General features: G+C 39.6%; 1 protein-coding gene across 1 annotated transcript; it reads left to right on the top strand.

Moving 5' to 3' along the window:
• The first annotated feature begins 30,599 nt into the window (after nucleotides 1–30,599).
• Nucleotides 30,600–56,264, top strand: LOC121858329 (mucin-5AC-like). The gene is made up of 5 exons (XM_042354694.1): nucleotides 30,600–33,244; nucleotides 41,853–42,060; nucleotides 45,966–46,147; nucleotides 51,794–51,937; nucleotides 55,270–56,264. The coding sequence occupies exons 1-5, from the start codon at nucleotides 30,986–30,988 to the stop codon at nucleotides 55,378–55,380; spliced, it is 2,904 nt and encodes a 967-aa protein (XP_042210628.1). The 5' UTR covers nucleotides 30,600–30,985; the 3' UTR covers nucleotides 55,381–56,264.
• Nucleotides 56,265–72,089: the final 15,825 nt, after the last annotated feature.

Here is a 72,089-nt window from a genome sequence, read left to right on the forward strand (position 1 = left end):
TTCCCCTCGATACCATGAGCCTTAATTTTTCTCAGAAGCCTCTGATGCGGTACTCTGTCAAATGCTTTGCTAAAGTCTAAGTAAATAACATCGTAATTTTCGTCATTATCTACTACCTTGTTTTTTTGATGTTACGATCTCTCAGTAGCCTCAGCCAGGGATTTCGAATCATTATGTATATATATATATATATATATATATATATATATATATATATATATATATATATATATATATATATATATATATATATATATATATATATATATATATATAATTATGACTTCATTTGGTATCGTTTAATTCTCCTTTACTCCAAATGATTGGCATCTGTGGCCTCGGATGCTGATAACTCCCACCTTTGTCTCTAGAGGTATAGTGTCTGGACAGATCCGCTCGAGTGTGGCGTCATTGAGGTTGTCGTAAACACTGTTGCATTAAAGAATATTTAGATAATAATGTTGCACCATTTAACGATGCCAGTATGAACTGCCGGCAGCACCTGGCATTCTATTTCACCAGGAAGTTCTTGCTCAGACTGAAGTGGCCAAGAATTGGTCATTGGTTGTGTGAAATGGTACATGGTAATATATTGCCCCTGTGCAAAAAATAGGCTATCCATGAATCAGGTCATGGCAGCAGAACATTTTGCTGACTAAATGCATCCCAAACAATGGGAAGTGTAATCAAGAGTGTTGGAACAGGGGTTGTGAGTTATTAATGGGGAAGGGGGGCACAAATTGTATAAGTATGTATGTGAATAACAAAAATACACAGGGCAAACAGATGGGGTTTACAGACATTTGGTTATTACCTATTACTCCATGCATGATGTGTTGTTATATTTCCCCTAATATTATATAAAGTTGCTGTTCTCTATATCTGCATATTTTATATGTATTTGTTGGGCTCAGAAAGCGAAAGGCAACCACAACGTGGTGTGGCTATTTTAAAAATAACCAGAAAGCGAAATTTGCGTCTTGGATTTTTCCCTAACCCAATCCAAACTAACCTAACCTAACCCAATCCAAACTAACCTAACCTGACCCAATCCAAACTAACCTAACCTATAGCAAAATCTCGCTTCTGGTTATTTTCCTCACAACTACAACGCGTTGTGGTCGCCTTTCGATTTCTGAGCCCAACGTATACACAACAGTACTGTATACTATAACTTTACACAGAATAGTCATGTTTTTTTTTAGTAACTCGAATTAGTTTTCATGATATTTAATCACCCATCATTTGTATTTAGGATTCATTATAGTTGCCAAGTTTGGCTTATTAAAGCAAGGAAGTGATCTTGGATTCTTCGGTCAGCCATAAAAGGCGAAGTTTGGTTCCTGAGTGGTCAGTCATCCCGCGTACGCACAGTACCTGAAGGGCCCATTGTTCTCAGGTTACATTTTACGGTTCTTTCTCCATTAAAAGCATGAAGAACTTCACTGAGGTGTGTCCTTTTATCTGGTTTACCGGGATGAACTAATTTATTTAGGACCTTTCATAGTTTTATACTTCATCAGTAGGAAGAGTAGAAGTTGTAGACAGTGCCGGAATTAGACCTGTGGAGGCCCATGGGCAACCTCTTTGTGGAGGCCCCCCTCATTATACTGTAACTACCCAAGAGGGTGGGGTGGCGAGTGAAGCGAGCCTAAACATCTGGGAGTTCCGGGAGGCGCTGTAAGCCCCCCGGGAAGAACAAATACTGCCAATGTATACAGCCTTAACAACATCAACCTAGAGAAGTCGAATTGTGAAAGAGACCTAGGGGTACTTGGAAGCCCGGACCTACGGCCTAGAAAACAGTGTGTTAATGTTCGAAATAAGGCAAACAGAGTATTGGGTTTTATATCTAGAAGTGTAAGTAATAAGAGTGCAGAGGTCTTATTGCAACTATATCTTGCGCAAGTCAGGCCGCACCTCGATTATGCGGTTCAGTTCTGGTGCCCTTATTATAGAATGGATATCAATTCACTGGAGTCGGTGCAGCGAAGAATGACGAAAATGATTCCGGGACTTAGAAACCTTCCATATCAGGATAGGTTAAAGAAACTAAACTTGCATTCCCTAGAAAGACGAAGAGTGCAGGGAGATATGATAGAAGTATTGAAGTGGGTGAAAAGAATCAATAAAAGGGATATAGATAAAGTTCTTATTATATCCGAGCAGGATAGGACTCGGAGCAATGGATTTAAGTTGGATAAGTTTAGGTTTAGGGAGGAGATAGGAAGGAACTGGCTCACAAATAGGGTGGTGGACGAGTGGAACAAGCTTAGCAACTTTGTAGTAAGTGCTGGAACGCTGGAAAGTTCAAAAGGAGGCTGGATAGATTCAATGATGATAGAGAGTGGTAGTAACTCGACAGGAGCTGCCATGCACTGGCCAACCGGCCTATTGCAGACTCCTAATTTTCTTATGTTCTTCTTATGTTCATTGGTGTTATATTGTCTGAGCAACTTGCCCAGTTTGTATTTTATTGATGACAAGACACTGTACAGTACACACATTAAAGAAATAATCGTCAATTTAGCTTTGAAAAGCGACCGACCTTCGTAAGATGGCCGAATTATACTTAAAGTTGGTCTGATTAGGTTACGAGTGGAACAAGCTTAGCAACTTTGTAGTAAGTGCTGGAACGCTGGAAAGTTTTAAAAGGAGGCTAGATAGATTCATGGATGATAGAGAGTGGTAATAACTCTCGACAGGAGCTGCCATGCACAGGCCTACCGGCCTACTGCAGACTCCTTATGTTCTTATGTGGAGACCCCCAGATTGTGGAGGCACCTGGGCAGCTGCCCACTTTGCCCACTCCTGAATCCGGCCCTGGTTGCAGGGGTTGTTGTAAATTGTCGTTCAATATCGACATTGGTAACACTGATATTAAAGCGCCGTTACAAGTAAGATGTTTAATGAGAGTAGCTTTGCCTCTCATAGAGACTTAAGTTTTTTGTTGAACTGGGTGTTAACAGTGTTGAGAGGATTATTTATGAGCTTAGAAAATGTTGCAGCATCACATCAAAGGTTGGGTCATCTTACCCTCTGACCTGATTATACCGACTGCTGCTGTGCTTTTTGAAGATTAGTAGGGTCACTACCTAATAACCTGACTATTGTGGACTAGATCTCACCTTCCTCTACTGTATATACATTTTCCTTGTTATGTATTTCTCCTTAGTCTGTACTCACCCCTGAAGATGTGAATTACACGAAAGCGCTTGGGAACATCGTGATATTAGGGCCTTGGTATGTACCGAAAAAATCGATATAATAGCATTCACTGAAACATGGATCAACCTAGACTCACGTGAGTTGCCGGTCGAATATCAAATTGCGGGTTACAAATTGTTCCATACCGATAGGCAGACCAGGAAAGGTGGCGGGGTAGCAATCTATGTTAGGGATAATAAAAACTGAGCGGAATACAGAAACAATTTGGATAGAATTAATCGACGGTAGGGAAAAATTAATCACAGGAGTAAAATATAGACCTCCCAATCTTGATAGAGTCAAAGAGCGATTTATCTGGGATGAAATGCGCAGGGCTTCCATACACAACAAAGTCTGTATAGTAGGCGACTTTAACCTTGGCCAAATAGATTGGACTGACCTTACGGGTAACTCAGAATCAGAGGATTTTCTTGAGACGATCCAGGACTGTTTCCTAAGTCAACATATAATCGAACCCACCCGGGGTAATAATATACTCGATTTAGTTCTGTCGAACAGAGAAAACCTCATTAGCAATGTCGAGGTAGGGAACGAACTTACAAACAGCGATCACAAAGAAATTTGATTCCAGTTAGATTTTCAGGGCAGACGTAAGGAAAATTCTACTAAAGTACCAGATTTCAGAAGGGCAAACTTTGACAGTTTAAAGAGGCAGCTGAGAGAGGGGGTGTCGCACTTGGCCGTGAACCTGACAAATGACTCCGACCTGATAACGAGATCTGAGATTGCTGAGTTCCACGACAATTTAAATAATGAGTTACTTAATGTACAAAGGCAGAACATACCATACAAAAAACTCAGATCAGACAACAATGACCCTAAATGGATAAATAATTATTTAAAGAACATCATTGGCCAAAGGAAGGCTATAGGTAGAAGGATAAAGCGTGGCGAAATTTACCCCCAGGATTATTATTAGATATTGGCGAGTAGGGTTAAAACCGAGATAAGGAAAGCCAAGAGGAATAATGAGGTAAGGATAGCAAGGGAGGCGAAGACAAACCCCAAAGGATTCTACCAAATGTATCAAACTAAAACGCGAGAAAAGATTGGACCAATACGGTCAGATACCGGCGAGCTCACTAATAACGACGGAGAAATGAGCAATAATTTTAATAAATATTTTTCAACAGTTTTCACCACCGAAAATTTAAACATGATACCCGAGGCACCGACTCTATTCAGAGATAGTGAAGAAAACAAATTAAGCGAGATAGTAGTGACTAGTAACGATGTTAGTAAGCAAATAGACAAACTAAAGCCTAATAAGTCACCTGGTCCCGATGAGATATTTGCCAGAGTATTAAAGGAATGTAAGGAAGAGCTTAGTATGCCCTTAGCAAAGTTGTTTAACATGTCCTTAAAAACAGGTGTAGTACCAGAATCTTGGAGGATAGCGAATGTAATACCGATTTTCAAGAAGGGGGGATAGATCACTATCCTCTAACTACCGCCCAATCCGTCTAACATCAATAGTAGGCAAATTACTGGAAGCAGTCATTTCAAACTCTATTCGAAATCACCTGGAGAAGCACCGATTGATCAATGATTCCCAGCATGGCTTCACAAGCGGACATTCTTGTCTAACTAATCTATTAACATTCTTTTCATCAGTTTTCGAATCGGTGGACGAGGGACACAATTATGATGTGGTATATCTCGACTTTAGCAAAGCCTTCGACAGAGTCCCCCACGAAAGACTAATTAGAAAGGTAGAAGCACATGGCATCAAAGGTAACATCCTTAAATGGATTAGGGCGTGGTTACAGGACAGGAAACAGCGAGTGAGCATTAACGGCACTAAGTCCCATTGGAGCAACGTCACAAGTGGAGTTCCCCAAGGCTCAGTACTTGGACCATTATTATTTATTATATACATAAACGACATAGATATCGGCATAGACAGCAACATAAGTAAATTTGCTGATGACACTAAAATAGGACTTGTTATTAAATCTTACGAGGACTCCGCAAAACTACAGGAAGATCTAAACAAATTTTTCGAATGGTCTGAAAAATGGCAGATGAAATTCAACGTGGACAAATGTAAAGTGCTCAGTATAGGAGATGTAAACAGGGAAACCAGATACCAGATGAACAACGATGCCATAGAGAAATCCGACTGCGAGAGAGATTTAGGAGTAATGATAAGTAGGAACCTTAAGCCAAGTATACAATGTGTTTTTGCTCGTAACAAGGCTAATAAAGTACTTGGGTTCATACAAAGGAGTGTTAGTTACAAGACTAGCGAGATCATCCTAAAACTGTATCTTGCGTTTGTGAGACCACACCTGGATTACGCAGTTCAGTTCTGGTCACCGTGTTACAGAATGGATATAGAATCAATGGAAAGAATTCAGAGGAGAATGACAAGACTAATCCCGGGCATTAGGAACCTTGAGTATAGAGACAGGTTGAAGCACCTTAATTTGCACTCCCTCGAGAGACGTAGAGCGAGGGGCGACCTGATAAGAGGTGTATAAGTGGAAGTCGGGGCTAAACAAAGGGGACATTACAAAGGTACTCAAACTATCCAACCAGGAGCAAACTCGTAACAATGGTTTTAAATTAGACAAATTTAGATTTATTCGTGAAATAGGTAAACACTGGTTTGGAAACAGAGTAGTGGATGAATGGAACAAGTTACCAAATATCATCATTAACTCGAATATGCTGAATAGCTTCAAACATAGGTTGGATGCTTATATGAGCAATAGGGGTTGGGTGTAAACGGGACTGCCCAGTATGGGCCAATAGGCCCACTGCAGTTTCCTCCATTCTTATGTTCTTATGTTGTGGTTATCAGCATATACCTGGATCACGCGCACCTACAGTGATTTACTTGCATATATATATATATATATATATATATATATATATATATATATATATATATATATATATATTATGTGGGTTTATTAGTTATATATTTATAGGATGGATCCATGGGGGTATACAAACAGACGTTCTCAAATCTGGCATTAAACCACCAATATGATATTTGATGAATCGAAGTAAGCACTGCTAGTCGTGTCTTCCATACGCCATTGAATACTGATGGATCGTTATATATGTGATGAATAGAGAGATGTTTATCGGGAACCATGTGAAAGGATATGGTTGGAGGGAGGCAGGACTGGCTCACTGTGGAGTGTGGACACCAGCTTCGAGGGCCTACACACCACCACCACTATATCCTAATTTCGTGACCCGACCACCATCTCCCTCTCACTGCCGTAGGTGATGCCGGCTAAGGACAGAAGCAGACTGGCCAGAGATACTGTAGAACTGTGGTTCTTAACCTTTTTAGGGTCGCGCCCCCATAGCAGTTGGTCCTAATCTCCTTCCTTCATATAAAATTCTAAATCTAAAAAAATAAAACAATTAAATAGGATTATTGAGAAACTAGTTTTTTATTCGTTACTTTAATAACTTTAATTATTCAAGAGTTTGTATAAGCAACCGTCGCAGTCAGTGTTGACAAATTTTCAAATGTGAATTATCGTACTGGAGCCTCAAAATTATCGTTTCTTCATTAAATTATCGTACACTTCCCGACATTATTACAACCTTAATTCAGTCACTTTTAGTGGAATTTTACATTTTGATTGACGTAGTTACCATTTACGACATTTTGACTATCTGTGGGGAGCGAGGACCCCCCCCCCCCACACGAAAATCCAAATAAGGACATAAAGGTACACACACCTGTTAAGGCCATTCCTTATTTTTGCTCTAGGTTCACGCCCCCCTTGGAAATTACTCGTGCCCCCCGGTTAAGAACCGCTGCTGTAGAATGTACAGTAGATGGTGCAGACTAAGTGAATGAGGGATAGACGGTTTAAGCTTGTTGATGCCGGTCGGGGATAGATAGTGAAGGACAACGGAAGCAGACAGGCGGGAGACATAATATGCAGGTATTGGCGCCACACTGCCGCTGAACCACCCCCTCCCCCTCCCACTTTACCCCAGTTCACTCCCATCACACCACACCACCCCCCTCAGGCTCTCTTAAAAACTGCTACCACCTTTGTTATTAGGGTTTATTTCTCCCTTTTCCTTCACTATGTGCCTTCCAGATTCACACCCCATATATAGTTAACAATCAACGTTGCAGTCATTGACAGGGATCGCTGTGCTCGTGTTCAGACGTGATGGCTTCATGTTTGAACACGAGGACAGAAATCAAAGCCATTGGTTGTTTTATTTTATTGTATTGTATTTTATTTTATTTATTTTTGGTAGTGTCACAGGGGTATTGTAGGTGGTGCTTACCCTGGCTTATCTGATTATCTGGGGGCGACCATAGCTATAAACACGATTGTCTTGTGTTTAATATCTTTGAAGTTTTAAAGCGATGGCGTTTGTTTTTGTCGAATATTAAAATGGAACGTTCATATACGACCTAAAAGGCTGACGTGACCTGTTTTTGTCCTCCGTAAAGGAATGAATATCACGTCTAAACTATATTACCCAATTTCCCCCTTGACGTCGCTCCTCTCTTCATCTTCCTGTTATGTACTTTATCGTCTTTATGTTTGCTGGAAATTAAAAATAATAAACAAGTATGACAGACTTAGTGATCAACTATGTTAACTCTCCTTAGAAAAAAAAAAAACTTCACTCACAAAAAGCATCCATCACTCAAGTCAGAAAAAAAAGAAGTCACGTTGGGCTGATAAAACCAAGTCTATGATGCACTTTCTCTGTGGTCTGATTAGTATATCGAGATATGCATTTTAGAATCACGTGAATATATTAGCCCTAAGTTCATTTTATCTGATGATTTAACACCCTAACGCTCTCTGGAGGGGGATAGCCTGGATAAGTTATGTTGGCTTTGGGATGGCTAGTTTTAAGGTGAAATAAGAAAGGGGGCTTATCTCCAGGTGATCCGTATTTTAAGAATTATTTATTTTCCCACATTTCTTCTGTTTTCGTATCTTTCTGTAAAATAAGTACTTGGTGTCCACAAATGTCCTGTTACCCCTATGTTTATACAGAATGTCCGGAATATCTTGTTAGGTGTAGCAGGACATTGTGGGCACCTTGTTTGATGGAATAAAAATGACCTGTAATCTGCTCATTAATATCATGTAATTTCTTTTTTATCATATTTAAAAGCTTTTATCAATTTATTCATTGCAGCCTCATTAAATAATATATCAAACTTATTCCTAATTCCCTAATGCATATTTTTATCTTTGTGATATTATAGTATATCTATTGTATCTCCCAACTCTTGTTTTAATGCATTTTTGCTTTAACGACCTTAGTCTTTTAAAACCAACAAAACCAGTATATCTTAATTTTAAACTCTTTCCGGCTTCCAGTAGCAGGTTGCACAGTCATGTACCGCCAGCCTGGCAACTTGACAGGAAGGCAGGGTTATGCAGTTCAGGACTTAGCATTTGGTTGGTTGGTCAGCTACGTATATTGTATCAATTATTGGTTATGCTTGTCATGTCGCTTGCTTCTTGTTGCGTTGATGCTGCTTTTAATTTGGCCGAGATAGTTATTGTTGATGTGTTTCATTGGTGTTTGTTATCTCTCTCTCTCTCTCTCTCTCTCTCTCTCTCTCTGTTCAGGCAGCCACTCATCGCCTCCTTTTGTTACTTGTTAACGTACTGTACATAAACTGCAGCACGAGCCTGGCTTGCCCCGCTATTCAAGAATGTCCTCAAAAGACCATTTTATGTTTTAACGCTTGCGCGAACGATATAAGAAGAGCCACTTATCTCTCGTAAGGTTTAAGTTTTCTCTCTTAAATTCCCATTTCCAGCATGGGGTGGAATCCATTCACATTCATTATGAAGGTTAGGCTATCCACATTTATTTGATAGGTCATATTACTTAAGACATGAAAGCTGATGAGCCGTTTAATGCTTGCACATTACCTCTAAATTCACAGAATATCACTCCCCCTCCATCTAATGCAGTTATTAAAAATATACACGTGAAAATCGTGACCTCTGACCAATAGAAACCGAGTAACGCAGAACTCGCCTATAGGAACTGAGTAACTCACAGAACTCTCGCCAGAGGAACTGCGTAGCGCACAGACCTGACAATATTAGAGCATTAGCAAGTATGACAAATTTTGTGACAAGAAAGACAGGTGCGGTCAACACACACACACACACACAATCGGGTGCCTTTGAAGATATTCTGAAAAGGTATTTAGAATCCGCTTCTTCACACTTACCATTCGAGTTTGTAATACGGCATTAATGAGTATGCCCAGAGGTCAGTCATTACTTGTTTGTCGTCATTGATATGCCCATCTTATGCCATGCAAAAGGCATAATGCCTCCTTTTATGTAATCCTCTTCCCTTCGTTGCAGTAAACTGACAGCATCACCATTGCAAACCCCTGATAACTGCTCACATTGAGCAAAATTTGTACACCAGCTGTTAAAGTTGTTAAACCAACTAGTCCCCCCCCCTCTCCCACTCAACACCTAATGATACCTTTCCTTCCGAGTCTTGGAGGAAACTCGTCGACCTTGTGGGTGGGGTGAGCAGTTGTTGACGTCGGGTGGGCCACGTGTACTGAAGCACGTCTGTGAACCGGCTTTAAGCCTCCAAAACTGTGAGTGTGAGAGAGAGGGTCTTAAATCCCCTTACCTGTACGAGAAATTTAGATTTTTTTTTTGTCACATTTGCCTCACGCAGCGCAGGGAAAGCGGGAGGGAGAAAGGAATTAAAACCCTTTTCACGTGAGAGGTGAGATTCAGATTCAGACTTGCCTACACAGCCAGGGGACTAATTTATTGGGCACGGGAGGGAGGGATAGAGAGAGAGAGAGATCATATAAAAGGGCATATGGTAGGAGCCTTGGTGTCCACGTTTTTAACTCATAATGAAGGGACGGGTTTCTTGGCCTTCCCCACATGTCTCCTAGATGAAGACTACTCACACCGGTTGGGGCAGTGTCATCCATGTACTCACCATTACCAACATGACACTAAACTCCCACGTTGGGCCATAACTAACGTCGTGGTCCCTTCCTGTCCCTAAGATACCTGAGGGAGAAGATTAAACACATGCAGTATTGTCCGCTAATGCCCAGAGTTCACATGACGCTAAAGGGACGTTTGATATAGATTAATTATGAATGTAACACGCAGGAGAAGCAATGACCAGTTTTCCAGACACGAAAGAAATTAAAGAAAGCAGATTAGTCAGTTAGCCTCCCGAGAATGTGTGCGAGCTTACAGATTCTCCATTCTTCTTGATGTTTACGTAAAGGTTGTATCCCGTTTTTTTCCATGTGGTAGAATACTACTCTCGTTCACCTAAAGTAACGGGGTAGTTGGGATGATGTACGGTCGAGGGATGTTACAAAACAGTTATTAAGGCCCATAATCTGCGTGTGGGGCTTGAAGTCCACCTCAATGTTTATCCTTCTTATGTCTCTGATGCCTGCCCGTGAGGCTGATGGACAGGTGCAGTGGTAGTTTCGTAGTCATATAGCCGCTGGTGATTTGAGTTGGTCATTGTTTGCGACAAGCCTTACCTAAAGAAAGAAAAACTCATGCAAGAAACATTCATCAGTCAGGCAAGTAATGGCTGTCATTAAACCGTTTCTTTCGTTAGCCTGACCCAGAATTCATTCTCATGAGTCGGTAAGGAAATTTTCAATGGGAAAGAATTTTTGGTTGAATATCGTATACTTGTATTGTCGCCAAATGATCAATGAAATTCTGCATTTTTTTTTTATTATTATTTAAATAAATTTACCCTGAAGGAAACCTCAAACATTTATTCAGCCAAAGCGTGACGTCACAGGTAAGCACAACTGCCAACCTTTAATTCTCTAAAAATAATTCATATTTTATTACTTCTAATTCCAGTCATTAAGCATTATTGTAATGTAATTGCCTAATTAAGAACACTGGTAATAATTTAAGACGTTAGCGCACTAAAACCGCTTACTTCTGAACAAATATTTTATCGAACATAACTTATATTATTATTGACTTGGCAACTCAACTACAACCATGAACATTTAGAAACTTCTCATGATCTAAAATAACGATGAATAGTTTATTATTATAAAAATGCTTCCTTTGATGTGTTTAATAGTTATCCTGACAGTGATACAGCCGAAAATAGATCCACCAATCACAATCACCTTTACATACAGCCTTCCTTTACCAAGTATTGCCAGGTAAAATTGCGAGCACGAGACCCAGGGTGAGGTCAGTGCATCTTTTGTTGACTGTACATACTATGAAGCTGAGCAATATACAGTAGACTGTTGTATAGGAACTCTATATACAGAAAAAAAGATTGACTAAAAGTTATTCAATGGCTTGATTTAGCTGCACCTCAAAGGACATGTCTGGAGCTTAAACTGGTCCACCTTTAGCTTAGGAATACTGTGTATCCTAAACGCAGCTAATATTTTTTCGTGGTTTGTGTTTACATTAATGTTGTTGATATAAGTTTGGAATTAGGCAGGAAGGGTTTGGCTCAGGGTACCTAAACATCGCTATGTAAATAAATGAAAACCAAATTTCCATTAACGCTATATGATTGTTATTGTAATATGCGCCTCTTATGTAGCGTCCTATCCCTTCTTGTTAATATTGATGTTGTCATTTATTGGTAACTAAGACTTAAGGGGTGCATCGGTCAAGTGGATGTAGCCCTCGCCTCCTGTTTTGTGGCTTGTTGGTTCTCGCCCGAGGCACTCCTAGTCCACCCAGCTGTGAATGGCCACCTAACTTTAATAGTTAAAGGATTGGATTTGGTCAAGTACTATCAGTACCAGCAACACTACCTCCTTTGGCACTGAAAGCTTAGCACTCATTGTAGTCTTCAATCTCACTTTCTAAGAGACTGTTGAGCATTGAATTGAAACTAAGAAATGAGTAGCTGGAATTGTGGTCGTCTCCAACTTCACGCAAATTCACCCAAACTGTCATACCTTCCACTTGTTCTTGTCTTGTTCACTCTTGATTGTGGTACTGGGCACGTGTCTGAGTGAAGCGTTTTCACTTGCTGTTCTGTCCCCGGCCGGTCTGGCAATATCTGCCATTTTTCATCCGTTTCAGTAATTTATATTTTTTTCTTTCTTTTTACGGGCATTCGCCCACCCGGGCACAGGTCACTGACCCACATCGCGGCCTGGGGGACGAAAATATAATAATAATAATAATAATATAGAACCATAAATCAATACAAAAATGAAAAAAAAAATTAAAGATCAAGAGTGAGAAACGACATGTACTGTATGTTGTGTCGTCAAACTAAGAGAAACAATCGAGACCCTGCAATTGTGTGTAAATGAGGCAGACAGTCAGATCAGCAACCTGGGACTTGGTCACAATTTTCGTGATGCCATATGGCAGCAGGGTCTACCATTAGACAATAGTCCTACATTATGCTTCCAATATCTTTTCAGGCGGTATGGTACATAAGCACAGCTTAACCACATTGAAGCTCTTGTGGATGTATTTTTCAGATAAGTTGTGAACACTGTAAATATTCTACATCTGATTGAAAAGTAAGGATATGGTAACAGGAAGTGAGCCACATAATATAGTGCACAAAGTAGACACGAGACTGATATATGTTATTTGAGGAACAGTAAAAACACGATCGACTCGACCGCTAGAGGGTGGCTTTCTTTTTTAGTTCTGTCATTCTTTTATTGAGAAATTTAACTGAATTGGGTATTATTATGAGTTGTAAATAAAAATGTGAAAATTAGCACTGGTCTTTATAGACACATCGTTAAAGAGATTCCGTAGTGGTAAAGTTAGAATGTCAGGTCCAATGAGGCCTCATTATGTGATCGCATTATATAATGTTTTAACGCACTCTTAACTCTCTGCTCCCCAAGAGATGTGAAATACCAACGGTTGGCTCTGGGTTGTTCATAAAAAGTTGACAAGGTAGAGTTTAAGTAATGGCCTAGTTGACGTGTACACTATCTATAGACCGGTTTGATCAGTGTAGCAGTGGTTGTACTTGTTTTTACTCAGCGCTCCTTTTGGCCCTGGTGGTAGGGCAGTGTCTGACGTCACGTGCGTGTATCGACATGACCCTTTAGGCCTTTACGCCCTTCATGCATGAGTCATAAAGGCAAGCATGAACTCCGCATGCTTCCCAGTTGGGCACTGTAAACGCTTCTGCGCTTCACCTTGCACAGGATGTAAGGGTGTGCCCAATAAACTAGCCCCCTCGGTGGCAATCTGTAAAAAAATCTGATGTGTTCTTTCAACTACGTCGGGGTGTCAGTCAGTCGGTCAGCTGTAGCGAGTTTGCTTTTCGCCACTGAATCCTGGGTTAACAGTGGAACCCTGCCCAACATCACAGGTATTCCCGTATACTTTGGTTTTCCTCCGTACAAAAATTAGTGCTGAACTTTTTGAATAATAAGCTGATGATGAACAGAGGGGGGGAGGGGGGGTACATAAACCATTACTCTCCTGGAAAATAAATCATTAACAGTTTTATGAAGTTCGTGAAATATATATTAAGCTTAAATTTAGTTATAGAAAAAAGAAGCAGACGAATGTGGCCGACTTGCCTTATTGAGATACTGTGTACGGGAGTTTGCCATTACATTACTGCCAGAAGCTGTCACCTCGGGCGTCTTTCCTCACTTATTCCACTAATATACTGCAGATGTGCATGCCGGGGAGCAGGGCCACCAATCACCATTGGTATTTCCTTCAACTTTGTCTACCTGTTTTCTAAAGAGACACGTACACACACACAGGGCGGAAAACGTTGACAGAATTTGTTTTCGTTTAGGTGTTTACCGTGTATATATTTCCCACTGTTCTGGGGAATTTGACCGTTACGCTACGCCAAGGTAAATTATTGGGGACGAAATGAACAAAAACGTGTTTGCCAGATTCTTGGAATTGGATAACCTTCAACTAGTACTGGATTGTGCACATCTGTTCACAGTGTATACGGTAGTCCCGGTAAAACTCGTTTAGAGAACACACAGTTTTATGAATATAAGATAAAACATACAGCTGAAGAAAGACATAATAAAAATGCCAGTAAGTGAAACCAAAAAACAGGGTAACAAAGTAATGCTGACTATTTCGTATGTATACATTGTGTCATGCGTGATTATATTGGCACATGAACGAATCTTACATTCAAAAGGCAGCGTGGCGGCAGAGTCCACCATTTGTAGCATGAAAAATATCTTAGAGAATCTGGGCCTCGTCTATATATTACCGTTACAGTGACCAGGAATTTGAAGTGAATAAAAAAGATCACAGTATCGTCCAACCTAACCAAAGTTTGATAATGTAGGTGAGGGTATTGAACAAACTTTTTTATCCCCGAAGAAGATATGCGGTAGTAATCAGTATTATATACAGTATGTTTATGTCTATATCTAATCAAAAGCGTGTATATTCATCTAGTCAGTTCACTAGTTTTCAACGGATTTTCACAAAGTTACATGTTGGGAGGGTGAAAGTGTGAAGGTGGTTTCGTTCATGCTAGTTTGTCCCACCTGTGAGGGCCCTGGGGAAGGGGGGGTGTATATGAGGAGAGGGTTCTCCACATTAATTCTTTCTGGTTGTGATAGAAATCGTTCCCCTAACCTTCACGTGTTGGTATGATTCTTGAACTTAGTGGCGGTGTATTGTTACTGAAAAAGAAATGTACTGTCGTTAGTTTTGTGGATAATAATAGTATTGCTCGTGTTTCAGTGAGGAGCTGCGGTTGATGGCGGTCACTGGTAAAGACGAGTGTTGAGGAGGTGCCGAGAGAGAGAGAGAGAGAGAGAGAGAGAGAGCGAGCGCGGAGATGCCACAAACTATCACTGTATCACTAGTACAGTATATTCGGTGTATATGGTGGTCAAGTCAGCAAGTGTCAGTTAGGAGGGGAATGTGGGAGGGAGGGCAGGTAACCAGCTGTGGCGGTGGGCAGATCCAGTTAACGAATCTCTTCTTGGTGTAAGGCTTAAAATATCCCTGTGGAATCCGAGGCGATGCTATCCGCCGGGAGGTGACCGACTATAGTGAATTGTACCCTCTGTGTGTTGTGACGGGCTACATCTGGTTTTAGAAAGTGGATTCTTGCTTATTAATACCCACCAGTTTCTGTATTCATTCCATGCATAATTTGTTGGTTCTTCAAATATGTGACCGTTTCAGAGATAGTGGAATAATAGACATACAGTACATATAATAATATATATATATACATATATATATATATATATATATATATATATATATATATATATATATAATATATATATATATATATATATATATATATATATATATATATATATATATATATATATATATATATATATATATATATATATATATATATATATATATATATATATATATATATATATATATATATATATATATATATATATATATATATATATATATACAGATTATATTTTTTTCTCTTAAACAACAATTTCTACACATCTATACTGTAATCGATATTAAACCTTTTTCCTCGAACAGCTGTTGCTCGTTAAAGCAATTAAGGAGTAAAATTGATGTTTATTCTTTCTTAAATCTTAACTCGAAACTGTATTTAAAATATCTATCAGCTGTATATCTAACTCTGACCGGAGAAGATAAATATGAGTAGTTCAGAATTGGTCTACAGGACTCACCATCTACTTCACTTTGCTTCATTTATAAGATTAGCTTGTCAGTGAAATTGTTTCTATTTATTTACTTTCGTGCAATTTCGATGTACCGGATGTGAGATAAACATAGTACCCCGTGTGTTTATGCTTGTTAGTTTTTAATTTGTTTACCCTAGATAGGTAATGTGGGGTCCAAAAATCCCCACGCCGAACTTTTATGAACATACCTGTAAGTGTAAAAGGGTCAAACAAATAAATCAATCTATATTCTCATATACTCAGCTATTTTTTTTCAGTCAGAAGCCTGGCTTAAACCTTTAAATGTCTGTATATGCCTTTAAACTTCATTAAATGTAACTTACTGATTATTGGCGATTTTTTCCTCTAGTGTCTGTGTATACACATTTATACCTTTACCTATCTCTGAAATCAACAACATATATGTCTGGAAATTACTGATGTGAGTGTAAAATAAGTGCATTGGTGAATTTAGAGAAAATGTAACTGAATATTTTTATTTATTTTTTACTTATAACCAACTAAGTCGCACAGTCGGGTTTTCAATTGGCCGGTGTACAGTAGGATCCCTCCATTGCTCTTGATAATTTTGTCTAGGGCTATTCTGAAGCTTGGGCTGATAGACCGTTTTCTAGGTCTACTACCCACAATGTAAAAAGGTAATTCCTTAAGTTCGTTTTGCATGAATTCTTGGCGAACTTAAAGTTATGTCTCCTTGTTGGTGATGGGAGACATACACACACAAAAAAGGCCCAGGTTCACGTTTTCAATTCCATTTTAGATTTTGATTGTTTATAAGAGATCTGCCCCATTGTGTCTTGTCCGAAAAGCTTATATAATATTTAATGTGTGTGTTGTCTGTTTTACATTTCGTCATAATGCACCTACGGCCATTTTTATGGCCAATATATATTTTTGAACAAGAGCTTAGAGTGACTTAGAGTTACCACCACCAGCAGGAGACAGGTGAATCAGAGGTGATCCCACCACCAACACCATCAGGAGATAGGTGACTTAGAGTTTCCACAAACAGCAGCGGGAGACAGGTGACTCATAGGTGCCACCACCACCAGCAGTAGGAGACAGGTGACTCAGAGGTGCCACCAACAACCAGCAGTAGACAGGTGACTCATAGGTGCCACCACCACCACCAGCAGTAGGAGACAGGTGACTCATAGGTGCCACCACCACCAGCAGTAGGAGACAGGTGACTCAGAGGTGCCACCACGAATAAGAGACAGGTGACTCGTGCCACCAACAAGAGACAGGTTGACTCAGGTGCTACCACCAACAAGAAACAGGTGACTCAGAGGTGTCATCATCACCACCAACAGGAGACAGGCACCTCGAGATTTCAACACCAACAGCAGGTGACAGGTGCCTTTGGTGTGGCACTAGTATTGAGGAGAAGGTCATGTGATCCAGCTGTGATGTTTCATGACCTGCCGGGTTTAATGTCCACGTGTGGGAGATGAGTCGACAGCCTTACAAAAGACAGCGCACCTCACGCGTGACCCCGTTGTTAGTCATCGCACGTCTCACTCCTTGGGATATGTCAGGTTAACATATTTTATCCTGTTGGATGAGTTTAAACTTTCAGCTACTAGTGAACTATCTTAGACAAGGGTTTCTGTTGCTGTCATTTCCCGATGTTAATTTAGATGTTGAGTTTTCGTTGCCCTGCAAATACAATGCGAAAGGCGTTTAAAAATATATATATGTATATTAAGTATTTTATTTAAAAAAATTATAGATGGTGTCTTGGCCACGCATCTTTGAAGAGAGTATTTAATTTTTTTTTTTATTATAACTTTCTCCCCCCTCCTCTCAAAAAAAAATTGCAATACAATAGGCAACAGAGATAGTGGTTTATAATGTAGCAGTTTCTCCGCCTAGCACTACAGGTCCCTCCATGGCTCACTGATGTCTTACTTTAATTATATATTGTTGGGAACAAACACACGTAATATAAGCTAGATTGTGTTTGCTTAATAAGCCTGTAGTATAAAACAGCGCCTACACGAGCATTCAACGGCTCTTGTCTTTGCCCTCCTACACTATCGATTCGTTTATGAAAGTTATCGTACACGAGAACATCCAACCGCATTTTGCTTACCTCTTGACAGTCTTTTGTGGTATGAACGTGTGTATGTGTTGAGAGAAGTGAGTAGGTGGAAGGTGGTAGAAAGAGAGACAAGATGAAGAGCACCAGTGTACTAAGGCTTCCCCACCTAAGGAAGCAAGAGCTGGTTAGATAACCAGCTCTCCCCTCATAAGTTCTAGATCTAATTTTAGACGGGGTTCTCGTTCCCCGTAAAAAGAAGTTGCTCGACTGGTAATAATACGATTATTATCAAAATCTCGCTTGTAGGTTTTAAAGAATAGCCGCAAGCAATCCCTTCGTTAGAACGATATAACTACAGACCGACAGTACTGTTCTGTCGGCATCAAGCGCTACCAGCTCTAACCTTCCTCTTCCAGACGTCTCACCTAGACCAAGTATGTTAACGGAGACACAGATTAATATCATTTAGGACAGCGTTACTAGATTTGAATCTTTGGGAGCTACAAATCTCCAGTGCATGTCTTTTTTTTTTTTTTTTTTTTTACGGGGATTAGCCCACCCGGGCACAGGTCACTGACCCACATCGGGGCCTGGGGGGCAAAAATGTAATAATAATAATAATAATTATAGTAAATAAAATTTATACTAAAAAATTAAAAATCTTAAATAAAATAATTATAATAATAATACTAATAGTAATAATAATAAAGAACCATGAAGAAATACAATTATGAAAAAAAAAGATCAAGAATGAGAAACAATATACTGTATGTATGTTGTGTTGTCAATGGTAAGAGAAACAATTGAGACCCTGCAGTTGTGTGTAAATGAGGCAGGAAGTCAGATCAGCAACCTGGGACTTAGTCATAATTTGTGTGATGCCATATGGCAGCAGGGTGTACTATTAGACAACATATTAGGCTTCCAATATCTTCCCAGGCGGTAGTACCTCCCCGTTTGGTAGCTACCTACTACACTTTGAGGATGAGAATGATAATTTAGGGTAAGTCGACTTGCTTTCTGGGTATCCATTGCAACAACAAAAATGTCTGCACCTTTACGGTGTTATGCAATATGATACACCGGACCAGGAATTCTGAACAACACTTATTTACCAAGGTGATTCGTGTTAATTTTTCTTTATTAACTATACATGATATACAGAATACGGCCGTCAGACCCAGTAGTGCAGATTTTTTTTTCTACTGTACGTAGACATTGCCCAGTTTATCAGTGCGACCAGTCAAACATATTTCTATGATGTGTTTATTGTGTCAGGGGCTCACAGGCTCGCAGATGACTGAGATAGATAAATGTCATAATTCGATTTTGGCTTTGAGAAAACCCACAGTAGACCTCGCTACTTGCCATGACGAGCCAGTCTTGCGTAACTAAACAGTAGAAATGCTGTGTTCTTGTCGGAAACTTTTGAGTGTGACGCTCACACATTTATTAATTCTCACACTGTTAACTGATATATATCTGTATACAGTAATACTCTTTGGCGTACATTTAGGTAAAACTTATATGCCTTAAGCATCCTGTCATGTTTCACCAAACTACAATATATGTTGTAGAAAACCTGTAAAATGTGTATACTTGCTTGGAGTAGTTCTTATTTTATTATTATTATTATTATTATTATTATTATTATTATTATTATTATTATTACAGCCATAAATATCCGTATTTTGACCAATTTGGGAGTCAGTGGCGAGTTACTAGTTTTCATTTCAGATTTTCACGTCTCGCCCATCAAATAATGAACGGGAGGAGTGTGTGGACAGTGTAGGCCTATCATGTGTTTATTTCATTTGGGTGGTGTTACTAACTGTTAATTCCTGATTAGTGAAACGTGACCACTGATGTGAAATCAGCGGTGGGTATATCGTGGGTTCCCAGCCTGGGGTAAAATACCCCAATTTGGACTTTTCCTTAGGGGTAATGGATGGCAGACAAAAAAAAACGAATATTTTCTTAAAAATATTATAATTTATATAATAAGGATTACAATAATAATTGAAATGCATTACAAATGTCATATAAGCATGAGTTGGCATCGGTTGATTTTGGTGGTCGGGCAATAATGTAAGAAAAGCCAGCCTGGCCAGCGGGGGGAGTACGTGCTCCGTCATATTCAGTGAATTGATACAACAGGGTAGGTGTAATAGTTAGCATCAAGTTATAGGAGGGGATCAGGATAGATTAGCAAGACTATCAAATAAATTACCCAAATCTTGGCAACCGAAGATGGCGTTTTTTAATTTTTTTACTTGAATAGATATACATGCCGCTGGGTTCTGTCAAAATCAGAACAATATTTCTTTATTTTCAAGAATAAATTACCGAAATCTTATCAAAAGTTCATTTGTTTTATAACCCAAACATCTTAACTATAACCCCTTTGACTAACGCCAGACGATTTTATTCAGCTCAGAGGGGAACTTGTGCACAAGAGGTTAATAGAATATCACCCGAATGGCGTTTTCCAGTTGATGGTGACGTACGAAGGGCAATAAATGACATTTTCCAATCTAAATTGACATTTGTAAAACATGAACTGACAAATATAGTAACAATTAGCGTTGGAGAAACATACTTCCAGTTCGACCATTCGCTGGGACACAACACAGTGAATGCTCGAATTCAAAATATATATGTGTACACAGCGAACCTAGATTAAAGGTCGTAGGGGACGATTCCGTTATAGTCCACTTTGATAAAATGCAAATATAATCGCCAAACGTTATACATTTTCGTTAATCCGTGTGTGCAGTCCTGATGTGAATGAAAAAAAAAATCCTGTATGTACAGTCAGCCAAAGATGTACCGACCCCACCCTGGGTCTCTTGCTCGAAATTTTACCTGGCAATACTTGGTAAAGGAAGGCTGTTTGTAAAGGTGATTGTGATTGGTGGATCTGTTTTCGGCTGTATCACTGTCAGGATAATTATTAAATAAACTAAAGGTATAATTTTTTTAATAATAACTATTGTTATTTAAGGTCATGAGAAGTTTCCAAATTTTCGTATATTTGCTTAAATAATGAAGAAAATTATATTAATGAATTGGCAACTCAACTACAATCACAGCTGCCACAAGATTCTCACATAAAATTTTCATTATTTAAGCAAATATACGAACATTTGGAAACTTCTCTTGTTCTAAAATAATGATGAATAGTTTATTATTATAAAAATGCTTCCTTTGATGTGTTAAATAGTTATCCTGACAGTGATACAGCCGAAAACAGATCCACCAATCACAATCACCTTTGCATACAGCCTTCCTTTACCAAGTATTGCCAGGTAAAATTGCGAGCACGAGACCAAAGGGTGGGGTCGGTGCATCTTTGGCTGACTGTACAAGGCGACGTTGCATAAGTTTTGTTAAGTAATAGAAATCGATGTACGATAATTTTTATTTCTGAAATAATAGTGAAATTATATAATATCAGCAAGGGAGGCATTGTAGTGGTGGTGAAAGGAAGGGGGTCGGTGGAAAGAGAATAACCCCAAGGTGTGGTAACGAAGGGGGAGGGGTGGTATCAGATTACCCCTTACCAATATCAGATAAAGGGGGAGGGGCGAGTACCAGATGATCCAAGAGCAACATCCGATATTTCAAGGGGAGGAGGGGGATATGTTGAGGTGACCGAGGTAAGCCCAAGCCAGGGTCTGCTGCAGTGTGTGGAACACGTGGAGGAGCTACCTCTGCCCGCCACCCGCCGGATTAACTTCCTTCACATGACGAAACCTGAACCCTTGTTTCAGTGTGTGTGGGGCTTCTGTGGTGCACACGCCTACTACGCACATACTCACGCTCACAAACACATTCATCGTGTTGAGTAGATTATTTTACATTGCAAGGAAAGCATACCATGCTGCTAAAGTAACAACAGTGAGATACCTCCTTAGACATCATAGATTAATTAAAAAAAAAGAAAAAAAACTTGTTACATTACCTACGCTGTTTTATGTGCGTAGTTATGCGTCATGTGGGAACTCAAAGCTCATAAGGTTACACTAATATGATTAGTATTCTCAAGAGTAGAGGCCGAGTCACGTCCCCCTTCAACGGAGATGCGCTGGCACCAGCTTGCTGCCTACCAAGTTGTGGGCCTCTCCAGCACGCACGATAGCGTCCAGGGCCTCTTCTTCCCTATGAAAGTTTCGCAACATTTTTTTTTATATATACGAGAAATAACAGTTCCCTTAAGGTTATTGTATGAGATACAAGGGGTTGTCGTTTAATGTAATTCCACAGTATCGTAACTGTATACCTCCTCCCCCATTCCATCTCAAGATGCTTCGTGAAGCTCGTGCAAAAGCGGGTACTTACTGCTTTAACATTTATTTTCTTTCTTGGTCTCTTGTTCGGTAGATTTCTGAGGCACGTATTGAGCTGGGAAGTTGACATTTAGAAGCAAGAGCGATCGCATTCTTTGGCCTTTTTTTTAACTCATTTTGTTCATGACGGGTAATTATTGACGACTGACCTGCCACTGATTTTTCATGAAAACGAATTTAAAAACGCTGATATATATATATATATATATATATATATATATATATATATATATATATATATATATATATATATATATATATATATATATATATATATATATATATGCTGATAACCATAAGGAAAGAAGAAAACACGAAGTTCCCAAGCGCTTTCGTGTACTGTAATTTACATCTTCACATCTCATACTGTACAGAATGTATATATTAGCTGGGGTACCCGGAGTTGCCCTGGTTTGTTTTTGAAAGGCAGCTATCGTCTTCGCTACATCGAATACACTGTCTACACTTCAACTGAATTATCATCTATACAACATTAACTACATTATCATTTACATTACATCAACCACACCAACTTTTAGATGGGAGTAGGCCCCACTACACTATCAGCTACATTAACAGTTTTTGGTGGGGGTTGAGGTCCCCTCCCCGCCACTGCACTTTTTTTTTCTTTTTTTTTTGAGGGAATTCCTCGTTTATGGGTGGGGGTCGACCCCAAAATCCCACCTTTGGTACAATTCTTGGGTGCATGCACATACCCAAGCCCGATTTCAGCTCTATTTTCAGAACTGCAGCCGGAGTTCGCGGATAGACAAATAAACAAAGAAACAGTCACTGTACCTGTACTGATATCACACCACTTCCACTATTTTATCTTTCGCAGGAAGACGGCAATAATTATCATGAATTATTAAAAATGACAAATAGCAGATTTATGAATAATCGATCGCTTTTTTTTCATGACTTAATGATGGGCTGAAAGATTTTATTTTTTTTTTCCGTTCGCTTTGGGATGACCTTTATATTCTGTTAATGTTAGGGATGTTAGTGGGAGTCACCTGTTATCTGCTGGGTGGCCTAATTCTCATCCGACGAGATAACGACAGGCACCCCCCCACCTTTACCCCTATACCCCTATACCCTTAAGTGCACAGCCACCTGATATACCAATGCATCTAATTTTCTCCTTTCCGAACTTTGCCTTCAGGAACTTCGCATAAGTGAGATCATTAAAGTTCTTAACGGCAGAGACCCTGAATTGTGTTTATAAAATTTTTAGATAAATTATATATTTATAATTATGAAACTATTTTGTGTATGAGTAATTCTGTCTGTTTAATTTCCCAAATTAATTGGCGCACATTTATATATACAGGGAGTATATATACACTAGCTCTAGCTGAGGTACTGGACTCTTCGCCCGGGTTATAGTAAAACAAAATCCCGAACATATTAATATTAAAAGACAAATTTCATAAATTTCATCTGTAATATTCATATCTGTTTAAATCTATTGTAATGTATAAGGTATATTCAAGCAGTCACTTTAAGTTCCTGTACTGGCAGTTATCAAATAAAAATTATTGATAACTGAGGGTTCAGTGAAATTCATTGATCCGAATTGATCGTTCAGGAGATTGATAATTTCAGGTATGCTAAAAGCAGATATAACTTACAATATTGTATAAAACTCTCCACTCAATATTGCGTTGCTGGCATAAGATATTAACGTTGGTAAGAGTTGTTAGGCATCAGTGCATTGTGTAACGGTCGCCTGGGCTGTAACCAGTGACGACTGTCATCGCAAATGTTGTATATAATTATTTATATCGTACATTTTTTAATACGTTTCCTGTGTCTCCCTCTAAGTGACATTCTTAATCTATTTTAGCTTGTTATTTCCTGTTATTTCCTTGCAACCCACACCGCAAGTGCTTGAGGTATTGATACAAGGTTTCCATTAACAAGATACAGGTAGTTGGAATAATAGTTGTCACCGCTTTTGTCCACCCACCAGGGCATCCATTTAATGATTATATTATAATAGGGTGTTTGCAATGCCCCTTGGTGCACACTTGATTAAAAAAATTATCTCGGGAGGGTCCGATGAATTTCGAACTGAACAATCCACGTGCAGGGCTACCAATGCGAAGTATATGCCTCATGGGCCTTTATATAAAAAAAATTCATTCGTGGTGTATTTTGTTTCGTACAAGAATTGTAAAGATAGTGTTGGTTTTTTTTTTACCGAGTGTACATTTACAGTCACTTGGTGTTTGTGTTTACACAATCCCTTGAAGGAGTTACACATCCAAAACATCGGGATGTATTCCATCCAATACCCTTAACGATATTCTTCACTACGTCCATGCACTGAGACATCTGTTGACTTATTGGCAAAATTATAAGGTACTTTTGTATCAATCAGGAAAGCGTGCATCGGGCTGTATTAACACTGCCGATGATGTAGCAGCTTTTTTATTATTATTTATCAAATATGTGAAGTGAAACAATGACTGGTTATTTGGTGGGCCTGAAGATACTGGTTATTTGGTGGGCCTGAAGATACTGGTTATTTGGGGGGCCTGGAGATACTGGTTATTTGGGGGGCCTGGAGATACTGGTTATTTGGGGGCCTGAAGATACTGGTTATTTGGGGCCTGAAGATACTGGTTGTTGGGGGCCTGGAGATACTGGTTATTTGGGGGGCCTGAAGATACTGGTTATTTGGGGGCCTGAAGACTGGTTATTTGGGGGCCTGGAGATACTGGTTATTTGGTGGGCCTGAAGATACTTTATTTGGGGGCCTGGAGATACTGGTTATTTGGGGGCCTGAAGATACTGGTTATTTGGTGGGCCTGAAGATACTGGTTATTTGGGGGGCCTGGAGATACTGGTTATTTGGGGGCCTGAAGATACTGGTTATTTGGGGGCCTGAAGATACTGGTTATTTGGGGCCTGGAGATACTGGTTACTGGTTATTTGGTGGGCCTGAAGATACTGGTTATTTGGGAGGCCTGGAGATACTGGTTATTTGGGGGGCCTGGAGATACTGGTGAGTGGATTCTATTAGTTTACATAGAGTGAGCTGTATTAAAATACTTTTTATTAAATGTGTCTGACGGAAACATTTGCATTAATGTATAAAAGCATAATTAGATAACCGAATGTTAGTGTGTTTGCATTGCCCTTTGTTATACAAAACTTCTGCGATAGGGTTGTAATTTAAGGATTTGGCAAAAATTATACAAACAATAAGTTTTATAAATAAATGCGGAAAAGAATAAGACTATTTTCATCATCTCCAGGGCGACTGTGTATATAGGTTCAGGCAGGGTTCCACCCTACGCTATTCAGTGTTTTGTAAACATCTTACCAAAGGTTCATTTACTCTCCTTGCAACACGCAGTATAACCTTGACTGTAAAGCACCAAGCCCAGAAAGTGCCAGATGAAGGTGAGAGAGAGTGCGTCTACTTTACTCCTTCCTACCTCTTGGATGCAGAAAATAAGGAAAATGTTAACAGAAAAAAATATGATCATGAACTTGGCCTTGCAGGAATCTATTAGGCGCTCATTATTGGTTGTTTGTCTTGTAAATTACACGCACACCATCGGATATATATATATATATATATATATATATATATATATATATATATATATATATTGGGCTCAGAAAACGAAACGCGACCACAACGCGTTGTGATTGTTTGGAAAATAATCAGAAGCGTGATTTTGCTGTAGGTTAGTTTAGTTTAATTTGGATTGGGTTAGGTTAGGGTAAAATCCAAGACGCAAAATTTCGTTTTATGGCCGTTTTGAAAACAACCACAATGCGTTGTGGTCGTTTTTCGTTTTCTGAGCCCAACATATATGTTACGTTTTTTTATGCGGAATAAGTTATTTTGCAAAATAACTTACAAAGTTAAAAAAAAAAAAGGACAGGACCACTTCACTGTGTAATAAGATACATGAACCATCCTAGCCTAACCTTATTCAACCATAAGTTTAGGTTGTCTGTTTGTAAGTTATTTTGCAAAATTACCAATATGCTTGCCGGTCATTTTGCAAAATAAACGATTCCGCCAAAAAATCGTAATATATATATATATATATATATATATATATATATATATATATATATATATATATATATATATATATATATATATATATATATATATATATATATATATATATATATATATATATATATATATTTCATGTAAATCCACAATGAAAACGTGGATAAGATAAATCTTGGATAAAATCACACGTTGTTTCCATTTTCCCGTGTGATTTTATCAAGATATATATATATATATATATATATATATATATATATATATATATATATATATAATAACACCTCAACCACAGGATCTGAACTTTTGACACGGTGCACCGTGGGTTGATCGAAGTTTGTGATTATATGTAGAAGTCGTCTTTATTGGGCTAATGAAATATATATATATATATATATATATATATATATATATATATATATATATATATATATATACACAATCAACACCTCAACTCCCCAGGATTCGAACCTGACGGCACACGGCTTGTGTGCCGGGTTCGAATTGATTAATGTAGAAGTCCGCGTGCTTTTATTGGGCTAATGAAATATATATATATATATATATATATATATATATATATATATATATATATATATATATATATATATATATATCGGTATATATATATCGGTATCTAGAAATTTTCGTCCAGGGGTGCAGGTGGGGATATGCAGAACTGACCAAGGGTGTATTGAAAATGTGTATCACCTGTTGGAAGGAAAACAGGAGGGTCTATGCTCATTTATGTATTATAGATATATATTTACAAGATCAAAATATAATAGAATTGAAAAAAAATTCAAGTGTGCAATTGAATTGTTATCTCTATCAAGCTCGACAGGGCGCTGATATTGAAATAGGCTTCTTGTTACAGTGGACAATACATGATAACGATAATTCCGGTAACCCTTTGGTAGAGTAGTATGGGTTGAGTTGGTTCTACTAAATTATTTGTATTATTCTCACCTTCCTCAAATGCAAAGTGAGGCGTCGCAGGGCGAGTGGGTGTTGGAAGTAGGCGCTCTGGGCGTCAGCTGTAGATCCACCAGCAGATACGAACACTAGTTCTGTACACAAGACTAGTGATTCCTATATTTACGTTTAGTGTGGCGGGTTTTCCTTATTATCATTGTCCCCTCATTGATGTTCCCCCTTGCTAGGCTGTGTGGGATAAATAACGAATGTAGTGTAAAATGAACTTGTAATTTTGATATCATTAAAACAGTTACCGTTGTTTGTATATATGTTGGTCTCAGAAACCGAAAAGCGACCACAGCGCGTTGTGGTTGTCTTAAAAATAACCAGAAAGCGAAACTTTGCGTTTGGATTTTACCCTAACCCAATCCAAACTAACCTAACCTATAGCAAAATCTCGCTTCTAGTTATTCTCCAAACAACCACAACGCGTTGTGGTCGCTTTTCGTTTCTGAGCCCAACATACAATTACGAGCAGGAGTAAACTTTGGAATAGTTATGAATCCAGATCGTGGCGCTGCTCTCCCCTGCTCCAGCCAATGATTCTTTGCTTCGTAATATCCGTCCATATAATTTCCTTTGGTGTAATTGCTATTCATATTTTTATTTGTATTCTTGTTTTTCTTGTGCCAGTAATGGACAAACAATGCATACACCCTCTGCCTGTCAGTCCGTGTGTGTGTGTGAGAGAGTGAAAAATTTGGTTTCCGGTAGATTTTACCGTATACAGGTGGTCTGACGTGTATTTTGAGTGGTTCTTTCTCGGGATGGTTAGGTGTAATGTTAGCCTAAGTGAGTTTTAAAGTTTTTGCCTTAAACAGTTGTAATTAACAGTGGCTCACATTTCAAGTGTTAATGCATGTAATTCAGCCATATTTTGCATTGTCTCAGGAACTTTCAACTATTTACTAGTCTCAAAATACCTTGTAACTGCTTTCTGCGGTTAGAAAAACTCTTCGAAATAGAGAGTAATTTAAAGCAGGCATAGGCAAGATGATTTTTACCGGAACAAACTATGGATTACCTGAAAATAAGGCACCCTAGCTTATTTCACCTGATGTTAAACTACGGAACGCTTCCCCAGGCAGCATTGGTGTGTTTAATCATCTGGTTAATTAAGCTGGGATGCCTAATCTTCAGATGATTTTCAAACTACATACGGCTCTGTAAACTGAGTAAATTGGTCCTCAAAAGAAACTCTCTTGATTATCCCGGTGCATGCCCAGTACTTGCCAACAGTGCGTAACAGGGACGTGACCGATCGCCCAAGCGGTTAACGAGCCGATCAGTGGTGAAGAGGATAAAAGTAAATTAAAGCGTCATATACGACGCTGTTGGAGGTTGAGGTCATTGTTGAAAAAGACTGCTTAACCACAGGGCGGAAAACGAGTAAAAATAATTCATCCTAAATCTCCCACCAATTACATTTCAGGACGCTATCATCCTCCCAAATTCTGAAATAAATATGTTAGGCCTCACCATTTCCTCCAATATGTCCTGGAAATCACACATCCTTAGTATAACTAAAGCTGCCTCCCGAAAGTTGGGAATGCTGTACAGATGCCGCAGCTACTTCACTCCTGAGCAGTTGCTCCAAGTATATAAGGGATTCATTCGTCCTAACTTGGAGTACTGCTCTCATATCTGGGGTGGCTCTTCTTCTGTCCAACTATTAGATAGGGTGGAATCAAAGGCATTTCGTCTTATTAACTCTCCTCCTTTAGTCGACAATCTCTCTCCCCTTTCTCTTCGCCGCAATGTTGCTTCACTCTCTCTCTTTTACAGGTACTTTAACGGGCAATGTTCAGTGGATTTGGCATCCTGTGTACCGCCGGCAAGGCCGTGGGTTCGTAACACACGTCTTGCCCGCGGTGCCCACCATTTCTCTGTGGATGTCGGTCACACGAGAATAACCCGTTATAGTACCTCCTTCTTTCCTCACACAGCCAAACTGTGGAATGCTCTGCCTTCTTCTGTGTTTCCATGCTCTTACAATCTGTCTCACTTTAAAAAGCTGGTTTTCCGGCATCTTCGTGGTGTAGATTAATACAGTATAACCTTTTTTCTATATTTTCAATTTCTTTCCGTTCTTTTTTTTCCCCCCAGGCTCCGTTGTGGGTCGTTTGACCTGTGCCCGGGTGGGCTAATTCCCGTAAAAAATAAAAAAAAGTGTAATTAATAACGCTTACTCTAACTCAGCTCAACCTTGATTGGCTTGTTTGAAAAGGATTATATATCAGCTAAAATTTTCATGTATTTTAGAAATAAATAAGTAAAAAAAAGTCTGGTAGAATGCTAACCTTCACCCTTTCAACAACTATAACCGAGTTTTAACATATATTTGTCCTTTTCGATAATTCCTGCCCTTGGTAAAGGCGCATTCACGGACATGTTACTTTGCAAGATTCTTTTAAATGGCTGCACACATGTTGCTCACTAGATGATTTACAATTTGTGCGAGGTGTTGATAGTTACATTACTTTATATCCATTGCAATTATATTATTAAGAAAAAACACCATTAAAAAAAGTATTTATGCGCTTCAACAATGGTAAGCGTCAATATATATATATATATATATATATATATATATATATATATATATATATATATATATATATATATATATATATATATATATATATATATACAATCAACACCTCAACCCGCCAGGATTCGAACCCATGGCCCACGAGCCCATGACTGCGACCGGGGAACCTACCTCTGGACCACCAGTCATGGGCTCGTGGTCCGTGGGTTCGAATCCTGGCGGGTTGAGGTGTTGATTGTATGTAGAAGTCCGCGTGCTTTATTGGGCTAATGAAATATATATTTCATGTAGATCCACAATGAAAACGTGGATAAGATATATATATATATATATATATATATATATATATATATATATATATATATATATATATATATATATATATATATATATATATATATATATATATATATATATATATATATATATATATATATTTTTTTTTTTTTTTACACACACACACACACACAATGTGTGTGTGTGTATATATATATATATATATATATATATATATATATATATATATATATATATATATATATTTATTTACACACACACACACACACACACATATGTGTGTGTGTCTGTCTGTCTGTGTGTCTGTGTGCGCGCGTGTGTGTGTACACGTGTGTGCGTACGTGAGTGTGGGTGAGCGTGAAGCCCGACCACCACCCGGCCTGCCCTTCACTCACTTGTCCACAACCTACCTGCCGTACGTGTGGGGGCTGCCTGCCTCCTGCTTATTGCTTCCCAACCCTTGTAAGCTTGGCCTTTCTCGCATCTTATTATCAGAAAATTTTTACCGGGCACACCCGAGAGGCTCCTGACTGCCAGGTGAATGCTGATCCGAGCTCGTGACCTGAGAGACACGCCAAGACGGTTGTGATATTACGTGACTTTGATAGACTTGCCAGCTTTTGTGCGAAGGTTTGGTACGTGTCGCGGCGTCTGGGAGTGGCATCAGTGAATGCAACCTGGGTATGTGCAATGAATAACTAGCACGTGTGGGGTCAAGGATCCTGAGAACTAGAATGAAGAAGGCGAGTCCTCATCGTGCATAGGTTTTTTTTATTGGTAATGCTACCTCAGCACGCACCAGGGGAGGACGAGTTTACCAGTGACAGTCGGCTGACTGGGAGTGATGAGCACCATTCCTGGCGACTCTAAGCAAGAGCCTTCGACTGCGGGAGCGTCCAGTGCTGGTGCTGCTGCCTGGCCGTTTACTGCTCAAGCAGACTCGCCGAGCCTGGGGTCACACGAGGTGCCTGCCAGCGGACCCTTCTATGATAGTCTGGATGAGAGCAGCCAGAGTCTCAGTGATAGCTTGAGCTGCCACAAACGTCGCGGGTCTGGTGCCTTGGACTCACTCGCCTCCCTAAATAATTTCAGTGACAGTCTGGAAGATTGTAGTGAAGGATCTGATACTACCGCTACTTTGGACAGTGACACAGGTTCATTTTATTCAGTGCAGTCTTATCGTACTACTCGGCCCAATGACAGCGTCACTTCTCTCATAAGTTCGGATTTTCACAGTGAAACAACTTTGTATGACTCTGCTCAGTCGATCCAAACTCTTCCAAGTTGTAGTCGTTCTTCATTTGTAAGCCTCGACAATCCGAGCGGAGAACGAGACCATCCGGACACTTCACGACATCGCAACAGTGTGTGCACACATCCTGATCTTTCACAGTGTTCAATTGACCGACGTGGCAGTGAGCCGTGTTGGGGGTACACGAGCTGCCCTGACCTATCTCCCATTGGATATCGTCGAAATAAAGCTTTACTGCAGAATCCTGGTAGACTTAGTCCTATACTGACCTCACACCCCACCACCAACACCCTATCTCCTCGCGGTTCACCCCGCTTGTCTCCTTTAAGAAAGAGAGCCAGTATGAGTACTGTAGATGGAACTCCCTCACCCAGCTTGCCAGAAGATGCCGACAAGAAGAAAAAAGGACTCATGTCGTCCTTCCGAAAAAGTCGGAAGACTGGTAGGAAGTTACGTCAACAGAAAAAAGCATCTGAGGGAGGTTCTGCCTCAACCGGTATCAGCGTGACCAGTGACGCAGAACTAGACCATTTGTTAGATTCCGAGTCAAGTGCCCCAAATAGTCCAGCGCCTGTGAAGAGTGATACTATTGTGGGAAACAAGAATCAAGAGAAGGCCGAGGGGTTAGAAATGAACCTTGATAGTCACCAGGCGACTCATGAGCGACTCAACGGCGCGACAACATCCCCCAAAGGATCAGCAGCCAGCAGCAAGACCCCTTCTCCAGTTTCTACCAGGATTGCCAAGGTCGACGACAGTGTTAAGAAAACCGACGAGAAGGAAGAAAAGAAGAAGGAGAAGACTAAATTTGGGAGCTTCCTCGTACGTAAAGACAAAAAAATAAAAATTGATTCTGGATCGAAATCGTCCATCATGAGTAATGCATCAGCAGCGTCTTCTGTTACCACTGATGCCTCACTTGCTAACACGGACCTGGGTTCAACATTAGATTCGCCAGAGATGAAGGCGGATGAGAAGAGGGATACTGTGAAAGCTGATAGCGACCCTTCGACCGCAGCTGCTGGGACAACTAACACCGAAGGCGCAACCTCAGAACCCGCCGACTCCCAGAGTCCCTCGTTTCGCTCATATATATCTTCAGTCCAGTTTGTCAAGAATTGGTCGGTAAATGCGGAAATACCTCAAGATAAGCCAGTTATTGAAGCGAAATCCAAATTCAGCGTCGATGAAGCAGAGAATAAGACAACGCCAAAAGAGACTAAGTCTACAGTCGAAACAAAGAAGATTACGACAAGTCCAGCTGATAGCAAGCCATCTACAGCCGAGGTAACCTCTAAGCGGAGAACAACAGTCACTATTGTGTCAAAGCAAACAGAATCTCCTAAACTTACGCATTCATCCTCCCCTGGTGTCGTACTCAGACGCGCTATGGTCTTCCCTACCCCTCTAGCGCCCGTGCCGGCCGTGTCACCTTCTCAGGTGACAGTCAGGCGGGCAGCTACCAACCCAACTTTTAATACATCATCTTCTAGATCGAAATCCCCCACTCCTGTCCTTCCCAAGCGTCTCTCCTTTGAGAACATTATATCCCCCTTAGACAAGCAGCCCCCGGCAGTGGAGCGTGGTGTTAATACAGCGCCTATTCTTACCCCGCCGCCGCTCATTGTCACGCCGCCGGAGGACGACACCAAACTCACAAAAACGTCGCCAGAGGGCGTTAGTGTGGAAGCGAGTCCAGTCGTGGGACCGGTGGCGGCCTCGGGCATGGCCACTCCCCCGTCTAGCCCCGAGGGTCATGGGCGAGACGCACGAGAGACCCCAAAGGGCGACCGATCAGGGAATGAACGCAACCCGTTAATGGATTCGTCGGGACAAACAAGTGGCTCTTGGGTATGGTGATCCTTGTGATCTGGGCACGTATATAGGGCCCAGCTGTTGAGCTTCCTTGTCAAGGTGACGTAGGTGCCTGCTATTGCCTGTCCATCTTCGGTTGCGTAAGTTCCTGTAGTTACTTGTTTTCGTAAGGCGGCGTCAGTTCCTGCTGTTCGACGCCTCTGCTCCTTATTTACGTATAGTATCAGTAGCAATCTCCTTCCTTATTAGTCCTGCTTTTCTTACGTAAACGCCGCACCCGGCCAATCGTCTATACCTTTCCGATGTGATCAAGTTAAAAGTCTTCCATCCGCATGTGTGTACACAAAGTAAACACCGGGTGTGGTGGGTTGTTGTTTCTAAAGTATTAAGTTATGCTTCATGTAAATTGAAGTTTGATGTTTGTTCTTTACAAACCGTACTGTATTTGTAGATAAAACTTGGTGAGAATCAATCAAGTGCCCTGTCATGGTGTCAGTTATGGTCACAGTATAAGCATTCATGTTGTCTAAGTCTGCCAGTTAAAATGTGGCACGATTCTTTTTCTCACAATAGAGATGTTTGGTGTATTCATCCGTATCACGTTTGTTATACATTTTAAGTGTTCCATGAGTAAATTTTAAATACCTCTACCAAAATTAGTATACTATGTTTTAGTAGTTTGTTTTTAAAGGAACAGAAGCAATGGCTTCATAATCAAGGTAAGTTATAACGCGACTATATTTAAACCCCCGAGAAAAAATAGGTAAAATGTTTATTAAGTAATAACAATAATAATGGCGTTATAATTATATAACATCACTATCACTTGACATTATACTAAGAGTACCGTGTTGTATCTGATAGTATAATATACAACGTGCCGGGTATGTCATTATTAAAATTAACTTGTTTTGGTTGCATGTGACGCTACTGTAAACCAGAATTTATTGAAAATTGTTCTGTATATGAACACAACACATTTTTATCTACGCTCTTCCGACACAAGTGTTCACAACTCATTTTAAATTAAAAATTAATAATGATTATATCTTGTACATAGAAAAACTTTCCTATAATAAGTCTATAGAAATTCCACCTTCTCCATCTTGTGTTATGTCGTGTGACTGGGTGCATGAGGTACCTTTTCTGCAACATTTAAAGAGATGTCCTGATTGATTCCTCTCTCAACCATTTCTTTACATTGTATTTTGTACAGATCTGCTTAAAGCTCTTCAGGTGTTTATATTGTACAGTAGATTCAGCGGTGTGTGGTAGCAGGGATGGATGTTTCCTTGGTCGTAAAGCCTCTATTTAATGGCTCATTTAATGACTGGTAGTTATATTTGAAGCTGTTTCCTGGTGTTTTATGAAGATCATCTTATTTGGTTCTTTTTTTTTTCTTACTTTCTTAATTTTTATGCGTAGATTTTGGCTGTCATAGAGTGGTAATGTCTATCTCTTGTTTATTTGGATTTCCTGCTCTATCTTTACCTTCTTAAGACCGATTACTTGTAAATTTTATAAATTTTACTCATGAAAATACAGGTCATTTTCGATAATGGTCAATACTGTACAGGGAAGATTACCCTATATCAGGTAGCGTCAACATCTATAGACCTTTCACTTCGAAATGTCCATAGATGGAAGGGATCACCTTCGTTCAGCAGTCATCGGCTTCTGGGAGGTCATCCCCCGCTGGTCGGTCTGTATCACCTGAAGATTAGGTACCCTCAGCTTATTTTACCAGATGATTAAACACCCAAACGCTCCTTAGAGTGGGGTTATAGTTTACATTAAGTTAGGTAAGCGTCATTAGGTGAAATAAAGCTGCGTTCGTAATCTTCAGGTGATCCGCCCGTCTACTTTTTTCTTCGGGTATTTTTTTAGCTTCAGATGCTAAGTTTCCACATTATAGTTTGCTCGCCTGCAGCTGAGATAACACTTTCCAGATTCATTCCATCGTCGTTAACTTTTCTAATCCACAATTCTCGCCGAATGCTTCATATTTATTCTTCAATTAATTTCTTAACTGTACTGCATTTGATCCTAGATTTTGTAAATTATTTGAAGGTTCGTTCTTTTCCTTGAGATTTGTTAATTTGAATGCAACATTCAACTTCGTATTGCATCTTCACTTAACCGTGACCACTGCCATGGTATTGTTATGTATTTAATTAAGTAAATTGTATTTTGTGTCCAGTGGGACTTTCCCTAATTCCAGTGTCTTTTAGCCCTCTTTTTAATGAACTTACAATTAAGTGAGTTCATGTCTTCCAGAAATTCAATGAGAACAGTACTGTACTGTACACCCACTAAAAAGATATTCGGCACCCGTGTCATATTGTATCACGTCGTAAGGGTGCCAAATATTTTTTTATTGGGTGAACAACTTATTGGCACACATCGGGATGGCCTCTCTGGTCAGTCTGTACTGTACACCCACTTAAAAATTATTTGGCACCCTTACGGTGTGATACAATTTGACACTGATGCCGAATAATTTTTTAGTGGGTGTACGTCGCCTATTTTATGCTACTGTACAATGAAAAAAATATAATTTCGGCAATGAAGTCATCCATAGTTAATTAAGGTCCTTGCACTTCACGTTTCCCTCTTTTAGTGGAATAATATACTGTATAACCGCTATTTAACTTGCTCGCCAAGTGCAGAAGTGTTTATAATTATATAATACCTCAAAGTGTTTTTCTCTTTATCTAAAATTAACTATTTTGTTTACATATTTTAATCAGTCATATTTCAGTAACCATTTATCTAACTCTTCATATGTGGCAACATCATTGTTCAGTGCAAGCGAATTTGTTTGTCTGTGGTAACACATTTAGTATAGTAGTCCTATTCGTTCCTCGCTGGGTGAATGTAAGACTTTATTAAGGGTATTACCAGAACTGCATCACCAAATACACACTAGTGAGAGTATTCGGAGCTGGATTGTATACCATGTATCACGTAGCCTCTATTTCATCAATTGGGTGTGCATAAGAGTGAAAGAAACTGCAGCAGGTGTTTACAATGACTAATAATGTTACTGCAACAAAAACTTACAGTCAATTTTTGGGGGATACACCAGCCAGGATGACGGCGGAGTTGATCCTCCATTATCTCCCACGATGTGCCAGTTCCTCTTGTTCTTGAAGCTTTGTTTAGTTTAAAGGAAAGAATGCAGCTAATGTACTTGACCTTGATCATGTCCCGTGAAGCCTAAGTCAATGACTTATGATCCACCTTTGGAGTTTGTAAGGCAACAGCTCGAAGACTTGTTTTTTAAGATTGCTATTACACAGGGTGAGCAGACGTTTGGACCACTGATAGGTTAGATTAGGTCTAACCACCCTGGCCCAAACTAAACGTCCTACATTTATAACACAGACAGGCCATCATAAGCGCCAGGTCCACACACTAGTCGATATTTGCCAAGTAATATTTACGAAAGAAAAAGACATTACGGAACAAGTGTGACCAGAAATTGACCATTGGTATGTTCAACTACTTGATTTTTTCTCATCAGTCATATCTGAACAACTAAAGTATTAGACATGCTAAACGTAACCACTTATCAGCATATGTGGGCATTTGCGATAAGTTGTAATTAGCTGAGTGTTGACAATGGGTTTGATAACAGCCACGGTGTGAAAATGTTGAGAGGAGGTGAGCGGGATTACCTGCTGGGGTTGTCAGGTAATTCAAGATGAGTTCACTATCCTGTGACGACGGGCATGACCACCCTCGCTCTTCAGTGACCTCACGCCTTGGTAGATTATAGCCTTACACCTCACGCCTTGGTGGATTATAGCCTGACACCTCACGCCTTGGTAGATTATAACCTGACACCTCACGCCTTGGTAGATTATAGCCTTACACCTCACGCCTTGGTAGATTACAGCCTTACACCTCACGCCTTGGTAGATTATAGCCTTACACCTCACGCCTTGGTGGATTATAGCCTGACACCTCACTCCTTGGTAGATGATTGCCTGACATCCCACCCCTTGGTGGATGATAACCTGACACCTTGCGCCTTGGCGGATGATTGCCTGAACCTCATGCTTTGGTGGATGATAGCCTGACACCTCACTCCTTGGTAGATGATTGCCTGACATCCCACCCCTTGGTGGATGATAACCTGACACGTCACGCCTTGGTGGATGATAGCCTGACACCTCACGCCTTGGTGGATGATAGCCTGACACCTCACGCCTTGGTGGATGATAGCCTGACCGGTCATTCATGTTCACACCGATCTTGAAGTCTTGACTGTGACCAGTCAAACTCTCTGCGAAATTTGTCTTACTCCCCTTTTCACGGAGGCTTACGTAGTTACTAGCTACCCGTATTGGATGTCATTTCCATTCAGTAACTTGAAAAGGGTCATGTGGATGGAAATGGAATATGTTTTACAGCTTCATATCATAAAATCAAGATAAAGTGCGATAATGAGCATTTTCCTGCTTTACTTGCTAGAGTTATGACTTTCTTCGATTAGATTTTTACACAATCTACATTACCTTCAATGATTATTTAGCTTTTAGGAGCAGAATGCGACACACTTTATAGTCAGAACACTAACTGCGTCTTTATACGCTCGTGAGCGAATTTCATATTATACTCCTCAGACTCAGAGCTGTAATTTGGTTGCCCTCTCATTCCAAGTTGTAGTAGCTGCTTAGGGTTCTGTGCAGTTTCACACAGACCCGTGGTTGATAAACGACGAACTTCATTCCTTCTCATAGTTTATAAGTTATCTTCCTTTTATGGTGACCAGCTGGCATTCAGTAATTCCCAAAGTTGTGAAATGAGAGAGAGAGAATTTCCACATGTTATATTTCTAAATATGAAACGCTCACTACACATAGCCTTCAAGTTGTTTAGCGACTTGGCGAAGATGAGTCCCTCTATTGACAAACCATTATAGGCAAACCTTCATAAACTTGTATTTAGTTTTTGTCGTCATGTTTTATGACAATATCAATATTTTTCTTACTGAACGTAATTAAGTTAAAGATTAAGCTTTCTTTATACAGTATACTTTAGTGACGTAGTTATTTCGAAATTTCAGTAATGGTAACAATTACATGTGGTTCTGACAAACCGAATTCTCGTACTAGATTGCACTGAGTACATTAATTGAATATTAAGAAGTCCAGATTGAAAGACTTGTAGCATGCGCACATGCTAGCAGTAAGGTAGTACTGTATTTACCAGGATCAGCTGGTGTAAGTTAGCATTGCCACAGGACGAAGAAGAACGCGGTAGGTTTTTCATCGAGAGAAAATGAGAGGATCGATGACATTACAGAGGAAAGAAATTTAACTAAAAGATAAAGAGATTGGACGTAATCCAGCGTGCTTGGGGTAAGGAGTCACTGGTCGTGAAGTAATGTGAGGAGAGAATACTAAAGCCACACCAAGTGACCTGTTGCAGACGATGCGTGCTGAGGCTTGTGGCTATGATACACACACCTCCCTCTCACTCATATTTTTTTTAACATAAGATTAAGTGAGAGATAGATAAAAATAAGATGGGCATTACACAAGAGAGTGGATGTAAGGTGAAACAGCCAAGTCGATGGGTGATGCGTTGTAAGGCTTTAGGCCGTCGTGTTTGTCAACTCGACTGTACCTTCCCACGTAACCACGACTCCTCACCTCTGTGTTAGTGAGGCCTTTAAATTGTTAGAACTTTTTGTGATTGTATTTTATCATTTGGTACATACCCTGATGAAACAAGCCTCATATTCTAATATTTTATTTTACATCCACAATTGATATTTATTTATAATACTGTTTTAAAGATAAACATATTTTGATATGTGCTATTGCGACTTCGAAGGCGATTATGGTTGTTTTCGTTGTTGCTGTAGGTTTACGTTGTTAAATGAGGATAGAATACTGTAATACTATATTCGGAATATTATTTTGGTGTGGTTAGAAAGTACACTCACAATGTTGCATTAATTAGAGTGAGGTAATGAACCACACTGAATCACAATGATGTAATTAATTACCAGTATGTGGTTTCTAACAGCATTAAAACATCCACTTTAGGCATTTGGATGGAACTTGTTGCTTCTTTGCAAGCTATTATGAATTAATTCTGTGGCCCTGACCCTACCAAGAATAATGATCTCGACCTTTTCAAGCTCAAGCTGCCCGAGCTCCAATGATATGATAGCCTGTTTTGTATCAAATCTCTCATTTTAATTTGAGATGGAAAATGTTTATGTGAAGAAATCCCTCTTGCCGGAGTTCTGTTCCCGAACCCCGCCTGACACGGACATATGGTGAGATTTTACTTGATTATTCTCATATTTTACTTTATCTTCTTCACCACTGATAGACCTGTTTCACACTGTTGGAAAAAAAATGGGCATGTACTGGTTCCAGAATGTATCTGTACAGTACCTGCGCCAGTGTTGGTCAATTCTGGTCTTGCGTGAGCTCACACTCGGTACCGTCACATCCCTCTGATAGATTGTTCCATTTCCCAACTCTCCAAAAAAGTTTGACAGTTTGCCCTGGCAACTAAGTTCTGAACTTGTGGTTCTTAAATTCAGTTTTAAGCAGTGACCCTTATAGTGGGGCAGGTGTGAATATGAACACTTACTGGCTGAGAAATACCATGGGCGGATTCAGGACTATCAAAGGGGGCTCCAAAAAGTTGTGGGTGGGGAACATGGCGAGCATAGGAGCCCACCCAGCTGGTGGGTTGTGTGTGTGTGTGGGGGCTGTAAGTCCCCAGAATTCTTTTGAAATTTAGCCAATATCATGGGCATTTTGAGGCCGTGTGCACTTGATGTTAGGAGATATTCTGATTTTCATAGTAATTACCTTTTGCTCTGAAAAAGCGCCAAGTACAATACTGCATTAAAGAAAAAGTATTGGAATTTTCTGATTAAAAAGGGGGGAGGGGGCACGGACCCCAAGGACCCCCAGGATCCACCCCTGAATGCCCTCTTAGGTGGATTATTGTGGCGATTAACAAGGGTAACTACCGGGTACCATTTACACTAATTGTTATCATCGATGTGTTACTTTTGTGGTTATTATCCTCAATAAGTTATTTTAGTGGTTGTTATTCTTGTCAACTTTGTGGCTGCCCTCGAGTTACTTTTGCAGTTACTGTTATTATCCCTGAAGTGTCACTTTTGTGGTTGTCCTTGAGATGTTTCTTTGTGGTAGTTTTTCTAAAGATGTCACTTCTGTGGTTATTATCCACAAAGTGTTACTTTTGTGGTACCTGTAGTTATTCTCGAGGTATTATGTTTGTGGTTGTTGCTTTCAGTGTGTTACTTTAGCCTTTAAAAAGGGTACCAATAGTAGTTTTCAGGGGTGTGTGATTTTGAATGTGGATTTTTTTAAGGATGTCCCTTAGACTCACACAATAAAAAAAAATCTGGTTGATCACAAATACTTTTGTTTTACTGCATATAATGCAAATTCAGTAGGGAGGCATGAAAAAAAGATTGAATTTACTTAAAAAGAAGCAACAAGGCTGTGGCTTCTGCCACTTCAGCGAATTGACACATACTGATACTGTACAGTACTGAACCATATACTGTACAAACAAATCACCAAATGATAAAGAAAAAACAGTTGTTGAGACTTATGGTCCCAAAAATATTACCTGAATGCAGTGAATGTAAAAGATCTCTCTCTCATGTCTCATGGTGCTCTCAGGAGCCAACAGCTTACTGGCAACATCACGTAAATTTGTAATCGTAAGTGCCTTGTTCATTCACCGGATTTGCCTTTTTATGCATTATAATTTTATAATGAAAATCCCATAAAAAACACTAAGCAGTGAGTCAAAAGATGCCTTAACCGCTTTGTTCTTCAAAGTTTTGTGTTCTGTCATACCATCAGTTGTTATCCTCCTGTTATTACTGATAGAGCAGAGAATACAGCAGAGGGCATCGAATGTTTGTCTGTGTGTGCACTGTGTGTGTGTGTGTGTGTGCACTGTGTGTGTGTACTGTACAGTATATGTAAATATATTTCGTAATCAGCCTCTGCTACATTATTGAATGGATTGGGGTGAAACCTGTCATAGTTGTGGCTGGATCTCGCGAAATTCACGATATTTTACCCCAAGTATAAGACTTGGTTACATTAGGTAGTGCTCGTGAAATATGAGACCTTACCTATGAAATTTTGATTGTTTTCCAGACACCTTCTATGATAGTTTCTATTAGGGTATACAATACAATACAATACAGTATATGTTCTTTGTGTACTATAATCATTTGCTGCTACAGTACTGTATTCCATAAATGTACTTGAAGCTTACTTTAAGTTGTACTGTATACAGTATTAGACATTACAGTATTCATGATGAAAAAAGAGCTTTTGAACTTTATACTTCATGATGGTTTAGCATCTCCTGTGTGATTTTAATTTCCATTTTAATGCTTTCTCCTGTATATAATAATTCCTGTTACAGTCTTTTCCTGTAAGTACTGTACCATGTTTAGAAAAAGTTTTGTTTACTTTTGTTCAGGTATTTGTAATTAATGAATATACAGTACAATAATTAAAAGAATATTGGGCTTCATTGAGTGTTCATTATACTCCTCACAAATTTTATTGTTTGGTTCTTCTTGCCACTAATTATATTATTACTCCTATAGGCCGGGTCGAGCAATGACAAGCGCGAACACCTCTACAAGATATTGGTAATTGGGGAACTGGGTACTGGCAAGACCTCCATCATCAAGCGATATGTCCATCAGTTCTTCAGCCAGCACTATAGGGCCACCATTGGTGTTGACTTTGCCCTCAAAGTGCTAAATTGGGACAATAATACTGTGATTCGTCTACAACTCTGGGATATTGCAGGTAAGTTATCTCTTCACTGTCTAAGACAGCCAGTAATTATTATTGAATTTTTTCAGTGAGAATTGTATGGAATACCTGTACAGTATATAATTTGTGTTGCAAAGGTATAATTTGAATGACATGTAAGCTCTGCTTGAAAAACAAGTTTGTGGTGACTGTTTACTTATTTTTTGTGGGCAATACTAGATACATGTATATTCCATGTGGTTTCTGTTAGAATATATCAAATAATTTTGAAGGATATTTCGTACAGGTCTTAGTTATAAATGGAAGTCTCGGGTTACAGTGTCTGCAGAAAATACTGATCTCTGTAACATTCTTACAAAAATATAAGTTAAGAATAAATAACACAATGAAACATATTCGAACTTTAATATTATATTATTTGATATTTTGTCAAGTGTCCCTATGATATTAAAACCATTTGAAGTCATGGAATCGCTCTTGAAGATCTAAACGACCTTCTTATTAGACTTAATAATTTAGTTGCTTGGTTCACCTTCTCACAGTGGCCCGAGAACTTCAGTTCATTGTCAACATACACACCCAGATCCTTTTCACATTCAGTCTCAATTAATGCAGTTTCTTAGTCTCATTGGGACATATGATACGCCTTTACCATTGGTACTTCATAGGTGCATCCTCATACACTTCGTGACATTGAATCTTAGCACCCATTTCTTCGGCCATTCTTGAAGCTCACAGAGAGCCTTCTTCAGCTGTTCACAGTTTGCTTGGTTCTTAATTTCCCTAAATAATTTAGCATCATCCGCAAACATTTGTGTGGAGGAATACACAGCTTCTGGCATGTCATTTATGAAACAAGCAAACTAACAACAGCAGGCCCAACACACTGCCCTGTGGTACCCCGCTTGTCACAGGTACACATGACGATTTCGTGCCATTAATCACCACACACTGCTTGGGATCATGGAGAAAGTCTCTGATCCACTCTAGGGCACTTCCCGAATTCTGTACCCTTCCAGTTTAATTTTCAGCCTTTCATGGGGTATGCTGTCGAAAGCCTTGACAAAATCTAGGTATATATTGTCGATATTACCACCCTGTTCCAGAATTTGGGTCCATATATCCAGTATCTTCAGTAATTGTGTTAAACAGGAGCATAAAACCGTGTTGGCAATCCTTTACAAGGTTATTTCATAGTAGATATTCCAGTATGGCATCTCTCATAATGCACTCAAGTACTTTGCATACTATGTTGGTCAGGCTCCCGGGTCTATAATTATTCGTGGAGTGACAATCGCCCTTCTTGAAAATAGGATTCACATAAGTCATTTTCCAATCACTGGGGATCTTTTGCTCACCCAGTCATTTACAGAACAGGATATTCGGAGCTCTGCAAGCTCATTGCACAACTCTCTTAGCACTCTGGGATGCACCATGTCAGGTGCTGGGTCTTTTATATACCTTTAGCTTTGGCAATTTATTTCTTATAACCTCTTCTGTGAACACAATGTGAGTCCGCGCTGTGTTGAACCGTCTGTCCTCCAATGCAAGAAGATTGTTTGCATCCTCTCGTGAAAACCGAGGAAAGGAAACTGTTTAATGCCTCCAATTTGTCCTGGCCAGATGCTGCCTTAGGTCCGATCCTCCTACTCGCATTTTTTTATTTTGATTTTTCTTAGTGGTAAAACGCCTTTGGTTTTTACTTTACCTCGCTTGCAATCAGCCTCTGGAACTCCTTTTCAGCCCTTCTGTACTCTGACTCTTTGCTTCCTGGATCTTGCATACATCCTCCTGTCCTGCTCATCGTTTAACCTATCCCACACCTTGAATTTCTGTGTTAGTGTACATGACTTTCAAGCCGGAATTTGTTCTCAGTAACGTCTGTGCTCTTGATAGTGACTCCGGCCCCCTCCATTCTCAGCAGCTGCAGCATATGCTAAATACATTGTATTATGCGGGGTGTGGTCAGAGATGTCGTTGTTTACATGGCACTCGCCTCCTCCTGGGTGGGAGGTAGAGTGGGTGGGGGGGGGGGTACCACTGCCCCCTGGCTCTGTGCTTGCGTTCGTGCTTCCACTACCTTCCCCCTGGATGTAACCCGTGTACACCCGTCCCTGTTCCGCCTCGACTCCTCCCTCTTCTGCTTCAAGTCCTGTAGGAGTTTCTTGTGCTGTTCCCTCTGCATTACCATGCGATCTGGGTGAATGAATATATTCTGAAATGCCTCACTCCTTGCTAAGATTTTTACCTGCTGAAAAACTTCCCACTTCTTATCTTCACTCACTAGTGTGATCTTGAGGGGCGAGAGGCTTGTCCTCATGCTTTTGACCTAGCCTCCTCACATCCTGAGTGAGCCCTGACATATTCAAAGCCTCTATACAAATATTCTCAAATTGCAACTTGTGTGTTTTCTACTCTCAGCTTCCTCCAACTGGCTCTCAGGGACTCCAAAAACTATTACGTTGTCCCTGCGCTTGAAATATTCCCGTTGTTCCTCCTCTCCCCTAACAATAGGTCTGCTAGTTGCCATCTCTTCGACACTCTCCATCAGAGTCCCTAGCTGCTGTAGAACCTGTTCAGATCCTGCATTACTCTCCGCCACCTTCCGTGGCCCTGCTATAGCCTGATCATAACTCTTCTTCACTACTCCCTCCATTCTATCAGCTACTTCCTCAGTCTTAGCCAGGATCTCTTTCCCAACATTTTATAGTTTGGCAACCAGCAAGTATCTAGCTTCATCTATTTTCGTCCCTAGGAAACTCGTTCCCCTATGGTTTGCAATCGCCTCTTCTACTTTGATTTTGCAGTCAGGGCAATACCAGCAACAGCCTTCATGCTTTACCATATTATGTATCATCCTAAACGCTTAATTGCCCAGACCCGCACAGTGTACATCCGACTTCACCCTGCAGTAATTACATGTCAACAGACTTCCTGATGATGCTGGAGTTATAGCCCGTTTCCCTACGCCTCATGGCTGTTGCTGTTGGGGAGGAGGGGGGTGTGCAGACTCTGTACGAATCTACTCAGCCTTAAGCCCAGTTTACAATGTGATACAGTATAATTATAATCGTTAGATTTATAATAATAATATTAATCTTTATTATTACTGTGATAATTGCTTCTAATCTGTGTCTTGGTGGCAGGGCTTTAACGTCAAGGCCCCTTTAAAAGCCCCGCTCCACTGCCAGCGTACTTTGGCCTCTTTGTTTAGTGCCAACCACCGGGCTCTCACACTTAATTTCTTTTGAAGAAGAAATATACCCCTCGCTAGGATGACTTCCCTTATAATCACATCTACTAATTATAATCTAAGTAAACTGAGATGTGTGAGTGATCATGCCCTTGTGGCAGACTAATGTTTTTTTTTAAATTCACTAAGCTGCCCCCTGCTGGTCTTGACCTGTTGACACCCTCGTTTGACCAATGTTGCCGTCCAAGACAGTTTGACTTTTTTTCCAGTTCTCCTCGACTAGTTGTTGGTATCTCTATGTGCTATCACTGTGTACACTGTATCTCCCTATGAATGGTAGGTCAGTAGCACAATTTCAGTCCTTGAGAAAGCAAACCCACAAGAGAAAAAATTTCTTTTTGGCACCAATAAAATTACTGTAATGATTACAACCATAAAATTCTCAAAATTTAATAACTGGTAACTTATACAAATTTACCAAGACAGCAATGGTGCAATTTTGGTAAATCACACGAAGACAGTGATAGTAGTAAAGGGTTAATTCACTTATACAGTGGACTTTACTGTACAGTACTGTAATCTGTAATTTTTGCAAGTATGTTTCTGTGATCATACTGTTTATCATCAGTAATTCACTTAAAGTAACAGAATGCATTACAGTATAGTTTGTAAGGAACTATTGGTATATCCACAAATAAATGAAATTTAATAAATTTAATCAGGTATATTAACTGCATCTTTTCAGGTCAAGAACGATTTGGAAATATGACAAGAGTATACTATAAAGAGGCAGTTGGAGCTTTTGTAGTGTTTGATGTAACTCGTGCCCAAACTTTTGATGCCGTGGCCAAGTGGAAGACAGACCTTGACACTAAAGTCACCCTAGCTGATGGTTCACCCATTCCTACAGTACTTCTGGCAAACAAGGTTTGAAGAAAGCTTATTATGATACATTGTGATTAATAATTAGGCTAATATACAAGACGTGACCGACAGCGGTTCAGTAATTATGGGGGAGCGTTTTAAGACACATTTTTGTATGCTCATTACTTACAGTTCTATTCACTTTCTTGTGTTAATCGTTAGGCGAGTTCAGATAGCATTAATTACAGTCGCGTCATCAGCTGTGATGTGGCAGATGTAAATAATATACTGTGGCGGCTAATATATGAGAAGTGGCCGCCGTCTTACTTTTATCCTCTTCGCCAATGATCATCTCATTAGCCACTTGTGGGATCAGTCATAACTCTTACACACTGTTGGCAAGTACTGAGCATGCACTGGCTCTTTAATGTATCTGAACCTGCTCCAGTGTTGGTCAAGTCTGGTCTTGAAAGAGCTCACACTCAGTGCCATCACAACACTCTGGCAGGTTGTTCCAAGAGTTCACAATTCTCACTCCAAAGAAGTTTGCCCTCACATTTTTTCTGGACTTGTGGCTTCTTCATCCTTAAGCTGTGACCCCTTGTAAGGCGAGCGTCCGCCAGCTCCAGGTATGGACGCTCGACTGAATAGTGCCCCTTGAGATGTTTATACACCTCAATTAGGTCACCCCTTGCCCATCTGCAGTATAAGCTAGGCAGTTGCAGGCACTCTAATCTCTCTGGATAGCTGAGGTTCTGTAGTGCAGGCACCAGTCTGGTGGCCCTCTTTTGGACATATTCAATCAACTAACAATCTCTAGCATATCACGCTTGAAGATCGTTTCAAGAGACAGACCATCTAGACATCTGAACAACACAGTTTTGTACACTGAACAGGGGGTCCCCAATTTACGAACGCCTGCCAATATGAACTGGGTTAAACATGAAATTTACAGTCTTTTATTTACTAGAGGACTTAGTTTTTACTTTCATTTACTGTGTTTTGTCATTCTTTTTCTTCTTTTGTCTTAAATTATATGATTTTGGATGTATATAAGGGCTTAGGCTATGATATAGTGGGATTTAAAACATTGTTCTGAAAGTACGGTATGCACATAGCATGTGTTCTGACTTACATACAAATCCAACTTAAGAACGTCCTCAAGAACAGAACCGTTTGTAACCCGGGGACCCCTGTATTTTCAGTTCTATTCATTTCTTGTGTAAATGCTTGGTTTTCTAGATATAGGCGAGTTAAGTTATAGGTTAGGTTAGCACATGATTTCCAGAGTTGTAAAGTAATTAAGTAAATTTACTTAAGTACTGTACTCAAGTAACATTTTTGGGTACAGTGAACCCTCACTTTACGCGGTTAATTCAACTCACAGCGGCCTGCGTAAAGTGAGAAACGCGTAAAGTGAACAACATAACATATGGGATTAATTGAAATAGAGACCGGGCCGACCCCCAAACTCCACTTTTTCAGACACAATACCTACGTTGTAGTAAAAATAACTTCTTAATTTTATGATGGTATGCACACACAATTAATAATTAAGAGAAATATCAATAATATTAGGTTTTAACATTACATTAGTAGAAAAGATGGCTGGGCACAGATTTTAAGCGCCCAAGTCACGCTTTCTGCCATTTGCTTGTTCAATACTATGGAGGCAACAATCTTCCACAAACTCCTCAACTGAAGGAGCTTGACAGCTACTTGGCATGCCCAGGGGATGGAATAGAGCTACTATGGTCTTTCCCGATATTATTGTATGTGACTTCTCTCAAGCTTAACACCCCACTACTTGCATCTGCTGCTTGTGAGCCTATGTTTAGTCCTGCTGGGCTTATTATTTAATTAATTTATTACACCTCAGGGGGGCAATGCCTAGTTAAAAGACAATGCAGTCAGACACTAATACATTGGTACTCGTGTCTCTCAGGACATGCTATGACTTGTGATATGGAGACAATATTGATATGATTTAAGGACAATGGGAGTTAGCAACCACCAGAGTGTTGGTAGCATACAAGAACTAAATCTAAATTATTATGAATACGTAGGTGGTGGCATATAGTGGTTAGTGAGTCTCCCTTTGGTAGGAGGTCCCTGACAGTGGGACAGTCAAGGCAATAGTGTTGAAGAGTGTTAGTGATGGGACAGTTACAGAGTTTACAGGAAGAGAAGTGCAGGACATCCCCCGTGTAATAAATACCTTTGTGTTATTTCCTTTTATTTCTCTATCTACTTACTATTATTTTTTCTTTATTTCTTTGTTTCTTTTCTTTATTCTTTAATTCTCTATTATTTCTACTTTATTTCTTTGTTTATTTTCTTTATTCTTTAATTTTATTTTCTTATTCTTAATCTTTCTTTCTTTCTTTGTTCTTCATACTAGTGAGAGAGAGGGAGGGGTGAGAGAGGAGGGAAAGGCTCTGGTTGAGAAAGGATGGCCGGTTTGTGGTCAGGCAGCCACCCACACTCCAAGGAAACTGGGGAAAGGGAGGGAAAATGGAAGTAGACGATAATAACTGTAGGAGTAAGTATATCATGCTCTAACATATATACGAGGGGAAATATGTGATAGTTATGTTGTTACTCATGGGGTCACTGTATACCACAAAGACACTTACGAGGAATACCCTACTCCACACACAGGGGAAGGGAATTGAAAACTATTCTTAACGGGTCTTCGTTTATTAACGACATTATTTAAAATGGACAATTACTCTTTCAAAACAATAGCCTACCTTCTTAGCTAGCTTCACAATATACCATCGTGCAAAGGAAGTCTACCAAATGGTACACTTACTTGTTGCTGGGCACGAAACTCTAGTCTCAGCCAATAAACCCAGTTATGCCTATGACAGCACACTTACATGTCACTGCGCTTCGCTTACGCATCTCTCAGAGGAGTCACCGATGCAAATAGTGTTACCCAGTGTTTTGATGTGATTTGCATCAAGATGAGCAAGAGGCTTAATCTATTTATGGTGATTATTTATTTTATTATTTTGTACATTTATTGGTGTTCTGTACAGTATTGATTTGTTGAGTATGTCTTTTGTACATTACAGAGTATTTAGTTTGGTTACAGTAGTTTTGGTTGCCTAAAGTATAAAAAAATCAGGTTCTAGGAATGGAGCCTCCATTTTAACACTATGCCCTTGGGAAATTTGCTTAACTATACAAATTATCACTTTTTGCTCAGTGGAAAGCATCTCTTTCCTATACAGGTTGGGTATCCCTTATACAAAATTCCCACGTCCAAAATGCTCTGAGATCCGAAAGTCTATTTCATTATATTTATGGTAGTTAATACAGTGAATATGGCATATTTCATCATTTTTACTAGGGTAATTATGTACTATGTGTAATGAATAAAGATAAGACACAGACTGCTTAGCGCCTCAGAGTCGGGCGTCATGGTGATGCCAAACAGACAGTAGTGATTGCTTACCTTTCATATATTTTATACCCAAAATGATTCAATTATATTTCATAAAACTACATACAGAATATATGTATCCATGTGCTGTAAATTAGTTTTGTGCATAGACTTGGGGCCCCATCTCTGCGGGGTGAGCTACTGCACTATACAGGTTCTGTATACAGGATACAGGTATTCCAAAATATGAAAATATCCCAAATCCAAGACCCTTAAGGCCCCAAGCATTTTGGATAAAGGATACCCAACCTGTACTTTTAATTTTTACTTTTATCCTCTTAGCCACTGATCAGCTCGTTTAGTCCGGCAGTGAGAGGGGCCAACCTCAAAGTATTTGATATACTGTATTTTATTATTATTATTAATATTATTATTATTATTATTATTCTATAGGGTCTCAGTGAACAGTTCCAGGTGGGTGTGGAGTTCCCACCCTTGGGCAATTTTAATTACTCAATAAATTTTAAAGATGTTCACTATTAGACTATTTGTAGAAATGTATATTTTTATGCATATGAAGATCCATGCAGCCCCAAGCTCCATCGTTCCATACATAATGTTGAAATTAGCATGAAATAACACACAAAGTGGAATATAAACCTTGTTGCCACACTATGCTGCTGGGCTGATCAAGTATGCAAGATATGGCCTGTACTATGTCTGATCTAAAGATATGGCCTGTACTATGTCCGATCTATGGAGCAGACGCCAGAAGATGTTCGTGTACATTTCGTTAAATCTGAGCTCATCATGCACCACAATAATGGTATCTATAATGGGATATGGAGTGACATGGCCATAGAGACCACCTTCATGCGCTATGGCCAAGGTCAAACGGGCATCTTTTGTGTCACCCTCAAATCTGAAACTATCAAGACATGGGTGTACAGTCTTTTACTTTTATCCTCTTCACCACTGATCGGCTCGTTAGCCGCTTGGGCGATCAGTCACGTCTGTTACTTTTCTTTTTCTTTTATCCTCTTCACCAATTGATCGGCTCGTTAGCTGCTTGGGCAATTGGTCACATCTCCATTACGCACTGTTGGCAAGTACTGGGCATGCACCAGCTTTTAACTGTACCTGAACCTGCTCCAGTGTTGGTCAAGTCTGGTCTTGAAAGAGCTCACACTCGGTGCCGTCACAACACTTTCTGGTAGATTGTTCCAAGAGTTTACAACCCTCACTCCGAATAAGTTTGCCCTCACAGTTTTCTGGACCTGCGGCTTCTTCAATCTTGAGCTGTGACCCCTTGTGGGGCGAGCGTCCGCCAGCTCCAAGTAAGGACACTCGACTGAGTAGTGCCCCTTGAGATGCTTATACACCTCAATTACGTCGCCCCTTGCCCGTCTGTAGTATAAGCTAGGCAAGTTCAGGCCCTCCAATCTCTCAGGGTAGTTGAGGTGCTGAAGTGCAGGCACCAGTCTGGTGGCCCTCCTTTGAACATTTTCAACCAACTGACAGTCCCTAGCATATCTTGGGGACCAGACGGGGTGACAGTACTCCAGATGGGGAAGCACTTCACTCTTGAAGATCGTTACGAGGGACGGACTGTCTAGATATCTGAACGACCTTCTTATGAGACCCAATAGTTGATTTACCTGATTTATCTTCTTCTCGCAATGGTCCGAGAACTCTCCAATTTTCCGAGGGGCACATTTTCCGGAAAATTCCGAGAAAAAAAATCCCGACACCCAGAAAATTACGGGATGGGGGAAGTTTCTCCGGGTTTGAGAGATGAAAATCAGGCGCATTTTCTTGGAACTTTAAAAAGTAATAATAATAAATAAATAAATCCATTACCCGGAAAATTCCAGGTACGAGAGATGATGTAATGGGCAATTTCTGCAACTTCCGAGAAAATTTTCCATTGCCCGGAAAATTCCGGGGATGAGGGATATTTTTCCGGGTTCGAGAGATGAAGTAATGGGCAATATCTGGAACTTCCAAGAACATTTTTCTGTTACCCAGAAAATTCCGGAAAATTCTGGGGATGAGAGATTTTTTTCCGGCTTTGAGAGAGTCATCTCGTTACCCGGAAATCTCTCATTCCCAGAAGAGCTCTGCACCAATTGTTCCGGCTAATGGGGATATCACTGTATATATATATTTATGTTGCTAAACGATGTGTTTGATTGCTTTAAAGTTATTAGCTAACAATAAGGTATACTACCTGTATATGTGCTGTATATAAGATTATATAAATCAGTTTGGATGATATTAATGGTATTCATGAAGTAATTATGACACTTTATTAATAGTGTGATCAGCCAAAGGAAGGTGTGGTAAACAACCCTGCAAGAATGGATGACTATTGCCGGGAACGAGGTTTTAGTGGTTGGTTTGAGACGTCTGCTAAGGAGAATATCAACATTGATGAAGCCTCTCGTTTTCTTGTCAACAAGGTGGGTAATTATTGCACAATTAAGGTTGAAAAACTATTCAGATAACACTAAAGATATTCTGTACAAACACACACACACCTATACAGGGTATTTAAATTCTCCAGAAGTATCTTCCCCCCCTTGTACCCTAATTTGATTGTCTTTCAAGTTCCTTTCTAGAATAAAAGACCACACCCATTGTACATGATGTTGTCATAGACAGTACAGTAATTTCATAAATGAATAATATCATATGGGATCATGACCCCATGTTTAGGAACCACTGCCATTGGCCTACCATATACTTTTACTTTTTTTACTTTTATAATCTTCACCATTGATCGGCTCGTTAGCCACCTGGGCAGTTGGTCACGTTTGTTATGTTATGCACTGTTGGCAAGTACTGGGCATAAACTGGCTCCTGAATGTATTGGTATATCTATGCCTGTGTTGGTCAAGTCTAGTCCAAAAAGAGCTCACACTCAGTGCAGTTACAACACTGTGTTAGAATGTTCCACGAGTTAACAATTCCTACTCTGAAAAAGTATGCCCTCGCAGTTTTCTGGACTCATGGCTTCCTCAACCTTGATCTGTGACCCCTTGTGGGACAGGTGTCCCCGCCAGCTCCAGGTATGGACACTCAACTGAGTAGTGCTCTGTGAGATGTTTATAAACTTCAAATAGGTCATCCCTTGCCCCTCTATAGTATAAGCTAGGCAGTTGCAGGCGTTCTAATCTCTCTGGGTAACTAAGGTACCGTAGAGCAGGCACCAGTCTGGTGGCCCTCCTTTGGACATTGTCAATCAGCTGACAGTCTCTAGCATATTTTGGGGACCAGACACGAAACAGTACTCCAGATGGAAGAGTATCTCACTCTAGAAGAGCGTTAAAAGACATGGACCGTGTAGACATCTGAACGATCTTCTTATATGCCCTGTTAGATTAGTTGCTTGATTCACCTTCTCACAATGGCCTGAGAACTTCAGTTTGTTGTCAGGGAAATCTATTTTTGCCTTTAACTCTGAATAAGCAATGGTGTATCCTAGCTTATATATCCACCCCCCAACAGGTTTCCAACTATTGTACATAAAACAGCAGAAAAACAAACTAGTCAGTGACATAATGAAGATAAACCTAAATAGCTTTTTTTTTTTTTTCAGCATATTTAAAGTCAGGTACCCTGAAAATGTAGGGTCCTATTTGACCGCACACTCTGAACACCCCTAAATCCAGTTCTAACTGTACAGATATTACATTTTGATCATCCAAGGCCAAGATACCCATTGAATACAAACAAAGGCACTAAAGTTTCAGGCTCATAATCTATATTTTTTTTTTTTTTTACAATTCATAAGAGTTAGAATGTACTGTATTATGAATCCCTATAACTGCAGGTAGTCCCCAATTTATGAGCCCTCAGTTTACAAAAAATTATAGTTATTTATTTCATCTTCATTGCCACTGATCGGCTCGTTACCTGTACCCCATGAACGAAAACCCCGAAGGTACAAAAAGGTGTTTTGTTTTTAATTTTCGTATTTTCTCCCTTATATTAATACTGTATGCTTAGTTATATCACTTACTTATTGCATTATTCTCAAACACTTGCAATGTTACTATGGTTAATCTACAAATAATAATAATGATTGCCCCTCGTCTTTGAGGATGGCCGGCCATAGGGCCGCCTTGACATGAATTTATTTAAGGTGTAGAAACTGTCGCTAACAGAGAGAGAGAGAGATTTTACATAGCTACCTGATGACATGGGGCTTAACAACTTGTTACCTCTTACTTTAAGAGATGAAAGGATGCTTTTAATAATCCGTCTTAGGACTTAGTGGTAATGGGTAAGCATTATCAATTTTTAGTTTAGTCCCAGTATATGATGTGTGAGTGTTAAGCACAAATTAACAACCCAGGATTCATGGGTCCCCAAATGAAAGGCATTGTTCATAAAAACACTGTTTGACTTATAATGTAAGATGAGTGAAAAGGTGGTGGTTTGATAGATGTACAGGAAAATACCTATCAACCGAAAATCTACTTTATGAAAGATTTGAGCATTCTAAATATGAAAGTTAAGGTATAGGTATAGTATAGGTATCTTACATAAGAGTAAATGAGTTGAAATGGGACAATCAGACAGCTAGCAGTGACTGCATAGTGGTGTGAGTGACTAGTCTGTTTATCTTCACATGAGTTAGAGGAGTAAGATGTATGGTGATTGTAGGAGATTAATGACACATCAAAAGCCTATTTGTAGACTTAATAACATTGTGAGTGATAGAGGATAATGAAGAAAGACTATTGATATTGTATAACAAAAAACTAACAATTTTTTTTTTTTTTTTTAACGCGGGATTAGCCCACCCAGGCACAGGTCACTGACCCACATCAGGGCCTAGGGGGCGAAAATGTAATAATAATAATAATAATAATAATAATAATAATAATAATAATAATAATAATAATAATAATAATAATAAAGAAATACAAAATGAAAAAAAATCAAGTGAGAAACAATATATGTATGTTGTGTTGTCAATAATACGACGAACAATTGAGACCCTGCAATTGTGAGTAAATGAGGCAGAAAGTCAGATCAGCAACCTGGGACTTGGTCAAAATTTTCGTGATGCCATGTGGCAGCAGCAGGGTCTACCATAGACAACACATTATGCATACAGTACTATGGTTTATTACATGCTTTACTTGCACACATGTTCATCATATTATACACTACATAATTATCCATTTTACAGAAGCTTCTTGGTTTCATAATTTTTTGATGACATATTACTATACTACCTCTTGGTGTTACATCTTAACATAACATTGCAAAATAACCCCACTACTGTATATTTGTAATACTACTATACTTTAATGCAGACCAACTGGGATGAGGTGGGTGGTATGCCACTTGACTGTCGTGGACAAGTCTCAGTTGTTTAGTGTTTTTTGTTGTTCATGTACTTTGTCTCCCTCATTGGGACAGTTTCATAGTACAGTAATTCTTATGAACACAGATTGACTTTGAACACACAATGACACACTCTTAAGTGCACTTAAAGTGCACTTAAAGTTGTTTACTCTTCACACTTGCTTATTGCAGTCTGAAATAGGTACCTGGTAATTTTAATTCTTTTCTTTACACAGCCTAATCTGCTTCTAACCATATTGATCATTTATCACTTCTGTTCCTTTCTTCCCTGTCTTACCATTTACATGATAATTTTTATTCCTCCCTTATATATAAATTATTAATTATAAATTTTACTGTACAGTATAAATATCTACATTAAAACTAAACAGTATTTTCTTCAATAATTATTGCTACATGTTCTTTTTTACAGATCCTTAACAACGAGAAGCAGGGAATGATGATGACCGAATCTATGGATACTGACAAATTTTCTGTAGATGGGAAGACCAATCCTGTTGATAAAACTGGATGCCGCTGTTAGTAAAACAAAATTTGGGAATTAATGAATACAGTACAGTACTTGAAATTAGACATCATATTTATATTAAACAGACATTTATGAACTAAGAGGCAAGGTGCCAATGGTGAGTGATAATCACTTGCAACTTTTCATGAAAACACATGATCAGAAGGAAAAAGTTCGGAGAAGAATTTTACGGTACAGTACATTATACTGTATGTGTACAATATTTTTACTGATGATAAAATGAAGCCAAAAAGAAAAAATTATGGTACATAACACTGTGCTTAAGCTTCTTCTTTTTGTACACTTTTACTTTTATCATCTTCACTACTGATCTGTTCATTAGCCACTTGGTCAGTCAGTGACGTCTGTTACACACTGACGGCAAGTACTGGGCATGTACTGTAAAGGCTTCAGAATGTATCTGTACCTGCTCCAGTGTTGGTCAAGTCTGATCTTGAATGAGCTCACATTTGGTGCCATCACAAGGCTCTCTGGCAGATTATTCCAAGAGTTCACAACTCTCATTCCAAAAAAGTTTGCCCTGACAATTTTCCAAACTTGTAGCTTCTTCAACCTTGAGCTGTACAAGAGTGAAAATGATATACTGTACTCAAGAAGACTTGTGAACTGTGGTCCAGAAACCATGGCACAAATGTCTCGAGGATAAATCATTGTCAGGTTGTTAATATTGTGAGCACAGTTAAATAAGAGACTTTTTTTAAGAGTAAGACACTGAGAGTTCACTCTAAGAATGAAGATGGGAATGGATTGATAGGCCTGGTTATCAAACACGGAAATCCATATTGTTTCATATTAATTGAAATAGATGGGAATGAATGTTATTGATAGTGCTATGAAAGATAATGGTAAGAATTGCGTAATGCTTCGCTTTATTTCCTTTTATTTCCTCAAAAAATGGATTTTCTTGTGTACATTTTGATTTTCATGGTAAAACTATAATTTACAGGAATGTTCTTAATTTTGTACTTGTGTTTATATGTTGCTTTGCTTTTTAAATGAAAAAAAAATCCCCATTTTTTTAAAATCCAAATTCAGATGCTTGCTTCATTTATTTTAGTCCATGTGTATACTTGTAATGGGTTCATACTATGAGAATGTAAATATTTTTGGAGAATTATTTAACTGAATCTACATTTTATACAAAGAAGTGTCAAGTTACTGCCTTGTAATATATTTATATCACCTGAAAGCCACTAACATTTTGCAAAGCAAAATGTTGTTATTTTATGTACAGTATATTTGAAAAATTGTAATGGAGGAACTAAGACATCTTAGTATGACATGTTGACATTCAGCTACTTCTTGCAACAATTTAAAAAATGAAGGTTTTCTGCTTTTACATTATACAGTAATCCAGACTAGGCAGCCTTAGAGCAGGTCTTCATTTTTAATGAAAAGAATACATTTTGATCCTGCATCTGGCTTTTTAAGAGCTTTTCTTGACTTCTTACAAGTTATTGATAAGTTAGAAGCCATGAGTAATTATTTTATGCTACTTGACCCAAGTAATATAGCAGTCATGTTATTCTAAAAATTTACACCGAACAGCAAATTCTGTTCATATCAATTTAGTGCTTTCTGGACCAATTCCTGTGATACATCTTTTTGTACAAAGGTGACTATAATATATTCAGTATAATTATACTGAAGTTAAAGGGGAAGCTTATTTATTTGTTATCAAAATGGACACCATGTTTACTCAACACATTACTTAATACGTTATTTAACTAAATGCTGAAAAGGTACCATAATAATAATTTTGTGCTCTTGCTTACAAGAGACAAGGTTTTGAGAATGACTTAGGTGCTCCAGTTTTTATACTGTTTAATTTAAAAGAAAATACTGTATACAGTATATACTAGTACAGTACGGTACTTTCATTATGAGCGTAGCAATACATTGATTTTAAGGTTTAAGTTTTTCATCCTAAGATACAGTGATATCCCCGTTAGCCGAAACAATTGGTGTAGAGCACTTCCAGGTAACGAGACGACTCTCAAAGCCGGAAAAAAATCTCTCGTCTCCGGAATTTTCCGGGTAACAGAAAAGTTTCTCGGAAGTTCCAGAAATTGCCCCTTACATCATCTCGAACCCAGAAAAATATCCCTCATCCCCGGAATTTTTCAGGTAACGGAAAATTTTTCTCGGTAGTTCCAGAAAATGCGCCTGATTTTCATATCTCAAACCCGGAAAAACTCCCCCGTCCCTGGAATTTTCTGGGTATCGGGAAATTTTTTTTTGGGAATTCTGCAGAAAATGTGCCCCTCGGAAAAATTCCGGCTTTGGGAACGAATTTCCGAGAAAATTTCAATTCCGGCTATCGGAGAGTTGCGGGTTTGAGGGATTCCGGCTAAGGGAGATATTACTGTATATCAAATCCAGTCCGATGATTGAATTGGTTTTGTACCCAGAAATAGTAAGATAATTTCATTGACCTTATCAAAGTTATCTGCTAAAACTTCATCCATCTTTTAATTACGGTATTCTGCTAGCAATTCAAAGCATAATTTCTAGAGGTAGTAAAATTGCTTTTGGTCTTCCATTGAAATGGTTTGATAATAAATGCGTACCTGTATATACAAAGGTGAAAAAAAATGGATATACTGTATGCAGATTAGATAAGATGATGTAAATTTCTGTGTCAGAAATCATTGCTGAAACTTCATCTTTTATGTACAGTACAGTATAGCACCTTGCAAAGATTACAGATATTTAGGGATTTTCTTTATCAGAACCATCTAATTTAATTGATCTCTAAACAATGCTAAGAAAACCTTAAGTGATGCTTTGGTAAATGAAAGAGGAAATACTTCAACATTTAATATTAGCAGTGCTTCATTACATTAAATATTGAATTATATGGTGCTTCACTTGAACACTTGTCCAGTAGGTAATAACTGTCAATTCCATTATTTTATAGAAACTGAATTGTTAATTCAGTAGAAACAGCCACTTGTTACCCAAATGCCACCCAATTTCACTCGTCCAATATTTTATACAAATGTAATATGTCCTGTAAAGTAGATTTAACTTTGGATACAAGAATTAGAGCTAGTTGAAAGTATCTTATGGAGTACTAAAACTCAAGCTGAAACTTAAATCTATAATGCTTACAAACTATGGAAGAACCAAGTTGCACTGGCCTGTTTGACAGAATTCCCACTAAAAGTTCTGAAAGGCATTGAATATAAAAATTACAATTTCATGGGTGTTGGGTAAGAAAAAGCAGACTGGTGAAATCATCTGTAAAGTACAAAGAAAGTAGTAAATGCAAAAGTAATGAGAACATTTATTTACTATTTTGCTACAGTAGTCACAAATGAAAGCAGTCTTATTAGCACCATCAAATCCTGGACTAGTCTTGGGCAACATCTTCACCTGCATTTACTCTTAACTGAAGATTTAGAATTACGTTTCAGATTTCATGAACAGTAGTGGATTTCAAGTAAAACTAGCATAAATAGGACTATATGCAGTGTAAAACATTAAGCAATACTCAACCCACCATACCAGTGAATGTATCCCTGTGATCCTGCTGTGGATGAAGTTGTTAATTATGTCAGAATATGGAAGGAGTGTGAATGTGTTCATTCCTGTTACCAGTCATTTATATGTACAGAAATTGTTGAAAGTTTGATACTGTCATTCATTACTGAATAATGATATTTGGAGATTCCAATATTTAGTACAGTATGTATATTATAACCTGTTATCAACTTGAATAAGATATTTTGTGTGTAGCAGTGCTGCAGAACTGGCAATAAATAATGCTTCTTATACATTTATTTTTAATTAATTGAACTTACCCGGTACATTGTCTTCGCAGGAGAGCAGTACAGTAATATGCAAAAATGTGACTTTACTGGTATCCCTTTTGCCACTTGTCAGCTTACTATCCAGTCACGTAGTTGTTCTGTTCTCTGTTACTTAGTTGGCATGTATAGACTTGAATGTACAAAAGCATGTGTCAGTGTTAGTCAAGTATGGTCTTATATGAGCTCACATTTGGTACTGTCACAACATTCTCTGGCAGGTTATTCTAAGAGTTCACAACTCCTACTCTAATGAAGTTAGCTACTGTATAACTATCTTTCTTACTGATAGCTTCTTTAACTTGAGGCTGTGATCTCTAATAGGACAGCAGTCTGCTAACTCCAGATACGTACACTTGACTAAGAAATAATGTTTTTTAACCCTTTTGGGGTGATAGTTAAATTAGTAAAACCAAAAAGTGCTACTTCAGCAACATTACCTTAAGATGCGATGGTTGCAGTGCAGTACTACCACGGCCATCAAAAAAAATTTCCTCTCTCCTATTCAATCTCCTATTTTCTGTTAATCTTATGGTGGCTACCCATCACTTGTGTGTTGTCATCTGGTGAAACCAGGTATGAAGAAAAATGTAAGCACAGTAAGCTGTCTGCTACTCCCACCTCCACTCATGCTGTTATTGTGTTGATGTTTAGAACCTTTTCTTCTCAATTTATCTTCATTTTTACCACAATTACATATGATATGGACATGATTATACTGTATTGTAATATGCTCAGGAAATGTGCATTGTGTATAATTCATCTTTATACAAGAATATACTGTACTGTACAGTGATCCCTCGGTTATGAGCGCCTCGGTTAACGAGATTTCGGTTAACGATTTACCTTCCATAAGATTCTTTACTTCGGTTAACGAGCTATCCCTCGATTAACAAGTTTTTTACGAGTCAACCTCAACATATTTTCGCCTGCATTTGGCGGTTCACCATCTGTAGTATTAGTCCGCCAATACAGTAATCAGTTTTAGGGCTTAAATTCCTTACTATTTAAGTAAATATCAAGAAGTTTATACTATTCAATAATTTTAAAAGTTTAATATTAAATTTTTTAGTCATTATAACAATTATTGAACATAATTGAAGGTAAGGAAACTAGTTTCATGCACGCCATCCAGCCTGTCAACACACCAGACAGGCGCCAGTCTCTCTGTCTTTTCAGTGGAGGTAACATCTTGCTTGAGACTCTCTTCAACTAAATGCTTTTTTCTGTGTTTGCAAGCAAATTTTTGGTCATTTTGAAATTTATTTTACATATTGACAATATATAATGCAGTGCAGTGTTGATTTAAAGAAAATAATCTTGAATTACACCAAGAGAACTAAAATTTTATGGGTGAAATGGCACCATGGGGTGTCTTCTCTTCCACCCCAATGCCTTCTCTTCTCCCTTCTCCTCCACCCCCATTCTAATTCCCATCATCATCATCATCCAGGAGCCTTCTTTATACACACCTCAAAGTAAGTGTACCTTTCTACCTCTTTTGTTGAATTTAGGCAGTTTTCGGTGAGCTGGAACCAATTAACGAGCAACCTGCTGGAACGGATTGTGCTCGTTAACCGAGGGACCAATTTATAACTACAGGGACGGATCCAGGAATATCAAAAGGGGGGTCCAAGAAGTTGTGGGTGAGAGGGACCATGGCGAGTATAGCACCCCCCCCCCCTTTTTGTTAATCTGACTAATATTATGGGCATTTTGAAGCCATGTGCACTTGATATTAGCAGACATTCTAAGGTCAATAGTAATTATTTTTTACTTCAGTATACAAAAATGCCAGAGTACAATATTGCATTAAAGAAAAGTATTGGAATTTCCAGATGACATGTGTGAAGTGGACCCCTAGGATCCCCCTGGATCTGCCTCTGAACTAATCGGTCACGTCTCTGTTATACACTGTTGGCAAATACTGGGCATACACTGGCTCCTGAATATATTGGAACCTACTCCAGTGTTGGTCAAGTCTGGTCCTGAATGAGCTCACACTCGGAGCCATCACAATGCTCTCTGGCAGGTTGTTCCAGTAGTTCACAATTCTCACCCCGAAAAATTTGGCCTCACAGTTTTCTGGACTTGTGGCTTCTTCAACCTTGAGCTGTGACCCCTTGTGGGGCGGACATCCGCCAGCTCCAGGTATGTACATTCGACTGAGTAGTGCCCCCTGAGATGTTTACACGCTTCGATTAGGTCGCCCATCGAAGATAGAGGCAGAATTATTTTGCTACAGATTCAGAGGGAGACGAATATTATTAAGAAAAGTTAACAGTAGTGAGGAGACAAGTGAACCATCACCTGCCTCACAGACTAGTTTAGCTAGTACGGTATATATCTCCAGAATGCCAGCATGGGCCAAGGGAATAGAAGTAAAGTAAGAAAATCCTTAAAGAATTAAAAAATATGAAGTTTACATGTAAACAAGAAGTGACTGGCAAAGAAAAGTTTAGAAGTGTATCATATAAAAAAGAAATACAAGAAAATGTGTACCAGGTAAATGTAGTGAGAACTGAAGTATGTGTAGAAGATCCCATCCTGTTTACAATTTTGAATGTTTTCTATTATAATCGGGAATTTTGGTTGTTCTTCTATCATAATGTTTTTGGGTTGTTCTTCTTCCTCTTCTTTTTCCCCTTACTTTAATAATAATACTAGCTGGTCTTTTTTTTCAAAAGTGGCAGTTATTCTGAAGAATTCACTAGCACTCGAAACACTACAAGGTCAAAGACTTAAGAATAAAAAGAAATATGTACTGTGCTACAGTACAATAAAATATCAAAAAAGGTGAGTTTGACTTACAGAAGGGTTGGCCAAACGTTATACAAGCTGGGCATTTTTAAATGTCTTGACCCTATGTTGGGTCTTAGGGTGTGTTTGTGTGGGGGGTTTTTCTCTACATTAAATTACACTGCTGCAGTTGCATGAAATACATTTGAATAGTAAATATATTTTTAAAGGTAATGCAATTATATTTACTGTATATAAACACCTCTCATTGTAAAGTACCTGTACAACTATAACTTGGTTCATAAACATATTGCTTTACTTATTACTAACTGCGACCAAAAACTGTGGATCTGGGACTTGAGGGTATTAATACAATGTATGGCACTGATGCACCTTGAGAACTTTGTTAAAATCTGTTTTCATCAAGAACAAGTAACATGCAAAGTGTTTGTCAGGTGAACATCTGTACTTCGCCCTTTATGTTTCATAATTTTATTTGTTTTAAATAATTGTTCATACCTTTACTTTACTTTTATCCTCTTCACCACTGATCGGTTTGAGCCGCTTGGGCGATCGGTCACGTCTCTGTTACGCACTGTTGGCAAGTACTGGGCATGCACCAGCTCTTGAATGTACCTGAACCTGCTCCAGTGTTGGTCAAGCCTGGTCTTGAAAGAGCTCACACTCGGTGCCATCACAACACTTTCTGGTACAGGTAGATTGTTCCAAGAGTTCACAACTCTCACTCCGAAAAAGTTTGCCCTCACAGTTTTCTGGACTTGCGGCTTCTTCAATTTTGAGCTGTGACCCCTTGTGGGGCGAGCGTCCGCCAACTCCAAGTAAGGACACTCGACTAAGTAGTGCCCCTTGAGATGCTTATACACCTCAATTAAGTCACCCCTTGCCCGTCTGTAGTTGAGGTGTATAAGCATCTCAGAATGTAAAACTTTTCAGAACAATCTACCAAGAGTGTGACAGTGTAGTGAATGTAATCAGAGACGTGACCGATCACCCAAGCGGCTAACAAGCCGATCACTGGCGAAGAGGATAAAAAAAAAAAAAAATTACTCCAGCGTCAGATGGTGACTGGCAACCGGGCGCTGCCACAGACAAGCTCCCACCTCAACACATGGGAAAACATATCGTACGATGGTACCCCATTTCACAATCTCAGAGTCTTGCACTTATGACACTTTACTGAGGTTGGGAGAACACCATGCGATCGAAAAAATGCTAGTTTCTTCGTTTTTTTCCCAAAAACTCGCAATCAGCTCCATATAATTTAAGTGACACCCATCACAGACTTCCATGGTCGGAAATGAATATGAATTTGGAAATATGAGACCCAAAATAAAAATCGATTTTGATTGGGCCAAAAATACCGCGAATTAAACCAAAAATCATTTTAATTGGTTGCAAAAAAAAAAACACTTTTGATTGGCCGTGTGACGTGTACGGGAACGCATGCGCGTGATAATTTATGAAGGAGACACGCAGTGTGGGAGGTGAGGTAAGCGATAATGGCGGAAGATTAATGGAAGAAAATAGAGAAAATTTGGGATGCACTATCTCCATTATTATACATTTGCGCCGGTAATGTAATAGATGAAAATTATCTTATAATTAGACGTCTTATTCGAATATGATAATAGATTAGTGGTAGGAGTGTGTTGTGTGAAAACACAATAATACCGAACTTTCTCTAGAAGTATCTACAAATTTTCATAAGTTTCCTTAAGATGAACAGAGTGAGCTACAGGAATTGATGAAAATACATTTCCATTGCGAAGTAAAATTCCTTTGAGACTTGTTTTTGAAAAATCAATGAACAATCTCCATTCAGTAGCTGTATAGGTAATGTCAAAATAGTTAATTAAAGCAGACACATTATTACAATAGACCAAGTAGCCTTCCTCTGAAATTTTTTTTTAATTAGTTCTTGTTTACGTTGCCTATACCATGAAAAATATGTCCCATTGCTCAATAACTTCTTTGGTTTCAACCTAAATCCTAAAAGTTCATCAGACTCCTTTGGTAAATTCAGATCCCTAACCAGATCGATAAGTTCACTCTGGGCAAACACCTCCGGTACATCACTAATATTTTCAGGTTGATAAACATCACTTCCGTTACCTGACGATGAATCACGGTCAGATTCTGATGACACGGACTGCAACACATCTGGCGGAATGGGGACTGGAACCTCAGGACCATGTGGCACTGGTCTCATGTCAGATGGAATCTTGGGATAAATGATTCCTTGTTTATTTCTTTGCATTATATCCCTCTATTTTCACAGAGCAAAAATAACAGTCATCACCATGATTTTTAGGCTCCTGCCATACAATAGGGACTCCAAATGACATAACTTATTTCTTACCATATTTCCACTGTCTTTTAAACCTTCATCAACACAAGTGCGACATACTTTATGTGGAGCCCATGGTTTCTCTAAATCACCAATTTTCACTCCAAAGTAGGCAAAATACCGCATTTTTCGGCTTAAAAGACGTACTTTTTATGACAAAAATATACCTTGAAAATTACCATGCGTCTTCCAGTCTTCCAGGATGCTCGTCAATGAGTTGTAGCAGAGGTTTTTGAAATCAGCCTCTTACAAAGACTGTTACCTCATTACAGTACTTAACAATTACAAGTATTCTCTATACAGTACTATAAAACTATTGATTTAACTAATATTGTTGATATATTGCGAAAAAAACAAATAATAAACCCTTGCTGCTGTGTGGTTTGTTTACTAATGGCAGTGGTGCGGCAGGGCCATCTATTTTTTTTTTTTTTTTTTTTTTTATTAGGGGCACTCCTACATCCTTGTGTAAGGTGAAGCGCAGAAGCGTTTACAGCGCCCAACAGGGAAGCATGCTAAGTTCATGCTTGCCTTTATATATCTCATGAGTTAAGAGCGTAAAGGCCTGAAAAAGAGTCAATGAAAGCATGTCATCAAGTTATTGGAAGCTCCAACAACTTGTCCCTGAATACGAATTCGCAACTTTCGACTTACAACAGGTACCTACTTTACTGCTAGGTGAACAGGGACTAATGGGGGCTAGAAAGTGTGTCCAAACAACTTCCACCGGCCCGGGAATCGAACCCGTGACATCTCGCTTGCGAAGGCAAGAGCGGTACCACTCTACCACCAGCACCCCCCGGGCCATCTATTGAGGAATTGCTAAAGGTTGTCTGCTGGTCTCAAATGCAGGAATGTTTGTTTCTTTATATGTAGGTTCTCATATTTGGACACCTATTTAAAGTAGGCTCTCATATTTGGATACCCATTTAGACTGTAAAAACCCCACAATATTAAAATCTTCCAAATTTAAATACACCTTCGTCATCCAAGTAAAAACACACACACAACAACATTGGCTGTCCTTATGTTTTCAACTTTATTACCACTGGTGGGTAGATATTTTTTTCATTCAGAAACATTAATTAAAACATATATGAACAGTAAATAAGTGTTGCTTTCATATTCTTATGTAGAGTAATGATATGTTTACACATGTGCTCAATTACATACACGATCTCACTTTTTTTACCCTTAATTGTTAGCTACTTCCATTGTTCCATTTATTAACATTAGATAACATTACTTAAAACAACCATATTAACTTTTCTACATTAATTTTAATACAGCTACAATGGAGGACTTATTTTCTTCAGTTTTATAATTATGTAGAACCAATCAGTCACTGGTTTTGCAAAAAACGAGTTGTTTTTTTACTTTTATTTTGTTTTTAAATCATGATTTTTTGTTTTATATAGACGTTGATATACATGTTTACATTTGCTTACCTTCTACTGTTGGAAAATATTTCCCGTCGTTGTCATACCGACAAAAACAAGACCAAGAATGTAAACACTACAGCCCCTAAGATGTGGAGGTGACCAGGTGTATAAAATGAGTGTTGTATTAAAGATTTCACCTTCTTATACAGATTTTTTTTAAATTGATGAAAATGACGACTGATAAGCAGTTCTAAGTGATGATATTCAAAGAGGTGTGTGTCTAATGGTAGACCCTGCTTCTATGTGACCAAGTCCCAGATTGATGATGTGACTTTCTGCAGGGTCTCAATTGTTTCTCTTACTTTGACAACACAACATACATACAGGTATATTGTTTCTCACTCTTGATATTTGTTTTCATTTTTTATTTATTATTATTATTATTATTATTATTATTATTATTATTATTATTATTATTATTATTATTGTTGTTGTTATTGTTGTTATTGTGTGTGTATTATTATGCCCCTAGGCTAGTAGGTCAATGTGCAATGCCCAGGTGGACTAAAACCCGTAATTTTTTTTTTTAGAATTTCATTTCCAAAATCAGGATGCGTCTTCCACGATGCAACGTTTTCCAAGCCGAAAAATACTGTATGCATTTTTCACGAATGCGATTATTTCTTGTCGTTGCTTACTGTATGCACAACAAAGCACCCACATATGTATCAGAATACGTTTGGATTGTTCAAACATCCACGAGAAGACATATTTACCATAACAGGAATAGTATCTTAGGAGGAAAGGAAACAACTTGGTTAGGTAATTCGATAAAAGATTCTTCTCACTACTTGTAATAGGAGCCTGCTATACACATAAGAAGAACATAAGAAAATAAGGAGTCTGCAATAGGCCGGTTGGCCTGTGCATGGCAGCTCCTGTCGAGAGTTACAGCACCAATTAGTATATTTTTCCTTTTCATAATGATCTCGCACCATACCGCTTTATCATACAAATGGTCATTCAAGAAATTTACATTGTCTACAAGAGAAATAAGAGAATTCTTCACAAATACAGCCACACCTCTACCAGGTTCAATCTGCACACCATCGAATATACTATTTAACTTTCACAAAAAAAAAATGAAGGACTCTTATGTTTACCAGTAAATTAAATTGTAAAAACTAAATTAAGTCATTGTATTATCAGTTTACTAGCCTATTATACCACGTATGCACTGGACTGGTATTTATTTATTTCCTTTTATTATCAATATTTTATAATATTTCTGGCTTCACTGCATTTTCACTTCCAACAACTCAATTAATTAATTGAGTTATTATACATCCAAACGTATGGAAGTCATAATGCTATCAGTCGCCACTTATCAGCTCTACTCACCAAGGAATCTCAGAGCGTTCTGCCGGGAGTGCCTTACGTTTTTCGTTATGGGATACTATTTTCGCTATATTATTCCCTAAAAGTTTATCAAAAGTGAAATTGGACCATAAATTTGACGTTTTTACGTATTTTAACGAATATTAGTGTTCGAAGCTTCAAATGCTTCAATGAAGCATCAAAATGATTCAATGAAGCTTCGTGACGTCACTCTCAACCTTCATATACTGTACAGTATAAAGTCTCGACTAAATTATTTTCGATCCATTCTTCACCGACCACTCACCACTCACTGGCTGCAACTGACAGGCAGGTAAGCCCCGCACCTCTAGGCTCCATTATATACTGTAATTTTTTTCCCGCGCGTGTGTATGCATAGTGGCCAAGAAAAATAGTTATTCTTTTGGTTTGTGTTTAATACACTTAATTATGGCTTAATAAATGCTGATTTAAGTTAAAAAGTTGCCGGCTGGTTGTTGGAGTACAAGTAATTCACTTGCTTCAGAGGGTCGTACCCCCAAGTGTCATTGGGCTGTGAGGCCTATGGTACCTAGTTTGCAGCTTAAACAAATACATTAATATGGTTTAGTATAATATTAGAAGTTTCTCTAACTTCTAACCAGTAATTTCTTAATGTTTTTGTTAAATATACCGCCAAATGAGCCATGACGGCAACGAGCCCAAACTATAAAACAGTGGAGGGAAATGAGTGTAAACCGTGCATCAGCATTTGCATAAAAATTAACCAATAAGTGAGTACAATGACCAAATTAGGTTAAATTACTATATTATTTATTTTTTTAATTTCACATTTTCTCTCTGCTTCGAAGCCCAACCCACTTTTGACGGAGCCGGGTGGTCATAACTCGATAACTACGCATTTCCCCAAACGTTCATCACCACCACTGTATTCAGCATTAAAAATTGCGCCATAATAACTAGGTTTAACAAAAATATGATGTTTTTTGAGGAATTGATAGATTATTTTTTTTTACTTGTTAATAGTTCGTTGCTTGCTCTTTAACTACGATTTCTGGGAGTTGAATGTAATAGTTTGTTACGGGTTTAAGTTGGGGGAGGGGTGGGGCGAGGCGAGGGACAGAGGGGCGGGGCGGGCGGGGCGAGGCGAGTGGGAAGGAGGTGGGGGCGGGGCGGGGCGGGCGGGGCGAGGCGAGGCGAGGCAAGGGACGACGGGCGGGGCGACGGACAGAGGGCGGGGTGGGTGAGGCGAGGGAAGCTGAGGCGGGCGGGCGGGCGGGCGGGGCGAGGCAAGGGACGACGGGCGGGGCGACGGACAGAGGGGCGGGGCGGGGTGAGGCGAGGCGAGGGAAGGAGGTGGGCGGGCGAGGCGAGGGAAGGAGGCGGAGCGGGGAAGGAGGCGGGCGGGCGGGGAGGCGAGGGAAGGAAGCCGGTTTGAGGCGAGGCGAGGGAAGGAAGCGCGGGATTGAAAGAGGGAAGGTGAGGCGAGTATGAGTGGGAAGGCGAGGCGAGGTGGAAGGAAGGAGGCGGGGCGAGGCAAGGGAAGGAGGCAGGGCGAGGCGAGGGAAGGAGGCGGGGCGGGAGGCGAGGGAAGGAGGCGGGGCGAGGCGAGGGAAGGAGGCGGGGCGAGGCGAGGGAAGGAGGCGGGGCGAGGCGAGGGAAGGAGGCGGGGCGAGGCGAGGGAGAGATTTACCCCCACCTAATTTCACCTGTAGATCAATTTAACCTTGGCCAATCTACGTATTACAATGTGCTGGTGAAACTTTATTTTTTTTCAGATCAAGGAATGACTACAGGTCCAACCACAGTACAAAACCCTGTCATCAGTGTGGTGCAGTATGTGGTCATCAGTGTGGTGCAGTATGTGGTCATCAGTGTGGTGTAGTATGTGGTCATCAGTGTGGTGCAGTATGTGGTCATCAGTATGGTGCAGTATGTGGTCATCAGTGTGGTGCAGTATGTGGTCATCAGTGTGGTGCAGTATGTGGTCATCAATATGGTGCAGTATGTGGTCATCAGTGTGGTGCAGTATGTGGGGACAACGAACCATTAGTGTGAAGCTTCAGACTCTACACGACAGTATTCCTTGAGGTCAGATTTAACGTTGTGTGTGGGGGTGTTGGTGGGTGTGGCTAGCTGTGGTGTCATTTAACGTTTTATGTGAGGGTGTGGGTGGGTGTGGCTTACTGTGGCTGTCATTTAATGTCTTGAAGGAGTTTGGGTGGGTGTGGCTTGCTGTGGTGTCATTTAACGTTTTGTGTGGGGGGGTGTTGGAGGGTGTGGTTTGTTTTTATTTAACGTTTTGTGAGGTGGTAAGGGTAGGTGTGGCTTGTTGGGTTCATGCAACGTTTTGTAAGGTTGTGTGGAAGGGTGTGGCTTGTTGTGTGGTCATATAACGTTTTGTGTGAGGGTGTGGAGTGTTGTATACTGGGGGGGGGGGCTGTGTGGTGTAGGGGAAAGAGTTGTGTTTGCATATGGAGGAATTGTGGGCAGGTGGTTGTGGTGAAGTTTGTGTCAAGCCAAGTGTAACCAAGCTGTCGAGGGGGGCACTTGAGGCATGATGAGGGAGGGAAGGTCTAGTAAGTGAGCTGTAGTAAACCTTGTGTATAGTGCATAAAGCAATGGAGAGACGTGTAGTACAGTATAGTGTAGCATTACTGTGTTGGTGAGAAGTAATTTGAGTTAACTAATGTGGAGGAAATGATTTATGTAAACAGTTCAGGACAGTTTAAGTACATGTGGTCTAGTGAAAGATGGAAGTTGCAAGTTTAACTGTCATTCTACTGCATAAATTACTACTTTAAACATGTTGCTGGTGACCGCTCAACTAAAACATTTTATGGGTCAATCACTCCTGCCGCAGCCCCCCCTCCGCTCATCCGATAGTAACTCCATAATTAAAGACGACGAAGACCTCATTCAGCACTGGAAAGAGCACTACCATTCACTGCTCAACCGAAACACCAATGTGGATGTCCTGACTACCCAGCAGGTCCCTCAGCATCCAGATCTGACCCACCTCTGCTATCCTCCATCCCTGAATGAGGTAGCGACTGCCATCAAACATATAAAAATAACAAAGCCTCGGGGCTTGACGAAATCCCAGCCGAGGTGTATAAAGCAGGAGAACCTTTGCTTACCAGCCGTCTCCACTCTCTCCTGGAGAATATATGGGAAAAGGAGGGAATCCCCCAAGCTCTTAAAGATGTCCCCATCAACCATATTTATAAGAACAAGGGAGACCGGTCAGACTGTGGCAACTACCCTGGGATCTCGCTGCTGTCCGTAGCTGGCAAGATTATCCCAGAATCTGTGGCTTTAGACCATCACGTGGCGCCACTGACGTGATCTTTGCTGCCCGTCAGATACAGGAAAAGTGCAGAGAACAGCGTCGTGACCTGCACATGGCTTTCATCGACCTAACCAAGGCCTTCGAATCGATCAACAGGGAAGCCCTCTGGTGGACCCTCAGCCGTTTTGGCTGCCCACCAAAATTCATTGCCATTGTGAAGCAACTCCACGATGGCATGAACGGCAGTGTCCTGCACAATAGCACCCAGTCCGAGTTCTTCCCCATCCAAACAGGGGTTAAACATGGGTGTGTACTGGCGCCAACTCTTTTTTTTTCATTTTCTTGGTTGCCTTTCTTACTCATGCCTGCGCCAATTTAGGCGGCGGGGTGGACATCGAGTATCAGATGAAGGGTCATTTAAACATAAGAGGACTAGGCAGGAACAAAGGTGTCAGCAGCTTCCATTACTGAGCTACGGTATTCAGACGACCTCACCCTTGTCGATCACACTAAACGCGCCCTACAGGAGATCCTGAACACCTACGCAGTTGCGTATGCACACTTCAGCCTCGAGGTGAATGCACGTAACTCAGATTTTCTTTCAGCCTGCCCCTGGTTCAGTCACACCTCCATGATCCATCCATCTTAACGGTACTACCCACTATAATTTTACCTGTGCACTGGTGGGCTAATCCCATAAAAAAGTACTTTAGAGCATTAAGAGATGCCTTGATGGAACATATACTACGAAACAACTTTGTAGAGGATTGCCAACACGGTTTTATGCCGGGGCGCTCCTGCTTAACGCAATTACTTAATCTAGGCAGTTGCAGACGCTCTAATCTCTCCGGATAACCGAGATGCCGAAGTGAAGGCACCAGACGGGGTGACAGTACTCCAGACGGGAAGCACCTAGCTCTTGGAGATCGTAAGGGGAACGGACCGTCGAGATAACTGAACGACCTTCTTATAGACCTAAAAATTTAGTGGCTTAATTCACCTTCTCACAATGGTATAAGAACTTCAGTTCATAGTCAACATACATATCCAGATCCTTTTCACATTCAGTCTCTCTTAATGCAGTTTTTCGTCTCGTTGGGGCATATGATACGCCTCCTTACCGTTGGTACGACCCAGGTGCATCCTCTTACACTTCGTGACATTGAATCTCTATAACCATTTCTTCGACCATTCATGAAGCTCAGAGGTATCCTTCTGCAGCTCTTCACGGTCTGTTTGGTTCTTAATTTCCCTAAATAACTTTGCATCGTCCACTGACATTTGTCTGGAGGAGTGTATAGCTTTTGGCATGTCATTAATGAAACAAATTAACAACGGGCCCATTATACTACCCTGTGGTACCCCGCTTGTCACGGGTACACATGACGATTTCGTACCATTAATCACCACACACTGCTTGCGATCATGCAGAAGGTCTCCGAGCCTCGCTAGGACACTTCCCCGAATCTCGTACCCTTCCAGATTAATCTCAGGCTTTTGATAGGGTACTCTGTCGAAAGCCTTGGAAAAATCAAGGTGGTATTGTCGATATTGCCACCCTGTTCTAAAATTTGGGTCTAAACATCTAGTACGTACTTAAGTAATTGTTAGGCAGGAGCGTCCCGGCATCAAACTTTATTGGAACTCCTTTACAAGGTTGTTTCGTAGTAGATGTTCCCTCATGGCAACTCTTATAATGCTCTCAATTACTTTATATGCCATGCTGGTCAGGC

Source organism: Homarus americanus, unplaced genomic scaffold (assembly GCF_018991925.1).
Source record: "Homarus americanus isolate GMGI-L3 unplaced genomic scaffold, GMGI_Hamer_2.0 scaffold57980, whole genome shotgun sequence".
Lineage (NCBI taxonomy): Eukaryota > Metazoa > Arthropoda > Malacostraca > Decapoda > Nephropidae > Homarus > Homarus americanus.

Coding starts and splice junctions, on each gene's coding strand:
- LOC121858329 (XM_042354694.1), top strand. CDS start 30,986: ATGAGCACCATTCCTGGCGACTCTAAGCAAGAGCCTTCGACTGCGGGA. Junction 33,245..41,852: donor GACAAACAAGTGGCTCTTGG/GTATGGTGATCC, acceptor TTACTCCTATAG/GCCGGGTCGAGCAATGACAA. Junction 51,938..55,269: donor CTCGTTTTCTTGTCAACAAG/GTGGGTAATTAT, acceptor TCTTTTTTACAG/ATCCTTAACAACGAGAAGCA.